Source organism: Camelus bactrianus, chromosome 25 (assembly GCF_048773025.1).
Source record: "Camelus bactrianus isolate YW-2024 breed Bactrian camel chromosome 25, ASM4877302v1, whole genome shotgun sequence".
NCBI lineage: Eukaryota > Metazoa > Chordata > Mammalia > Artiodactyla > Camelidae > Camelus > Camelus bactrianus.
The window spans coordinates 3,504,356-3,576,444 of record NC_133563.1 but is presented as its reverse complement, the minus strand read 5'-3'; the positions used below and the strand labels follow the sequence as shown (position 1 = coordinate 3,576,444).

Here is a 72,089-nt window from a genome sequence, read left to right as displayed (position 1 = left end):
TGCCTTGATGTCGGTGGCTGCTGACTGATCAGATTGGTGTTTGTTGAACGCTAGGTGGCTGTGGCAATTTTTTAAAATAAGACAACAATGAAGTTTGCTGCATTGATTGACACTTCTTTTCATGAATGATTTCTCTGCCTGCAATGCCATTTGATAGCATTTTGCCTACAAAACTTCTTTCAAATTTGGAGTCAATTTTCTCAAACCCTGTCAGTGGTTATCAACTAAGTTTATGAAATATTCTAAATTATTTGTTGTTATTTCAATAATATTCACAGCATCTTCACCAGGAGTAGATTCATCTCAAGAAACCACTTTCTTTGCTCATCCATAAGAAACAACCCCTCATCTGTGAAGTTTTCTCATGAGATTACAGAAATTCAGTCACATCTTCAGGCTCCACTTCTAATTCTCGTACTATTTCTACCACATCTGCTTCCTCCACTGAAGTTGTGAACCCCTTAACGTCATCCATAAGGTTTGGAATTAACTCCTGTTGATATTTTGATCTGTTCTCTTGAATCACAAATGTTCCAAGTGGCATCTAGAATGGTGAATTCTTTCCAGAAGGTTTTCAGTTAAACTTTTCCAGATCCACCAGAGGAATCTCTATCTGCGGCAGAGATAGCCTCATGAAATGCATTTCTTAAGTAATAAGACTTGAAAGTCACAATGAATTCTTGATGAAAACAACATGTGTCTCTCTGTCCATCTCCATCAGAGTGCTTAGGTGACCGGGTGCATGGTCAATGAGCAGTCATATTTTGAAAGGAACCTTTCTTTTTGAGCAGTAGTCTTAACAGTGAGGCTTAAAATATTCAGTAAAAACATGTTGTAAACAGATGTGCTGTCTTCCAGGCTTTATTGTTCCACTTATGGAGCACAGGTAGAGAAGGTTTAGTGTAATTCCTAAGGGCCCTAGGATTTTCAGATAGTAAATGAGCATTGGCTTCAACTTCAAGTTGCCAGCTGCATCGGCCCCTAACAAGAGAGTCAGCCTCTCCTTTGGAGCTTTGAAGCCAGACATTGACTTCTCCTCTTCAGCTGTGAAAGTCCTAATAGGCATCTTCTTCCAATAGAAGGCTGTTTAAGCTACACTGAAAATCTGTTGTTTAGTGCAGCCACGTTCATGAATGATCTGAGCCAGATCTTCTGGATAACTTACTGCAGCTTCTCCATCAGCACTTGCTGCTTCACCCTGCACGTGTATATTTTGGAGACGATTTCTTTCCTTAAACTTCATGAACCAACCTCTACCAGCTTCAAACTTTTTTTTTGGTGCTTCCTCACCTCTCTCAGCCTTTGTAGAATTGAAGCACGTTAGGGCCTTGGTTTGGATTAAGCTTTGGTTTAAGGGAATGTGGTGGTTGGTTTGATCTTCTATACATCCTTTATCAGCCTTCAAGAAGTTTTCCTTTGCATTCACGACTTAGCTAAACATCTGGTGCAAGAGGCCTGGCTTTCAGCCTGCCTTGGCTTTCAAAACGCCTTCCCCGCTAAGCTTACTTAGTTCTAGCTTTTGATTTAAAGTGAGAGACTCTTCCTTTCACTTGAACACACAGAGGCCACTGTAGGGTTATGAACTAGCCTCACTTCAATATTGTTGTGTCCCAGGAAATAGGAGGGCCTGAGGACAAAGAGATAGACAAGGGAATAACCTGTTGGTGGATCTGTCAGAACTTACACAACATTTCTGACTAAGTTCACCATCTTATATGGGGGCAGTTTGTGGTGCCCCAAAACAATTACAATAGTAACATCAAAGATCACTGATCACAGGTCACCATAACATATATAATAATAATGAAAACGTTTGAAATGTTGCAAGAATTACCCAAATGTGTCACAGACACATGGAGTGAGCAAATGCTGTTGGAAAAAATGGCACCAAGAGACCTGCTTAACCCAGGGCTGCCACAAACCTTCAATCTGTAAATTGCAAAGAACAGTAGAGTGAAGCACAATAAAATGAGGTGTGTCTGTATTTTATTTGTGTTTATGATTCAATATCTTGTCTCTATTATAGATATGCCCAACCTCAACACATGCCCCACACCTAGAATAGTGCCCTAAACCCAGATTATGATAATACTCATTCATCATTTCAAATGATTCTCTGAATAGGACAAAGCTTCTGACTTCTGTCCAATCTGTATGGACTGATTAGGAAGGTGGATTTGGGGATGTGAAACATAAAGAAATAGGAAGAAAAAAACCCACAATGGATTGGTAATGTAATCTGGTATCTTTGAATACAGAGTTTAGGATATTAATGAATGACAATATTGCCTGTGAATTGCTGAAATAATTCCTTATATGTTGCAAATGCCAGAATGGCAGCAGATTGTGATATGGCACTGCTAATGGTGTGGGGGTGTGAGAAATGACTGGTCCTGGAGGAAGGAGCCTGCCCATTCTGCACAGACTAGAGGGCCTGTTGACTCGGGACACTATCATTTTAGCATGATAGATATTTGATGGAAGTTACAATAATTTTATCTTCCATAGCATTCCTGTAAGGAAATTGATAAGAATACATACATACATACATACATACATACATACATAGATGTGTGTATATAATTTATCACTAAAAAGCCTTTAGTTACCCATAGAGGTGTTGTGATTTCAGATATTAGAATGACCATAGAAAATAAGGGATGATAAAATATGAAAGTAGATCACAGTAAGTATTGAAAGCTTGTATTGTCTATGATAATAAATAAGAAGCCATTCCTCCTTAAAACATGGTGAATCCTATAAAAGGTTAACACGGTCAGTAGTGTTTAAAACAGATTAGTGGTGTATTGAGTTATGAGAAGCACAAAGGTCTGACTTTGCCATTTGTACAGTAGGCCCAGTGATGGATATCAGCATATCTTGTATCTCATCATTCTTTAACACCACTATCATTTTTATCATAAAAGAATTATGTTACTCCGTATATGAAAAATGCATTCTTGAACCACTGTGAATTAGTTTTTAATGTACTGTGACCTTGGATTGCCCTGGGATATTAATGCTAAATGATTACTTCTGAATGCTTTTTGAATAGCTGCATAGTGCAATTAAATGGGAAATACATCATGGATGACAAAGCTAAACGCCTCTTCTGGTCAAGGAACCCAAAGAGTTCTTGGGAATGACAGTAATTCTGCACTGCTGAGACGGGAGGGAAAAAAATCTCTTGTTAGCAGTGAAATAAGTACAGACAGAAGTAGATGGTAACCTTTCCTGGGGTTAGTCAACGGGAAATAAATTTTTGATTAAGAGCCATAAAAGAAGATGATTTTTGGTCACTGCCAAAGTAGTGTCCCATCATATCTGCCAAATGTCCAAAGTGAATAATTGTCATTAGACTTTCTGAGTGACAAGTTGCCAAACAGGAGGTGTGGGTACGTGTACGCACGTGTGTGTGTGTGTGTGTGTGTGTGTGTGTGGAGGTGTAAATAAAGGAATAAAGGATTTGGTTCATATTCTCGCCCTTTTTTGAGAATCACAATTTGTCTCAAGGTAGAATCTCATAAATCTTGTGCTTAATCAAGTCTCTTTTCATCCAATTATTGGGCCTGGGGAAACGATGACAGATGAAAGGGTGATGTGAAAGGGCCAAGAAGTAGCTGAGGGCCTGTTGGTTAGCGGTTTAAATTCAAGCCCATTGGCCGGTGGTTGAAACTGATTACTGTCCTGCTGGTTATGAGCTGGTGGCCAGAGCCTAGTAGTCGGCTGACTCAATAGTCCGTGGAAAAGCCCTGAATCCAGAGGGTCCCCCAGTGGGAACTGGGCTTAGCTGTCTGGCTGACGCTGTTTATCTGTAGGTGACAGAGAGCCTCTGTGAAAAGGCTGCTTTGAAATGGCCCACCACTAACGCTGCTGGATGAGTGGCTTGGGGATTTCAGTCTTTGAGCTAGCAACATAGGAATGTATAATAAATGCCGAACTCAATTTCTCTTTAGCTGGTGATATTTTAAAAAGGAAGCATTTATAAGGATCTTGGTTTTGTTTCATGAAAGTGAGCTGTGATTGTGTGAGTCAGTCCAGCATCAGGACATAGCCCTAAATGCATCAACCCTACTGGGTCCAGCCTTGCCATGGCCTCGTGCAAGAGTGACGGAAGGTGCTGAATCAACACTGAAGTGCTCAGTAAGTCCCTCCCAGAGGTCCCCTGGGCTTTCCAACCTCAGTAGTCCCAGAGATGGAAAACACGCTTTCCAACCTCCCACCCCTGCCACTGTAATTGTGGGCCTTGCTTGCTGTTTGGAAAATACGACCTTGTATTTTATTTTGTTTATTTATTTTTCCTTTTATTTTTTATTTTATTTTACTTTATTTTCTGTTTTTTTTTTATTGAGTTATAGTCAGTTTACAATGTTGTGTCGATTTCTGGTGTACAGCATAATTTTTCAGTCATACGTGAATGTACATATATTCATTTTCATATTCTTTTTCACTGTGAGCTAATACAAGATCTTGAATATATTTCCCTGTGCTATACAGTATAATCTTGTTTATCTGTTCTATATATACCTGTCAGTATCTACAAATCTCGAACTCCCAGTCTGTCCCTTCCCATCCCCCTCCCCACTGGCAACCACAAGTTTGCATTCTATGTCTGTGAGTCTGTTTCTGTTTTATATTTAAGTTCATTTCCCTTCTTTTTTTTTTTAAGATTCCACATATGAATGATATCATATGGTATTTTTCTTTCTCTTTCTGACATACTTCACTTAGAATGACATTCTCCAGATCCATCCATGTTGCTGCAAATGGCATTACTTTATTCTTTTTATGGCTGAATAGTATTCCATTGTATAAATATACCACCTCTTCTTTATCCAGTCATCTGTTGATGGACATTTAGGTTGTTTCCATGTCTTGGCTATTGTAAATAGTGCTGCTATGAACATTGGGGTGCAGGTGTCTTTTAGAATTAGGCAACCTTGTATTTTAAATGCTAGTGTATGGGGGTAGTAGAATCAGCTTAGATGTACTGTCTTCAGTGAGGCAGAGTGGAATCAGAAAAGCCTTGGTACTTCCTTGCTGGCTTTGCAGTTCACTAGCTTTGAGCTAATTCCTTTCTTAAATGTCTTTGAGAAGCTCTATTTCCTTCATTTTTCAGAGCAGGAAACAGGCTCTACCTCAGTTCAGACTCTCACAACTTCTCACCTGGATTATGGCAAGAGCTTTGTAACAAACTTCCCTGATCCAAAAGCCACCAATCTCCTCCCACACGCCTCCTTCCTGAACTGCCAAGGAAATCCTTCCAAAATACAAATCTGATCATGCCACACCTCGGCTAAAAAGTTTTCAATTGCATCTGATCGCTGTTAGGATAAAACCCAAACTTTCAGTGTGGCTTACAAGGCCTTTTTCAACCTTACCTTGCTCTGTTGCTCCGCCCTCACGTCTCACGCCTTCTGTGCAAACATGGCAGCTCTCCCAGGCCAAGCGGCCCCACTGCTCTGTGCTTTTGCAAGTGATGGTTCCTTTCTCTCTCTGGTTAATGCCTTTCCTTCCCTCAGCACTGAGGTTGAAGGTTTCACTTCTTCCAGGGAGTGTTTCCTGATGACCACTCCTCCACCCTCCCATGGCCAACTCCCCACAGACATCTCTCGTGTGTTCCGTGTATTCTGCGGTGCCCATGGTACCCAGAGAACTCGGTTCTGAGTGACACTGGACTGAGCCTTTATGGGATGCAGATGTGGTGATCTTTGTCTTCTGTCTCCGATTCTCTGGTGCTCACGGAACCTACACGTGGTAGATCCTCAATGGTGTGTGTGTTGAGTGAACCAGTGGCTCATTCAGTGTCCGGTGGTACTTCAGTTGGACATTGATGACAGACTTTGAAGTATGCAGGAACCGAGGATCAAATACAAAGGAGAGAATGAAGGAAGGACAGTTGGTCTCCAGAAGTCAGCCGATTAGTTAGTTGTCAGATCTTGTTTTACTCAGCACCAAATCTAAAGCAAAGCCAAGCAAAAAGAAGCCAAAAGTCACTGGAAAGAAAGGTGAACCTTTTTTGGCTGGGCCGCTGCTGATGTGGTCTAGGCGTAAATGGTCTCTTCCCCCTTTGAAATCCTGTATTTCTCTTGCAGACTTGACCTAATGTTGTGGTTACATGTGCTCTCATCTTAGTTTTTTTGTATCAGTCAACTTATATTAAGTTGTACTGTGTAACAACCTCAGCCTCTTACTGGCTTATGACCAAAGAGGTTGATGAGACATGTTGCCTTTCCATCATGCCCATCACTGGTCGTGGCTCTGCTTCTTGTCAGCACCAGGCTAATGGAGAGCAACCCTCATTTCTCTCTGGGATATTGCTGGGCTCACAGCGGAGGAAAAGGGAAATCGTGGCAAAGCACACATCTGGCTGTTTAAAAACCTGAGATACAATTGACAAATAACATTATACTAGTTTCAGGTGTTCAACATAGTGATATGTACATGTGATATGTGAAATGATCACTATAATAAGTCTAATTAATGACCATCAGCACACATAGAAAAAAAACCCAAATATTTTTCTTTTGATGAGAACTTTTAAGATTTTCTCTCTTAGCAACTTTCAAACGTACAATGCAGTCTTCTTATATATAGTCACCATGCTGTGCACTACATCTTTGGGGCTAAATTATTTTATAACTGGAATTTTATACTCTTTACCACTCCCTACCTCTGCCTCTGGCAGCCAATGTGTTCACTGTATCTATCAGTTTGTTTGTTTGTTTTAGGTTCCGCCTATAAGTGAGATCACATCTGGCTTGAATTCTTTTCCCTGGAAACATTGCTTCTGCCTGTATTTCCTTCGCCAAAACAAACAAGTCCCAGGTGGATATGTATTAAACTCCCATGGGAGAGAAGGGCAGCAAATCTTGTGAACAATAATACAGTTTATCACCCTCCCCAACTAGACTGCAGCCTCTTGGAGGGCAGGAGTTTTTGTGTTCTCGGACTTACAAGCCTGGAGCCTTGCCAAAGCACATTACTTGCTTTTTGAAATAAAGAGCAGAGGTGTGGAATGTTTCAGAAATAACAAAGATTGGTTGGGAATACCACCCTCTTTTGTCATCAGTTATATTTCTGTTTGTGTGATATTGATTATTTAAAAGCCCTGATTATCTTCTCCATTAAATATATAATGATTGATGTGAATTCGAATGTGTTAATCGGTTGCTTGCAACAGAATTCTACATCATTGACGGAGGTCCGCCCCATTTCCCCAGCTAGTCTTGACCAGTTGCTTGACACTAGATCTCTGTCACTCTCTCCAGATCAAATCCTGTAGCTTAAGGCCCTCTGTGATCTCGCACCAAGTGACATTTCCAGCTTTGCTCCTGGCTTCTTGTGCTGACCCCACATCCGTTTTCAGCGAGCCAGCCCCTTTCCCTGTGTGTGCTCCGTGCTTTCCCACCCTGGTGCCCTTGCTCTGTTTGTTCACACTGCCTGGAATGATGCTTTGTCCCATCAGCATATGTTCACTTATCTTCTCAGTTCTCGCAACACAGGTCAAGTACGACTTCTCTCGCAAAGTCTTCCCCCGGGCACCTAGGGGATGTAATCAACAGCCACACTCCACTCTATTTCAGCAGTTAATTTGCTTTATCTTGTCAAGGAGGCCAGGACCACAGGCTTTGTATAATTAGAACAGAATTTGAGGGTCTGCCCTTGAACTACTTCTCCAAACTTGGGTGAATTTCTCATCCCCTGAGTCTTGACTACTCCATTTGTGAATAAGGGGTAGTAATAACCACATAACATATTGGATAAGTTACAGTAAGTGATTTATCATCACCCCTGCCATATACGACGTACTCAATAAATGAAAGTCATTGCCTAGTATAGTTATGTACTTACCAGGAACGATTTCTCTGCTTCGCCTTTCTGCCTCCAACAGTGACATGGCACACAGTAAGTACAATGTAGATATTTGCTAGTGAGTGAGTGAATGAATGAATGAATGAATGAAATGATGCTAGAAAAATGGCCATGAGGCTCATCTTTCAGTGAAATCAATGATGCTACACTGAATCTTGTTTCCCTTCCCTGTGGCTGAGTTTGCCTAGATTTTTAATAACTTAGGTCTGATGGCTGTCCTGTATCCAGCAGTAGGGTGGGGAGAGAGAAGAACACGGTTACAAAACCACTTAGAAGGTAGTGGAGGATCAAATAAAGTGGGTTGAAATATTATCCTAACATGTTTGCAATAGGAAATTGCTGTCCACTGAACCCAAATAAAACCATTTTGTGCATTATCCTAATAGTTTATTATAAATGGCTTATTTTTGTTTCCTCTCATTATGGCCAACTGAATAGATAATTATTTCAGAAACTGGGTCAAAAATTTGCATTTTAAATCCTTGACATACTGCAAACATTTTTTGACTGGTAAGTGGCAACTCCAGAACAATCATTTACCAGATCAAGAGGATGCTGTTTGGAAAAATCACAAGCTATGTATTTTGGAAATCTTGTGATACATTAATGTTTTAAAATAAATGCAATTTCTATTTCATATGCTGTAAATAACATCATAGCTCATTTTAAAGCACTGCATTCATTTAACACCCCAAAAAGTGACTTTTAAATCAAGTTAAATGTCACTCCTTTCTCTAAATTGGCAATGTTGTCACATTTTTGGATTACTATCCCCCACCAAGGTCAGCTGTAAGAAATGCTGTAGCACCGGGAGAGGAGGAATCGGGTCCTGATTAAACTGGGAGCCTTAACTCAAAGACAAGTGGGGCTCGGCCCCTTCATTGGCTCTCAACATGGAGGTAACTTGATCTTGGAACACATTTTTTGATAAATCAGGATCTTTTCGTGCATTTTAATTTTCTGTTGCCAGTGTCACAGATTACCACAAATTAAGTGGCTTAAGACAACACAAAGTTGTTCTCCTATTGCTCCGGAGATCAGAAGGCTAAAATCAAGGTGTCGGCAGGGCTTGGTCCTTCTCAGGGGTCCAGGGAGAATCCGTTCCTTGCTTCTTCCACTGCCAGAGGCTGCTAACATTCCTTGGCTCATGATCACATCTCTGTAATCGCTGCTTCTGAAATCACGTCGCCTACTTTTCTACTGTAGTCAGCACTCCCTCTACCTTCCTCTTGTAAAGACATTTGTGGTTATGTTTAGGGTCCACCCAGGTAATCCAGGGTGTCCCCCTATCTCAAAGCCCTTAAATTTAAACCCATCTGCCAAGTCCCTCCTTTTGCTGTATAAGGTAATGTTCACAGGTTCTGGGAATTAGGACATGGACATCTTTGAGGTACCATTATTCAGCTTACCATAAGTCCCTTTCAAATGGTCTTCTGTATCCAGATCATCATATTGACTTCCTAAAATCAAAGAATAAAGTACTGGTTTCCCAGAAGGTAAAAGTTAGGCATTTCAAAAGGCTACAGAGTAGGGGGGTGGAGGGGAGAGTAGGTTGGGAATGTTCTGATTTTGCCTCTAAGCGTGACTCATGCAGTTTGGTTACCGCAGCAGTGTCCTTGTCATTGTCGAGTCTGGGTTTGTTTCTATCTTCAAATCTAAGGGGCATCAATCCACTGATACGATATTGAGGTATGAGAACCATCCCAGGGCAAACCACCATCTTGCACAAAACAGACTGGTAGGCACGCAAGGGTCTAATTGGGTATTTACACAGCCCTCCACCACACTACCTGTCATCACTATGTGATCCCAGGGGACTAGGATCACACTGAAAACCTAGTAAGTTACTGTTCCAAGTGGAATTGATTCTTAATCTGTTTGAAATTAGAAATGGAAAAATTCACCACCACCTTCTTCAATTTTATTGTCTCGTTCCTATAACTCTGGCTAGAGAATGGTTTAAACCTTAATTCTGATGGTTCTTAATTTTATGAGTTTCATTAAAGCCCCTGCGAATCATTTAATTTGATGGAGTTCGGTGCTAATATTCAAATGCATTTCTTCTGAAATAGGTTTTTACCTGGCATTGTAGAGCGTGAGCTCCAGTTTTTAACACATATGCCCTTAGTGCTTATGCTAATGTCACTGCTTATCGTTAAAATTGGCATATCACTGTTATTATTATTATTATTGTCATTATTATTATTGTGTATTGACCAAGTTGAATGCCTCATTCTCAAGGGATTGCTGTCAGAGTTATATAATGCGAGAACAATGGGTGAATGTTGTTCATTTTAAATGCGAAATTATAAATCAATTACAGTGGTGGCTAAAACCCCTTCATGACATGCCACAATTCACTTCCAATGACATTTAAACCTATCTCCCATGCTGAACAATCTGTAATAAATTATGATTTTTTTTTTTTGCTTCTGAAATGAAGCTATAATTATGACAGTTGAATTCTTGTTCTGGGAAATAAGGTGGCATTTAATTCCTTGAGAACAAATGACACTCACAAAAGAACAGTTAATTATTCTCAGCTGCAAAGGAAGGGAGGAGGGGAGAGAAAAATTATGAAAAAGAACATGGTAGCACTTTATGTGAAGTATCTATTAACTAATCCTTAACTAAGGCTGAACTACTATTGAACTTCCGGGGCTGCCCCTGAGCCCAGGTAACACTTTGTGTTATTTCAGTTCTCAGTAAAACCCAAGCAGGAGAAATTAGCAACCTGAAACTTTCTCTCTTCCTTGCACATGATAATACAAATGTTCTCACAATCAGCCTTGATTCCAGGAATGCAGATCAGGAATCAGGACCAGGAATCAGACCCAGTGGGTAGCACGGTGTTAGTTCTCAATTACAGCCGACCCGATTCAGGTCTTCAAGTGCTGTCCTCAATCCGTATTGCAAATAAAGGGAAAGGAAAGCGTTGCACCCCCAGAACTGGTCGTGTTGTTGTTCTTGTCTGTTTCCAGTTTAAACAGCAACTGTGCTCCCATCAGCTTTTCTCTGCTGGCCTTTTCCTACTCATTCTGGCAAAGAGCCCCAGTGCAATTGAATATGCCAGCGAACACGAGGCTACTCTTCCCAGCTCGTCCTGACACCATCAGCTGCGATGTTAGCAGCCTGCTATTAGAGACGCCTCTTTCTTTGACTTGCTTTCTTCCTTGGGAGGAATAGATACTCTAGAGAAGGGCCCTGCTGAGTGGAATTCCCCATTTTGACTGCAATTAGGAATTGTGACTTGATTGATTTGGGGGCTCTCTGAAATGTAGCAGGATCAACACAGTTGCACACAAAACAAGGCATAATCCACTGGGTTAAATTAACGTTAAATCAGAGATGATTGGATTAATTGCTATTACATTTTATCTTCTGTGCACATGTGCTGTTGGCAGGCTTTCAGAGCGTTTTAAAAATTAGCTTAGAACTGGATGGAAATGGTACAGGTGCAAATGATTTGTGCCCTGGGTCTTTCCAGTACACAGTGGGCTCATAAGAAGGGGCATTTTTCTTCCAAATCATATTTTGGATATGATTTACGAAAAACTGCACAGAGAATAAACTTGGCATCACACTACAGATGCTCTAGATGTGTTAAATAGCAAAAGGACCCTGTTGGCCAGAATATAACTTGGGAAATGGACCTCCTTCGTATGGTGGCCTTGGCACTGTCCCTCTGCTCCGTTTGCTTTCCTTATATGCTTTTCTGCCCTCGTGGGAGCCGGTAGGGTCCTGGAGATGGATGCAACAGAGCACTGAGCATGATATCCGATACCCCAGAATGTATTCATCAAAAGTCACAGCCCTTCAACGAATTTTAAAGGTGAAAAGTTGACATGGTGCTTGCTAACAGGGTGAATCTGTTTAACAGAAATAGTGTGGGGTATGAGATTGTAACCTGGGTGGAATGATCAGATCAGGGGCCCAGAGCAAAGATAATCTAAGGCCGGTGGCTTTTATATACTCATTTGCCCACCAGCCAGTGGCTCAGGCTCACTGCCGGGCTCATGGTGTGAAAGCCGGCTAAGCTGCTGGAAGGAAACTTTACGTTTTTATGCTCTAGAAAACAGGGTGAATCAACAGCTCCTTTTTAAGCCCACTGAGTGCACAGCACTGTAGGGAGGTACTGCGGAGGAGACAGAGACTTCATTCTGGGCCTGATCATATTTTGGATCAATACAAATAAATAGGTGAGAGCATGTTTTCTTCTTTTCCTTGGCCCGTTCAGCTCTGCCAGCAATGCCAGACTCACGAGAGCAAGCAGGGCATGTCACTGGCATTTTCCTGCCCTGGGATGTCTCCCTTCTGCAGGTCCTTCACATCTCAGGCATTTGCTTTATTTGTTTGTTTTTCAAATTCTCTACTGAAGTGTAGTTGATCAACAATGTTAGTTTCAGGTGCACAGCAAAGTGATTCAGCTATATATATATATATTTTTTTCAGATTCTTTTCCATTATAGGTAATTGTAAGAAATGGAATATAGTTCCCTGTGCTGTACAGTAGGTTCTTGTTGTTTATCTATTTTATATACAATAACGTATGTCTGTTAATCCCCAGCCCCGAATTTAGCCCTCGCGTTTGCTTTAGTCTGGTTTCCCTGACATGAGCGTCTCGACTTCTTCTCTGGCCTTGCCTGGCTCATCCCTGCTGCTGGTCCTGTTCAGACCGGTGACCTTCTGCACTTGACCTGTCTTCTTACACCTGTCTCTGCTTGGCCCCTGTCTTTCATTTCAGCTTCTCTTGATATTTCTCCTGGACATGTTCCCAACCTCTACTCCAGTTCCCCAAAGAAAGAGCATGTTGATCTATGCAAACATCCAAATGCAACCACACTTGGGAACTGGGCTTTCAATGTTATTTCAGCTTATTAAAAATATATCTTATCTTTTTATCTATTATTTTGAAAGGTAACATATTTGTGATTAAGTTCACACGATGCCAGCAAGAACACAGAAGTTTTCTTCCCATCATGACCTCTGGTTTTCCAATCCCCCACTTCAGAGACAACTACTGTTGCTTTTTTTTTTTTTCACTTGTTCTTCCAGAAACATCATATGCACATGTAAAACACACATCTGCATCCCCCACCTCATTTTCATCCACAGAGGAAATGAGAGCATACTCTGCATGTTGTTCTGTATCTCCTGCCTCTTGTCAGCTTAAATCTGTGTTGGAGATTGTCCCATATCAGTACACACAGAAATGCCCCATTCTTTGTGAAGTGTCCACAGTGTTCCTGGATGTGTTATAATTCACTGAACCTGTCATCAACTGGTGGGCATTTAAGTTGTTTTCTGTTTTCATAAGGTTTGAACCTAATTTTTAATATATTTATGCATTATATCTAAAAACAAAATTCCTAGAAATAAGATTTCTAAGGGCATGATTACAAAATTTCAACTTCATTTTATGGGAAGTTATCACACTTAAGAAAGGGGCACAAAAATATAAGCACAGCTCAGTGATTCATTGTCAGTGGGATGCCTGTACAACTACTGTTGGGGCCAAGAAAGTCTGTTGTCACTACCTCAGAAAGCCCCTTCCTGGTCCTTTCCACTTCTCACTTGATTCCTCCTCCACCTTAATACTACAATTTAGTTTTTCTTGGTTTTGAACTCTATATAATTGATTTAACTAGTGCCACAGAAAATGTTTATGTTCCCCCCTAATTCATATGTTGAAATCTAATTTCCAACATGATTGTGGTCCTATGGGAGGGGATTATGTCATAAGGATGAAGCCCCTGTGAATGGGATTAGTGCCCTTATAAAAGAGACCAGACGGATCTCTCTCACCTCTTCTGCCATTTGAGGATGCAGTGGGAAGACAGCCATCTGTGGACCAGGAAGAGAACCTGCAGACTCTGAATGAGCCAGCAACTTAATCTTGGACTTCCTGGCTCCAGAACTATGAGCAGTAAAAATTTTTTGTTAAAGCCGCTCAGTCTATGGTAATCTGTTACAGCAGCCTGAACAGGATAGACACAAAGTGTGCAATTTTTGTCTGGCTTCTTTGCTCATTGTCTTTGTGAGGGTTGTCCATGTTATTTCATGTAACTGTCGATAGGTCATTTTTTATTGGTGTGTAGTATTCCATTGGATGAACACCCCACAAATTTTTTATGCATGCTGCTCTTGAGGAACTTGGGTTAATGTGAGTTCAGACTTGGTCAATTTGAATAGTGCTACTAGGCACACACTATGACAGGGTATATGCTCTAAGAATGGGATTGTTGGTGATGGGTTCCATGTAAGTTCCACTTGAGCAAATAATGTGGAACTATTTTCCAAATTTATATTCATAACAGCATTATAAGGATTCTCATTGCTCTTCTTTCTTGTAAATACTTGATAATGTCACTATTTCTTTTTTTAGGCATTCTGGTAATTGCATAGTGGACTGTCATGGGGGTTTTAATTCATATTTTTCCAGGTACTAAAGAAGCTGACTGTGTTTCCTGAGTAGATATTCTCTTTGTGAAGTGCCTGTCATAGTCTTTTGCCCATTTTTCTTTTGGACTCTAAGAGCTGTGAGAGCATCTTGTATATTCTCGATACCAGACTTTTGTTGGCTTTATGGATATAAAACAAACATTTTCTTCCAATCTATGGTTTGCCTTTGCACTTTCTTTATGTTTTCTTTCGATGAAAAAGGTTCCTAGCTTTAGTGTAGTCCAGTTCAAAGACTTTCCCTTTACGGTGATTTTTCTTTTTTTTGTGGCAGGGGTGTTGCTTAAAAAATACTCCCTAAGCTCAGTGGAATGAAGATGCTCTCCTATAGCCTAAAGTGTTATTGTTTGCCTTTGTTTTCTGGGAATTGATATTTTGCATGGCAGGAGGTAAGAGTCAAGTTTCCTTTTTCCCACGAGGATATCCAACTGACTCAGCACCACTTACTGAAAAGACTATCATTTTACCTCTGATTGCGTTGTTACGTTGTCATACATCAAGGGTCCCTATATTTGTGGATCTATTTCTGGATTTGTTTTTTGCCTCCATTGGTCTATTTGTCAAACCATTACCAGTGTCACATTTCTTTAACTATAATGGCTTTATAATAAGTCTTGTCATCTAGTAGAAAAATTTCTCTCATCTTGTTTTTCTTCAAGCGAGCTTGCTTGTTCTTAGCCACTTGCATTTTCTTATAATCTTAGAAATGGCTTGTCAGTTTCCTCAGAAACAAATGTTGGGGTTTTAAGTATGATTTCTCTGACTCTATAGAAAAGCTGAGGGAGAACCAGTATTTTTGTAGTGCTGAGTCTTGCGGTCTCTATATATAATTGGAATCCTATGTTCATGAGGGAGATTAGTCCATGATTCTCCATTCTTATAATGGTTTTGTCAGGTTTAGGCATCAAGATTATGCTGGTCTCAACAACATGAGCTATTTTTATAGTCTCTAAGGGGTTTGCATAGATTTGTAGTCATTCCTTCACCAGTGAGACTGGGATCTGGCGTTTTCTTGGTAGGATGATTTTTATTTACTGATCAAACAAATTTAATAATTACAAGACTATTCTGATTTTTCTATTTCTTAGATTTTTTGTATATCACTATATATATTTAAATAATTTGTTTTTTAGAGCACTTTTAGTTTCATAACAAAATTCAGAGGAAGGTACAGAGATTCTGATATACCTCCTGCCTCCACACATGCTTAGCTCCCCCCATTATCAATATCACCCACCAGAATGTACATTTATTAACAAGGATGCTCCTACATGAACATGTCATAATCATCCAGGTCCATAATTTGCCTTAGGGTTCACTTTTGGTATATGCTGTATGGTCTGGGACAAATGAATAATGATATACATCTATTGCTATAATATCACAGAGAATATTTTCACTGCCCTAAAAATCCTCTGTGTTTTGCCTGTTCATTCCTTCCCCCACTGCCAATGCCTGGTAACCACTGATCTTTTTATAGCCTCTATAGTTTCACCTTTTCCAGAAGGTCATATAGTTGGAATCATACACTATGTAGTGTTCTCAGATTTACTTCTTTCATTTAGTAATATGTGTTTAAAGTTTCTCCACTTTTCATGGCTTGATAGCTCATTTCTTTTCAGCACAAAATAATATTCCATTGTCTAGACATACCACAGTGTATCCATTCACCTACTGAAGGACATCTTGATTGCTATCACGTTTTGATAGTTGTGAATAAAGCTGCTATAAACATCCATGTGTAGGTTTTTGTGTGGTCATAAGTTTTCCTCTCCTTTGGATAAATACCAAGGAACATGATTGCTGGGCTGCATGGTAAGAGTATGTTCACTTTTGCAAGAAACTGCCCAACTGTCTTCCAAAGTGGCTATACCACCTGCATTCCCACAAGAAACAAATGAGCTTTCCTCTTGCTCCAAATCCTCGCCAGCATTTGGTATTGTCTGTGTTCTAGATTAGGGCCATTCTAAAAGATTTGTAGTAGTATCACATTTTTGTTTTAATTTGCATTTCCCTGATGACATATGATGTGGATCATCTTTTCATATATTTATTTGCCATCTGTGCATCTTTTTGGTGAGGTGTCTGTTAAGGTCTTTGGCCCAGTTTTTAATCTAGTCTGATATTTTGGGTTTAAATCTCCTGTCTTTTACATACATATATATTTTAAAAAATTAATCTAACCTTCTTTACGCTATTTTCCTTCTTTACTGCCTTGTTTTTTTTTGTATATTTCACATAGGTTAACTTAACTCAAGCTCGCAGCTTGTATGTAGCAAAGCTAGGAGTCATGGACACGTGGTCTCTTAATTGTAATCCGGTATTTCTCTGACTTGTCATTTAGTGACAGAAAATTAACCAGTCACCTGGAGAGATCCAGCTCTGACCTCTGTGGGTGAGCTTTTCCGCTTCTTCTTCTCTGAGCACACGCAGCATCAGCAAATGATCCCAAGAGATGCAGGTGGTTGACCACGTGGATCATCTACTTGTTCTATGTTTTATTGGTACATGGTACACACCTTATTTGGGGCCATTTTTTTCATAAGTGCCTACTGCCAGTCCACAAGAATGGAAAAAGACACCATGGATGAGTGTGTACGACTTGAACGTCATTAATGGAAAAAACAATCATGTTCCACAGAGGATGTTGGTATATGAATTATTTTAACTTACTGTAAGATCTTTCACCTACATCTGAGTGACCAATTATGTCCCTTTTTTACTTTATATAGTATAAAGGAAAGTAAAAATTAAATGAATAGACTATGCAAGAAAAACTTGCTCTTGAAATGGTCAAATGGCGCATTTGTAATGTCACAAATGAGTGGCATATACATTCTTTAGTTTACCATTTTTACATTTATGCCTGATTAGCCCTCTTCAGAAGGAGGGATGTTGGCTAACCCAGCTCCTGTGGAACAATGAGGAGGTTGGACAATTCATTTTGTTTTGCACACAATTTAGCTAGAAAGCTGAAGATTTATTGATACCAAGTAAAATATTAGCGGGCAGGTAAAAATAAGCCTATTAATGAATGCGATTAGAGCAGCAGCTGGAATGAATTGCAGTGTTTGCAACATCAATGGAATTAATAGACCTTAAAATATTCAGGGAATCAATTAAAAGTCTTCTTTGGGATTCAAAAAATGTACGTTCATGTGCTTAACTTTAAAATGAGCACCGGGAGAAGAAATGGCCAAACCTTCTGTCAGAAAAGCTTTTAAAGATTCCAAGGGCGTCTGACTGTTTCTGGGCCCAGCCAGCTTCTGAAGGAAGGGAGCCCTGGTGGGCTGAGCAGCGGGCATCTTGGAACACAGGCTCCAGACTGTGCTTCCAAGAATTAAACAATAGAAACACGTGAGAGCAATTGAAATGGGTGTCCTGGCCAGGCTCCCTGGAGGTTTTGCAACCTCGTTAACCTTTGAGAAGAGCACAGCTTCCTACCAGGATGAAAGAATAAAAGAAGGGGATGGTTTCTTAAACATGTTCTTCCTTAATGGTCACCCCGAAGACCTTGAAAAGTTTCAAGCCAGAAGTTTGAGCTGAACAGTCTTGTATAAAACTCCTTAGGGGGAATTAATTGGACAGCATAATGTCCAAGCAGTGGAACACAGATATTATCTAGCATTCCTCAGACTCGATTAATTAACCTCCATTTCCTCCACTAACAAACAAATTAAATAGACTTTTTAAAGCTACGCCTTTATATTTTACCTCCAGGGATGAGACAAGAGAAGCACCCATTGTCCCCATAATTGTTCTATAATGCAAAGTTGAAGTTTCCCTTTAAATTAATATAAAATAGAAGCACAAGATAATAAAGCTGGGAGAGTATTTAGTTCAGACTATGATTTTCTAAAACCTTACTTTAATGTTGGAAATGTATTCATGCTTTATTCCGTGTCTAAGTCCAAGAGATATTTACTTGTTCACGGGTTAACTGTATCCTACACAATTTCTATGACTTTTTTCCCCCATTGTATCAGTAGGAATTTGGGCAGGGTCAGAAATCCTGCAGGCATAGCTCCTGGTTTTGTGAAGATGACTTCAGGATTTCCGGACTTGTGAAACTTCCAACTGGTTTCTCATTGCCCATGGTTCCCAGCTTCAGTGTCACCCCGAGACTCAAGCAGCCAGGCCCCAAACTGCTCATGGACATCTTTCTGGGGACAGGAAGCAGCGGGGAGATGGCTGAGGGGTGTGCCCACTCAGTGCCGAGACTCCTCTTCTAGACCACACCCTGGGGAACTAGGACCTCAAAGTTCCTGCTTAAATTTGCGAACTGGCTTTTAAGACTACAGTTTGCCCTCATGAGAGTGGACTGAGGTGCTGTGAGTGTGTGTACCTGTACATCTAAGGAGTAGACAGTGGGTGGCTCTTTATGGGGGGAGAGGATGCATGGGAGGGGGTGAAGGGAGCTTAGACATGCAGATGCGCCCAGGTCCATGGTGGGGGAAATCGAGGCTGACCACACAGTTAGGGAGCCTCTGTCTGTGCTCTTGCCCCAGGCTCCACAGGCCCTGCCAGCTGCTGCAGACAACCATGGTCATGGCCACATCAGGGGATGAGCTGTCTGTGCCTTGGGTGACTGAGAAAAAAGACACTGAAGACACGATTTGCCTTCTCACCAGTTCTCTCTAGGTGTTTTCCTCAGCAACTGAAGCACCCGCTTGACATTATCAGAAGCAACAAGGGTAATCCCACTGTTGAGTCTACCTTCCTTCTAGTCTCAGAAACTTGTCTCCTATTTTAGTATCTCCTGTGGCTCCTCCTATTTGCATATTAATTTTCTGGCAGAGTCTCCCTCCATGATCCAGCCATCGGACTTGACCTCATCTCACCCCTCAACCAACTCTTCCAAGTTTTTTCTCACAGTATTACTCCCTATGGTTTTCCACTTTGGCCCCACAAATGGCTTCTATCCTCTTTGCCTTAGTCTAGTCCGCAGTTTGCCATGATGAAATTTTCAGGTGGAAGGGGAGTGCGGTGCTGTCTCCCTGTGGACACGTGTGCTTGCAGGTAGCAGAGGGAAGAGCACAGTGTATATTTTGCAGTGGACACCTTGAAGCTACAGAATCTTGAGGCTGCATATTCTTCTAGGATTTATAATATTTGTCAATTAACCACTTAAAGACTCATAAAAAGAAAAATGCATTCCCTGAGAAGAGCACCAAAGAGATAAAATTATTTATTTATTTTTGACCAAAAATGAAGAGTTAACATGTAAACCTCTTCACCAAGATCCCAGGTCCTAATCTGGGGACAAAAGGGATAGATAGAAGGTAGGCTTAAATCCCACTAGTTCAGGGGAAAAAAAAGACAATTTGAAACCAAGAAAGTACATGCATTTGAGTGGTGAAAACAATACACTGAACTGCCATGAGGTAGGAAGACTTCATTCTGGATTTTATCATCCATTACCCATGTGGACTTGAGCAGTTTACTAAAGTATTTTCAGCTTCAGTTTCCTCATTTGTTTCTGTTTCTTGTGTGTGTGTGTATATATATATATATATATATATATATATATATATATATATATATATATAATTGAAATATAGTCAATTTACAATGTTGTGTCAATTTCTGGTGAACAGCATAATGCTTCAGTCATACATGAACACACATACATTCATTTTCATATTCTTTTTCACCATAAGTTACTACAAGATATTGAATATAGTCCCCTGTGCTATACAGTATAAACTTGTTGTTTATCTATTTTATATATATTAGTTAGTATCTGCAAATCTTAAACTCCCAATTTATCTCTTCCCACCCCCTTCTTGCTCCTGGTAACCATAAGTTTGTTTTCCATGCCTGTGAGTCTGTTTCTGTTTTGTAAATAAGTTCTTTTGTGTCTTTTTTTTTTTTTTTAATATTCCACATATAAGTGATATCATATGGTATTTTTCTTTCTCTTTCTGGCTTACTTCACTTAGAATGACAATATCCAGATCCATCCATGTTGCTGCAAATGGCATTATTTTATTCTTTTTTATGGCTGAGTAGTATTCCATTGTATAAATATACAACAGCTTCATTTGTAAACTTAGAATATCTTCCCTGATCCCTTAGAGGGTGGTTGTGAAGATGCAGTGAGACAATGACTATGAAAACACTTTGTCTACTGGAACATACCACGCATACATGTTTGAGCCCCATGTTCTCTCCCAAGCTCAGATACGTCTAAGAGCCAGACCCAGTCAACACTAGTAAACATGGTGGTGCTTGTGCATGTTTTCCCACAAGTCGCTCTCCCCAGGACATTAAAACTTGCTGGCAAAGTGAAAATAATACAGGACAATATTCTGCTCTGTCACACAATCCTTTATCTCAGTTTTTGGTTTGTTTTGTTCTGTAAATAGAGATCTGCATATATTCTGGTAAGCCAACAAGATCACACCAAGGACCCCCCCAAACAGCTCCTTATGTAGGAAGGATAATCTCCAAGGAAGACTAATTCTATGAGACATCAGTGGTTTAAGGGTTAGAATAGCAGCTTGGCCATTATCCAGCTGTGATGGACTTTGGGCATCATGTTACCTAGCCTGTTGGAACCTAGTGTCCTTGGCTATAACATTAATATTTTGATTAATATAATTTCTAGATCTCTTTTAGGTCCAATTTCTAAGATTCTGAATCTACCATACATACACACTTAGCTTTTCTCTTTCTTTATAAAATGATGTAACAGGCAAAAGCGAAGTCAACCAGAACCTAAATCATCAAAATAATTAACTGATTGAGTAATTATTTTATTTGTTCAATGATAATTTCTTGAATATAATCTCTATGCCAGTACTAGGTGCTGGGGACACTGGGGAAAACAAGATACACAAGGTTTCTGTCTCATGGTGCTCACTGCTTAGTGGGAAGGAAAACAAAGGGACAAGTAGTGAGTAAGGGAAAAGTTGAACAGAGACATGTGCTCTAAAATGGAACATTTTAGATTCAAGTTAACCATACCTCCCCCTTCCCCAAATTCCAAGATTTCTGAGCATCACCTTTTAAGTAGACTAAGAGCACTTGGTTTGCTTGCATGGGAATGAGGGAGAGAAAATAAATTGAAACAAGTTTAGGGAATTCTGAATCTGGGAAATTATTAACTCTTTTACTTTTGATGGCAGGAAATCTAGACCCCAAATTGAGCAACTCTTGGCCTTAGACAAAGCGTCCAGTATTGGAGGTTTGTCTGAGGGGAAAATGCTGAACTGTACATACTCATCGACTTACAGTGGGTCACAGTACAGGTCTTCATTTGCATCTTGATCAAGTATATTGATAGGGAAAAGGTCCCAAATGTGATGGAACTAATTTGAAATATTACAAAGCCTTATTAGCCCAGTGAAACTAGTCACTATATATCTACAATTTTTAAAAAAGAGAGAGAGAGAAGAATATGTATATAATGCTAGGAAACAAACAAAACAGAAAACTTAAAAATAGGGAACAAATAGTTTTGAATGTATATGGACTATCAGCACTAGAAGCAAATCAGTCAAACCTGAGGAAATAAGAGAGGGAAGCCTTTGCAGGCATTTTGGCGGGTTCAGCGGTTGAGGGGGTGTCCCTTATTATGCCATTTTTGTGTGTGTGTCTAAATATATGGCTTTCCTTTTCCTTGATTTAGCGATGTCATGAATGCTACACTTACGCCTCGCAGCCGTGACTATAGTCATTTTGTTTGGTTCATAAATAGAACAAAATAAGGAGAAAAAAGTATAAAAATTTAGGGTTGAAGGATGGTTGGGAAGAAGGAAGGGATGGAGAGAGATGAGGGTGTGCAGTCACTTCAGAAAGAAGGCCTGACATGCACCCAGTCAGTAACTATGTCCTGGAGAGCCAACGTGCAGCACGGTGACTGCGGACCACAACACTGTGTCGTAAACACTGAACTTTCCAAAAGACTAGATGTTAGTTATTCCCACCACAAAACAGAAATGATAATTATTCAATGAGTGGAGGTGTTAGCTAAAGCTCTAAGGGCAATCACATTGTTGTATATAAATGTATCAAATCAACATGTTGTACACCTTAAACTCACACGATTATATTTCAGTGCTAAAGGAAGAAGAAAAGATGTGTTTAAAATTCATCCAGTTGTTGGGGGGTGAAAGGCAAGAAACAGGACAGTGGGGTGAAGGGTATTTGATCTTGTGGCCACAAAGGTAAAGGCTTCCAGGATAGTGGAACCAGCGCTGAGTATCCTCATGGTGCTGGTGACAGATTGCAACCTATGATTTATATTTGGGAATCTTTGTAAATCAGACATTGGTGTGTTAAGGTGTGCCTATATTTTGAACATTTGTCTTGGATGGACCAGTGTTTTTAACTACGCTGCATCTTCCTTTAAGACAAGCTTAATGCCCTTCTTTGTTATTCAGCAAATCCACCATCAGAATTGGATGATTTGCTGACATATTACCACCGACTACATTTTGTCCTCACTAAATGTTGAATTAGGGACTTTATGCCCAAAATATGGATTTAAAGAAATTTCCTTGCAGAGGTTAATGTGCTTAAAGGTCAACGAAGGAGGGTGTGCTTTGGAAGAACATAATATAAAGCATTTAAAAAATACAGATTTGAGAGGTCCTTTGCAAGCTTTATTGTCTAAAAGGCCATATTTGTTTCTGTGAGATTAATATGCCCACAAAAGAAATCATTACTTTGCCTGAGTTGTTTCTGAATCTACTGCAACACCAAATCTATACTGAACACGATATGCATGGGCGTCAGTGAACCTGTAACTTAGCCTCGTGTGATTATGATGTTTAAGTAGAAAACAAGATTCAGGGAAAGTGTTTTGCAACAAAGTCTTCTCCAAATAACAGAGTATTTACTGATTCACCAAGAAAACGCCAGTGTTCAAGAGGATTGTGGCTGTCACAAGCAATTAGTGTGTCTGTGAAGGATCTCCTGCAATTCCCAGGGAAGACAGGAAGATGTTACATAGAATGTGAAATGTAGGGGTCATTTCAAAAGTAATGGATACCGACACAGAGCTACAAACAATTTTAAGGTTTACACATCACTCAGAGAAATTGGATTAGAGCCAGAGAAAATGATGTTTTATATTACAGTTTCAAAAAAAAAAAATTTAAAAGGTGTTTGATACAAGACAGCATAATATCTACCTTTTTTTTTTTTTGAAATGCAATGTTCACGAAGGCAAAGAGTTCTATGTCATTTTTGAGGGGAAATGTTACCATTGTCAGCGTATTACTTTCCAAAAGACTTCACACCAACAATAACCTGTACATATTAAAATAGTTTACAAGTGGCATGTAAATAAACTACCTAAATCCTAGTGTTCAAAAGCCCTTTCATCTTTTACTGAAAGAATTGCTCATCAGATGTTTCATAGCCTTTGTCTAAATTCTCAGATAGAAGCAGACTGCCACTTGCTTTTCTTAGAAACACATTTAAACAGTTTAGTGCTTTGACTCAGACTTGGGACGATATTGTTGTGGAAACACGGCCTCTGTACCCTGCTTACTGAACTGAGTCTTCAGGACAGAGTTTTGGATGAAGTAGAAAAGGCAGCTTTATTTCTTTGCCAGGCAATGGATGTCACAGTGGGCTAATGCCTCTAAGACCGTGAGTCTGTTAGGGAGAGAAGGCAGGGGGTTTTACAGTAAAGTTCCAGAGTTCAAGGGGCAGAGCTAGTTTCCACAGAGATTGTAACAAATTGTTGCAAAGTTGTTCTTGCTTTTGCAGATACAGCAGTCCCTTCCCTCTGCTGGGCATGAAGTTCACATCTGACTTTGGGACTCTTAATATTCTTGTACCTGTAACAAAGGATGCATAGGAAGGGGGTCTGTGGAAAAGAGCTCTAGAGAAAAATTTGTGCATTTTAATGCCAGGTTGATAAATACTTTTAAGCAGGATGAGGCCTGGGACCTTCTGCTGCAGGCTTCAGCCTGAGCTCAAACAACAGGATACAAGGAAACCACAAGGGGCCAAAACCAACTGCAGACATGAGCAGTTAGGGTGAGTAATGAACAAGATGCCCAAAACACCCAACTGCCATTTCTGAGGTGTCGGGGTCTGAGGCGGGAAGGCACTGGGGGACAAAAGCAAGGCACTGGGGTCAGGAGCAGGGCACTGAGCATGATCCCCTCATGCAGCACCCCAAGGGGGTTTGGAGGACCACCCAAGTCTCCCTCCTCTCCAGCCTACCCCTGGTCAGCAAGAGAATAAGAAAAAAGAAAAAAAAAAAAAACCTTTAAACCATTATACAGTTAGGCAGTTACAAACGCCATTACAGCTATCAGATGGTCACTGATGACAACAGGGTCCTGCTCAGTTACAATATTTGTGGGCATTAGTTGGGTGAGTGGTTGATTCTTTGAGGCAGAGCTCTGATAGACATCATGAAAGATACCTCTAATTTCTGTGGACATTGTAGTGCTGCCAATGGTGGCCTCCAAAAAGACCTGCTCACTTCCTAATTCCTGAAATCTGGGGATGTTACCTTATTTGGAAAAAGCATCACTGGAGATGTAAGTCAGTCAAGGACCTTGAGATGAAGAGATCATCCTGGATTATGTGGGTGGGGCCCTAAGTCCAAAAGACAGATGTCCCTGTAAGAGAAAGGCAGAAGGAGACGTGAGACAGAAGACAAGACACTGAGGCTGAGGCAGCGTGAAGACATAGAAGAGACCGGAATGACACAGCCACGCAGCCCCGGGAGCTGAGAAATGCCGCACACCTCAATTTTGACCTCTGGCCTGTAAAACTGTGGGAAAATGATTTTTATTGTTCTAAGTACCAAGTTTGTGATCCTTTATTACTTAACAGCAGCCACAGGAAGCTAATACAGAAACCTTCAACTCGCACGGTTCTTACACACCAAAGAAAGGACAGGGTGCCACGTAGAACACAGTCTAGCTCACCCTCCCTCCATGTCTCATTCTGCACATACAAGGCCACAGGCACACCGGGCGGTGACAGAAAAGATGGAGCGAGGGGTTCTAAGTTCCAAATGCGTGAGGGAAGATAGGAACCATTTCTGTCCACTTACTTACCACCATATCTCTCTGCTTCCTCTCTGCTTGCCGCCTGTCCACCGTTTTGGCCTTGGCCAGAGGAGGGCAGGTGAGACATTGGAAGAGGAAGGGGTTGGAAGGAAGCAAGTACTAAGATGGGATGAGAGTAGTAAGGACGCTTCTCTGTCAAGAGTGTACAACTGTGGTAAATAGATGAAGAAACCACGAGAAACAAACACACAAAAACCAGCAAAAGAAGCCAGACACAAATCCAGGATAGATGTAAGTTAACAACGAGAGAGGAATGGGACTTTTTACAACCTTAAAATTTGATGCAGTAGATAGATTTTACCATCAAATTAGAATAAATATGTCTATGTCTTGCCAAAGTGGCTGGATACAGATACACAGCAGTGACTATTCATAACATTATTTAGGCTTAAACAGATGATTATTATTTTTTTTCTTTCTGGGACAATCTGGAGTGTATCATTTTGCCCCTTATTGAAATCAGAGACTGTTTTTAGTCCCTAATACCTGTTCTCTTTCTTGCTCTCTCTTTCTGTTTTTTTTCTTTCTTTTTAGCCCTACCTTTGATTTGGGATTCCTCAGGCTTCCCTCAAAAGGGGTGAATCTTCTTGATCTTCTCAGACTGAGGTCTCCTCAGTCAATTCAATTTAGGATGTTAGTTCAACCAATTAATTTATCAATCAATTTATCAATTAATTTATCAATTCAATTATGATGTTAGTTCAACCAATTAATTTATCTTTTAATGAGTGCATTTTTTGGCCTCTTGAGTTTAAGTAGGTTATATATGGATGTGTTTTTAGGAAACTCTGACTTCATACAGGCTTCATAAAATAGCAGCCCTGTCCTCTAAAGTCCAAAGAAATGGAGGGTCCTCTAAGTGAAAAGAAATACACATCTAGACAAAAGTATCGGAATTAGCTCAGGATTTACCCTGTGCAAGTTACTTTAATGGGAAAACCAAGCATTTTCGTCAAACTCTCAGAGGCTTAGAGTGTCTTACTTGGGTAATGGCAACATCTCCTAGCTGGTCTCTGTCCTGGTTGCTTCCTCCAAACCACAGTCTTCAAAAGGAAACAGAAAATGGAAAGGTGACGGTGCTTTGGTCCTGCCATCAGGACGGTGTCCAGATGCTGTGGCCTGGCCTGTGAGGCCTTGATGACCTTCCCCACCTGCCTCTCCAGTCGTGTCCCTGAAGGGCTATTCATGCTCTCCTTTCAGATTCATTGCTTGTGCTTCTCTTGGACCCCTGATTTTTGGGGAATTTTTTTTCCTGGAATTTTCTCACTCTTTTCATCTTTCAAAATAATTCCTTCTTATCCTTTCAGAATCAGTTTAAGCAAATTCTTTTTTAGGCTGAGTGTGCTCCGTGTGCAAACACTACCACAGCACCTTCTAGCATAGCATTTCCTACGTTTTACCACAGAAATTGATATCTTTTGTTTTCTTCTCTAGCGGGGGCCAGAATTGTGTCCTATTCACAGTCTAGAGCGTGGGAATCCCAGCTGTTTTGGGCAACGATGCAGGTGAGGTTCCCCAGGAAGAACACATAGACTGAAAAGAGCATCAGGTTGAGAAAGGAGACCAGGAAGGCCAGCTGTCATCAGGTCAGTGGAAGAAAAGTACCCTCCGATGGAGACTAAAAAGAAAGAAGAATCAGAAGAGAGCCGCGTTTGGAATCCAAGGGAGGAAAAAGTTTTATGTTGAAAAAATGTTCAGCTGCATGAAATATTGTAAAAAAAAAAAAAATCAAGCTAAGTATCCACTGAAGGGTGCTCATTGGGTCTGGTGCTTGGGAGCTCACTGGTGGCCTTCACAGCAGATCACAAGATCTTTTTCAAGGGTTTAGAATACACCCGGACACTCTCTCACACCAGGGGCAGAACATGTGACTTGGCTGGAGCCTTTGGAATGCCCAGGTTGGCAAGCCTACCCTACTTCTGTCATCAGGGACACAGTCCAGGCTCTAAGTACAAAGAGGAATTTGGCAAAAGCTGAAGAAGGAGCATCTATTTCTATGCTTTGGATATGATTTTTAACACCACCTCCTGGTGCATAACAATCTTACATCCCTCATCAGAGTCTCAAATCCTCACTTGCTTGCTAGTCCCTCGGCTGCTATGTGAGACTGACCGGCCTCTGCGGGCCCATGCGGTTTCACCACCTGAGGCTGGCCAGCTGCCCTCCCGGGGTCTCTGCCTACCACGGCCACTTCCAGGCTCGGATGCGGGAGGACATGGCAGTACTACGATGGGCTCCCTCAGCAGCCGTCCGGGGAGCTGGGTGCCCTGACTTGGAATCCGGGGGAAGGAACTCCCTGTGTGGTGAACCTGGGAGACTGTAGGTGCAAAGGAGCCGAAGGGATCAATTTCCTCTCCTTCCCCCTTGAAGGGATGGCTTTGAGCAGCTTCTCTGAACAGCCTGTCTGGAGACATCCCAGGTGGCTGAGTGGCTGCATCTGCTAAGCCACCAGCTGTGTGTGTTTGCAGCTCAGGATAAAGCAGTGGTCAGTGCAATGACAAGCTGTGGCTTCCCAAACCTGCCCTGTCACCCTTCCCTCTCACTACCTCTCACAGCCTCGGGACTCTACTTTTGAAATAAAGCACACTAGACCAGGCTCTGTTTCCAGTGGAACCCAGGCTGAGACATTCCTTTATCTCCCAGGTCCCTTAGGATGCTGGTGATTGTGGCAATACCAGCAGCAAAGCCCAGGCTTTTCCAGTCAAGAACTGACCTGTCCCTTCCTTACCAACCTCACAACAATCGATAGAGCAAGGATGTCACATGATTTGAATGTCTTGAGTAATTGGTCAGGATTCATTTTGACTGACATCCGGCCTATTCTCCAAAAGTTAAAAAATGGAATTGAATACAGAAATTGTTGTTTATTTTGGGGATGAAAATCCAAAATCCACATGCCAGCTCATCACTAAGGCACTTACTTTTCTTGGCTGCATATGGCAGGCGGATAGGCCTATTCATACATAGCGAAGAAGAAGATGATTGAATCAAAACTCCACCAGTCTACTGAGTCCACTGTCAACTGGGCCCCATCTGTCCGAATGTGAAATTGTATTCCTCTTGAAACAAGAGTCCTTTAGGTTAAAAGTAATAAATATTATGTTACTTAATTGAAAGATAGTTAGGATTGTTTCTTAGGGTTTTGGCAAACCCCCCAAGAGGAAAAGTGAACTCAGATGTCCTGGAGGAGAAGGAATGAGTTAAATGCTGGAATCTGGAGTGAACTTCTTAGCAGCTGGACAAGAGGTGAGAGAACGGGAAGATTCTGAATAGGAATTGAGGGGAGAAAATAAAGTCAGTAAGTGCCAAATGCTATTTCTAGAAGTTTGGTTAGGATACAAAAGACAGTTGCCGGAGGAAGAAGCTAGGTCAAGGCATTCATCTTTTTGTACTTTAATTTTTCAATACCATGTAGAATTTTGTCTATTTACATGCAAAGGGGAAGGAGCCAGCTGGTAAGTTAGAGTGTAGACACAGAGAGAAAACGTCTCCCTTGTTACCAGGTGACTCGGGATTTTATGGCCATTTTATCTCTCTGGGCCTCAGTTTCCTTTATTTGTAAAATGGGGACACTACACTAGGTGGGCTCCGTGGTTGCTGGGGCAGATGGAAGTTTCATGTGCATTTATTTCACTGTCTAAACTGTGTTATGGGCCATGTATTGACTTGTCTTCAGGTTCCCCACCCTTTCCTTCATCTCTGGATGTCAGAATGGAAATATGTTGCATATCACTGGCCACCCTTGTTCTAATGGCAAGGTGACCACTCTGAGCACTGTATGTGAGGGAATATCAGGGTGTGACAGTAACAAAAAAATCAAAACTAAAAATAATAATACTTTAATAGATTGGCTGCACAGATCCTGAGGTCCTGATGCACCCAAGGAAGATGGCTGATGTATAGATGAGTAGAGATTAGGGCAACTGGAGACAGAGAGACAGAGAGCTAATGAATTCAGCATTGAAATAAAGATCAGGAGTCCGGGTTCTGTTCCCAGTTGGGCAATGCTTCGTGAACTCTCAGACCTACTAGCCTTCTCAAAAATTCAAACTGTCACATCTCGCTTTTGTCTCTCTGCAACTTGGTGGGAAAGATGTCACAGTCAGAGCCTTGCAACTTTTTCATGGTTATTCTCAATCATTGTCCCAAATAGTTTCTGTGCCTGTTAGCTGGTTGATGCGACAATGGCTGGGGACACAATTGAGGTAGCCTTTTAAATAGGGGAAAAGCACCTAGAATTTGGGTGGGTGGGTGTGGCAGGCCTACTGGCTTGACTGTATTTTCTGAGAATCTATAATACATGAAGGACTGCACCCCAAGATGGTGCACAGGAGTGAGCAAGACTGACAGGGTCCCTGAGCTCACGGAGCTTCCATCCCAGGTCAGGCTATCTCTTAGGGACCTGATCCCATATTCTGTGTAATGGTAAAGAATTATTTCTCATTTTTTCATAGACAGTTTAGAAGAGTGATGCAGATTTTATTCATTTAATGGACAAAGGTTTTGTTGAACATCTACTGTGTATCAGTGAACTTTCCAGGTGTTGGAGATAAAATGTGGAACAAGACAGATGCTGTTCTGCCTCTTTGGAGTTCATGTTTGAGTGTGGAAAACAGAGATTGAACAAAGAATCATGTGTGGTGTTGTAAGGGTTAGGAAGAAATACCCAGGTTGGAGAGGCGCTCAAGGGGGTATAGCACTGAGTGGTCAGGGAGCAGTTGCTGAAGAGGTCACATTTGAGACGCTCATTCTCAATTGTTTGAGTTTGGAAAACACAAAGCAGAGTAACATTTTAACCTCTCATTTGGCTTCCTACTCTTACCTCGAATGAATGTGGGTCGTCTCCTGTAATCAGTTGCCGCTTGCTAGAGAGCTGCATCCTCATTTGCATGCTAATATAAGCAAAACATTATTAGGAAGGTAACTTTGATGCAAATAAATAAAGAGTTCTAAAGACAAATACTAATTATTTAAAAACTGTCTGCCATGTTCAATTATCTGTGTCACTTTTGATGAACATGGTGGTTGAGAACTGACTGTAAAATACTATTTCCAGCAGCTAATCGATCTCCTCCATAGATCAGTTTAAGTTTTATTGTTTGTGCTTAATTCTTAAAAGAGTGTTAATGTTTCTCGATTATTTTGCTGTGTATCAAATTAACCAGATCCTATGATGTTCCAGGAAAACATTTCTTAAATTCTAGCTTGAGACGCTAAGGACTCACTTGTGGGGACCGTGAGCTGGCTGACACTGCGGTGGCTAGGGACACAATCAGATAGCCCCTCAAATGGGGGAAAACGCCTATGATTTGGTTGGGCTACTAGCTTCATTAAGACTGGATGCTTTGGGCTAGCATTACCTTTCAGGCAGCAGCTAGACCAAGCATAACCTAGTCCAACTGTAGACACGAGGGAGAGGCCAAGGCCTTGGAAAGCCAGTAGCCAGGAACTGAGCATTAGGAAACCAGACCACTTGGGTTACATGTATCTTATGTCAAAACATAGGATCAAAAAACCTGCATGTCACAATTCACTGAAAAGAGTCAAAATGTAGCCAGAGCAGGGGTAACCTCAATGAGCCACCAAATTCTTAGAAGATGTCAGTTTCTATGGCCTAGAAAACCACACAGTAAATTTCAGAGCTAATTTCCATCTTCTCCAGATCTAAACCACATGTGTCCTGGAACCACGTCAGAAAGGCTTTCTGGGCTGTGGCTCAGTCTGTGCCCACCTCTCAGGTCCACTTTAATATAGAGTCAGCTGGGAACTGGCCACAATGCTGCATCTGGAGGAGACACAAACCAGACCTAAAGCCAAAGTCTAAGATTTTCCTGGGCTTCCAAAAGTTGTATAATTTGGGAATAATTTTAACCTTTTTTTGTGACCCATAAAAGCTGTGGAGTCTCTCTCCAGAAAAAGGCACATACACATGTACATTTGTACATAAAATGCTGCTTGTTCTTTTTCAGGGGCTTGGGGCCTCAGGTTAGGAGCTCTTAGCCAAGAGATAAAATGGAGCCCAACCACTCTTAGTCAGACTGGAATATTCTCCCATTGAGTTTTCTTTGGTGTTGACATAACGGGTCTTGGGTCTGTGGGGGGCTCCTGTTCCATTATATTCGCTTTGATATCTCTAATTTCCAGTCAATTTCAGGTGATAGAATTTCCTGTACTTCCATTCAGTCCCAAGCATAGTATCAAATAAATCCATCATAGATCAAGTCTGCTGTCAAAATCATAATACAAACCCTGACCTTTATTTAACAGTAACCTCTTTTCCCTCGGATTGTGGAACCGGAGTATGGGCCTCCTTCAGACTGGAGGCCCAAAGCTTATGTCTGGCAAGGGTTTTGCCTGGCTTCTGTTTCCTTCCCTCTGCATACTCATTTATTGTCCTGGATCCTGCCAGCTGTCATTCTGAGCCCTTGAGGGTTGGAACAAGGTGAGAAAGAAGAGGAAGGACAGCAGGAAAGACCCCACTGACAGACGCTGTTGTGATCTGGCTTCAGTTGATGATACTATTGATTTTCTGCTTTCTTACAAGATTCAGTAGACTCCGTAAGGGTAAACTGGGGTAATTTTTGGACAGCAGAAGCTGCCGGTAAATGTTTGGTGAATTATTACCCACTGTGGTTGAGTATCAATGAGCCCAGTGAAGAAAATGAATCCTTATTGATGCCTCTGGCTCACTTTGGTACCACTGAGCCTTAATAATTGTGAACACTTATTAATAATACATTGTTGAAAGAATGGGCATATTCAACTATTTACAATAAGCCAGGACATGGAAACAACCTAAATGCCCAATGACAGAGGACTGGATAAAGAAGTTGTGGTGTATATATACAAAATGGAATACTACTCAGCCATAAAAATGAATAAAACAATGCCATTTGCAGCAACATGGATGGACCTGGATATTATCATTGTAAGTGATGTAAGCCAGAAAGAGAAAGAAAAATACCATATGATATCACTTATATGTGGAATCTAAAAAATAAAAAGACAAAAATGAACTTATTTACAAAATAGAAATAGACTCCCAGACATAGAATACAAACATGTTTACTGGGGGGGGAAAGGGGTGGGAAGGGACAAATTGGGAATTCAAGATTTGCAGATACTGATAACTATATATAAAATAGATAAACAAGTTTCTACTGTATAGCATAGGGAACAGGATTCAGTATCTTGTAGTGACCTATAAAGAAAAAGAGTATGAAAATGAATATATGTATGCATATGTATGACTGAAACATTATGCCGTACACCAGAAATTGATACAACATTGTAAACTGACTATATTCAACAAAAAGAGTTTTTTTTAAAAAGAAAGAATGGGCATATTCAGATCTGACTTTCCTTATCATTAGCTTTGAAGATCCCAGTCCAACTTTAGCTAGAAATTCTCTGCACATATCTTAGCCTAATATTCTCTCTCCCTCTCTCTCCATATATATATCTCCTTTGACACAACCCCTGGCTACACTCTGCCTACTTAATGGAGTTCAGCAAGCACAGGTAGCCAACATTTGTCACTTTTAGCATTTCTCGACGGGTAGAGAAGAAAGTGTCATGAGGAGAAGGACTGTAGGCTTTGAAGACAAAAGAAGTCATGTCCCAAACTACCCTTTCTCTTCACCAGTTGTGGAAACTTGATGAGTCATGTGTTATTTTGGTGGTTAGTTTTTCCAGTTAGAAAAAATGAGCACAGTAATAACACCTTTGTGGCCCTACTGGAGAATTAGAGATAATGTTTATTAGGTGCCTGACACTTCGTAGGCACTCAATGAATGGTAGCTATTAAGATTATTTTGAAAACATAGCTCAAGTCCCTCCAGTGCAGATGTTTATAAGCACAGCATATCCACACCCCTTCTCAGTCTGTAGCAAATATTCAGCCTGGCCTCCAATGCATTTGCTGCTTTGAGAAGAAAAATAATACTCAAGCTGAGGGTTATTTTTCTCTCGCACATGTGGTTTCTCACAGTTCTACATGTGTGGCTGGGTTCTTGGAATCCACTCAGTCATTATGCAACATCCTGATGTTCCAAAGATGTTGTTTAGGAGAGAGAGGTACATTTAAAACAGACTCAACTAACAGAGTTGGACTCATTGGTGGTGGCGGGAGATGAACTTGACCAGATGCTCTCCACCTCCCACAGGCTGTGACTCACTGGTGGCCCCTGGTGCTGTGTGTGGTGGCTTGGGGGGTAACCCGTTCTCCCAGCTGAGCTCTCCATCATGGTTAGGTCAGAGCCCAGATTTATGAGCTCCCGGAGAGGTGGAGTAGAGATGGAGAATATGCCAACTTTAGCTTTTGGGAGAGGATCAGGAAGGACCTTTAGGACTTGCCACCGCCATGACTCATTGGAGGGTTTATACTTAGGCACCCTTTCTCCTGTGTGGCTCCCCTCCAACGCTGACTGCTTCCCCTCTTGCCTCTGCACAACTTCTGATTATGCCTATGGACCGAATCCTTATTTTTGACACCCTCTTCTCTTGATACGTGTTGGATGCTTCTTTTGTCTACACTCCTGGATGGATCTGGAATTCCACATGGCCATGCAGATTCCTGACTGATGGCAGACCTTGGAATATGGGATTGCGTGACTCAGAGAGCTTGCAGATGGAAGTTGTCTCTGCTTTCTCTCCCTTAGTGGTCTTTACCATTGTCTTATACCAAGTGAACTGCTCTTCTTGGGTGTGCATTTTGATGCTGATGAAATGGGCTGGTGTTGAACAATGTGTCTTGACATGTGTTTCTTTATCCTTTGGGAAAAAGAAAAGAAAAGAAAGGAAGAAAGGAAGGAAGGAAAGGAAGAAGGAAGAAGAGAGAAAGAGAGAGAAAGAAAGAAAGAAAGAAAGAGAGAAAAAGAGAAAGAAGTGAAGGAAGGGGGAAAGAAAGGAGGACAGGAGGAGAGAGAGAAAGAAAGAAAGAAAGGAAGAAAGAAAGAGAGAGAAAGAAAGAAAGAGAGAGAGAAAGGAAGGAAGAAAGGAAAGAAGAAAATGGGAAAATGTTTAATGTGAGTTGCTTGTTTTTAAATGGAAAACAAATTAAATAGTCTAAATAGTTCGTGGAATGAAAAAGGGCTCAGTTTGGGAAGTAGAACTCACTCTCAACAGAATTCAGACACATCCTCTAGAAATGGTCCCGTCCCAGTGCTAGCCTTTTTGGTGTATGACTCCCCAGCCTCTATTCCAGCCAACAGCTGCTGGCAATTTTGCAATGAATCTCCCCTTTAATTAATCAATTGGGGTCCACATGGAGGAGGTCTGTATTTACTGTGTCAAAATTTGACAAAAGCATGCATGAAAGGGAATCAGGCATGCACAAAAAATCCAATTTCTTTTTGACTGTATTCAAATAGTAATCAGAAAGCTGCACACAGGAAACATGCAACTGCCTTACCATAGACAATGAACATGGCTTTTTTTTTTTCTAAAAAGTGGGCATGCTTTAGTTATTAGAATAAACACGATAGTACTATAAGATCAAGAACAGAATATTATGTTTAGGAAAGAAAAACAAAGGTCATATACCCAAGAACTGGAATAACTGAGAGTTGTTAAGGAATAAGAATTTTGGAGAATAGGGGTGTTTACCATTCTATCCCAATGTAAGCAGAAACTTAGGCAGAAGATATGTCTTGAAGTGTTATGAACACGGGACGGTTTTGCTCACAGAGAGTGAAGCTGGGAAACACGGAAGGTACAGAAACCCACTTTCTGACATACTCTGAGGCAGGTGGAGTGTAGGAAAATGAACTTACTCATAAGAAAATGAGGCCGGGGATGGGGCAGCCTCATGTGAGAACCAGATTTCAATGAAGACAGGTAAGGAGAGGGGTGTTCCATGAGGACATTCAGGATATGAGGGCATTTGTTAACAAGGGAAGGGGCTTCCAGAAGGAGCAACTACACCATGGAATGCATTTTGCTTTGTTATTTGCCACATGCCACTGTATGTTGCAACATATGTGTGCCAATATATATGTTGCCAATATATGCATGTGTTTATAATTATATATATACATATCCTTACAACTTTATCAATTTTATTTAAAAAAAAAAGTTTCCACAATATCAAAGCATTTGCAAAGGCTAGAAAAATCTCTTTAACCAAGATGCTTTTTTAACCATAAAATAACTGAATTAAAACAAACTGAAAATAAAAACTGAATACAGTACAATACTCTCTCTGGATAAATATATACTTAAGATAAATTCTGGGCAAAATAAAAGAAGGCAGTCAGGAAGTAGGTAAGGAAAACTACCTACATTTCCAGGGCTTGGCAATGACATAGCTTCTACTTTTTCTAACCCTTGGCCTTCAGTGTCAGACAGTGCTAACATCAGGGCCCCTCTGGGGCGGCTTCCTGCCGCAGGGAGTCAGGACAGGAGACTCCTGCTAGGATGTTTAGGGTCTGGGTGGGTGGGTGGCTTTTGTCATTTTTTGTTTTCTGCTTTATATATTGTTTCTCCCTTGTTAGAAATGACACTGCTGACAGTGTTCTTTCTCAGCAGTTTCCCTGCCACAGAATGTGCTGAAGTCGTCTGGCAGCTTGCATGATGAGGATAATCACCCTCGCAGACGCTGGTCCTCGTGCACCTGCGCTTGGCTCCGCAGCAGCGGGTCCTCACCCTCCGCTGGGCCCCTCCCCTCTCTCTGCTCAGCTGCAGTGGGCTGAGGCTGCTGGCTCCCCACTTGGGAGTGCGCAGTGTGGGGTGAAGGGGCGGGGGCCCGAGTTTCTGCTTCCCAGAATGCTGTCACCTCCTAATGTACTGGGCTCCTGGGAGTGCATGAAGGTTTCTTATATGAAGAGTAATGGGCTATTTGACCCAGCAAGATGAGAAAACACAGACCACTTAGCTCTGTAGCTAGAAAGAACCAGAGACGGGGTTAAAACTACATGGTAGGAAGCAGCTGTCTTGTGCTGGACTAAATTCTATGTCTTATGGAACATTCTCGAAAGCATCACCAAACATTTATTCCAAATAGAGATGGAGGTTGTTGCTTGAAACAGAGAGGCCGTCCATAAAACACAACAAGCAGTTTCCGAGCGCTCTCTCATCCCAGACACTGCTAGGGGAATGTCTGGGCTGGCTCTGAGGGACTCTCCGTGGAAAATGTAGGAGAGACAGGCACTTCTACTGTTACAGAAAACATGAGCTCCAAGAATTAAGAGGGGGGTTTGTTAGCTGAGCGACACAGATGGGATTCCAGACCTGGAAGGAAAGGTGGGATTTACATGGGGCTAGAGAAAGAAGAATCTTGAGACAGACATAAATTTTAAGTTCTTCTAGCCCATATCGGGTGTTGTTGGGGTCAAGAACTGGTATTAAGCCATGAGTGTCTTTCACCAAAACAGGGTGGGAAGGGGCAAGAGCTAGGATCTGCCTGGGGAGGCCTCCATGCAAAGACGACTCAGATGGTAGGAACAGACAGGAAATGGGGGCAGGGAGGAGTGGGGAGGAGGAGAATGAGATGGAGTTGGCGGCAGGGACTAATTACCCCATCGAGGAGAGATTAAATCTTGAAATTTAAAGAGTTGAGACACTGTTGTTCTTAGAAGGCTTAAGAAAATGTTACGCCGGTGTTTAACAGGTGTAATTTCACCTGCTTAACAGCTGGGAAGAAGCCTGGGACAGGAGTACCTGTGTGAACCACAGCCTGAAAGAAAGGAGGTAAGGTAAATAAAAGAGAAGATGAGAAGTGGCCTCATTGCAAACGGCACTGTGTCCTGCCTCTTTGCTTCTAGGACTTTATTTTTAGACTACCTTTATGTTGCTTTGAATTATTTGGAATTTCTTAAAGCGATTTAGCTATTTATTGTCTTGTTCCAGTAAATAATACTTTTGCCTAATAAAAATGCCAGTGAATTGGCTGTATGGTGCAGAGTTACTATTGTCCTGTTAAGGAAATTAAATCCGTAGGTCTCTGTTAAAGTAACGAGCACCTGAAATCATTTGTGGCCGAAGGGATGGCATCCTCCTGGCCCCCAGCTGCCCTGTTTCACTCTCCTCCTCCTCCCACTGCCCTGCATCTAACGCGCTGTCCCATCTGAAAGACTCTCTTTCTGTTGTATGCCGTACGTTTCCAGTCTTTCCCATGCTCCTGGCAACTATCCACGCTGGGGTGCCCCTGCCTTCCACCTGGACACCAGCGTATCCTCATTCACTCCAAACAGCACCATTTGAGCACTAAGATAGGATTTGGGGTTGCAGTTATGCTTGAGACACAGTCCCTGCTTTTAAGTTGCCCTTAGTCTAGTTAAAAAGTAGGACAGGCATGCCGACGATGGAAATACTATTTTATTTATGTGTTTAGTTTTGATGGCGGTGCTGGGGACTGAACCCAGGGCCTCATACATGCTAAGCACGTGCTCTACCACTGAACTATCCCTGTGCCCCCCACTCCCCGGAAGTACTGTTTTAGAGCAAAGAAATGGAGACTTTTCAGCATGCATAGGAGGGCTACCCAACCCAGGCAGCAGTTCAGAGGTGACTTTATGGAGAAGAAGGGGATGCCAAGCGAGTCAGAGAATGTGGGTGAGAAGGACGTGACCCACACAGTGGTTCGGAGGCATGAGCGAGCGTGGCACGTGTAGGGAACTGTGAGGAGTTCCGACTCACATCCCCAGCAAAGTGGGTAACAGGAAGGCAGTTGCCAAGCAAGGAGACAGGAGCCGGCTGTGTTGGGTCTGCATTGCATTCATTTGTCATTGTCATTCGTCTGTTCCTGGTTTTGGGTGTTTACCATGCACAAAGCAAGAGACCAGGCACCATATCTTTCAGGGAACTGAGAATCATGTCAAAAATTTGTTGATAAAAAAGATCACAGGTGAGGTGTCATTGATGCTAGTTGCGGAGAGAAAGGGGTTGATGCCTGTCTGATGTACTGGCCAGTGTCGTCTTCCCACCCCTGCTGTCCCCAGACCCCAGGTGCACAACGCAGCTTCAGTGACACTGCAACTAAATGTCAGGTTAACTTTCCTCTTTCCTTACAAAAATATAAATGTGGAAAGGATGATGGGGCATTCAGCAGTGAGGAAATGAGTCAGGGATGAAGGAGAAGCAAGCTAGATGGCTGAGCAATTTTCTTAAATGATGTATGAAAGGAGAATCTTGGAAAGGAATAGGGTTTGACTTGACTCCATATTCAGAACTTATAAACATGCCGGGCGACATGCACTCGACAGAAAATCAGTGCATTAGGAGCTGTAATCTAGTTGAGTTTCTACTAAGTAACTCCAACCAAGAAGTGAAAAATGAGGGTGTTTGATATCTGCAGAATCAATTTTTGAAAAAAAAAAGTAGTGAATAATGGATGCAATAGGATGGAATAACTGAATAATACAATGGGAAGGATTTAGGAGCAAAAAAGGGAAAAGAGAGAGCTCCAAGATCATCTGATCTATGACTAAGCGTTATAAACTACCATTTTTAGCAATAAAGGTAGTTTGGGGCCAGAGAAAAGAATAAGAAAAATAAAAAGTAATTTACGGGAAAAAAAAAGAGACACGTGAAATATTAAACACATAGGCCAGGCAATATGGAAAAGACGGAACAAAATTAAACTAATATATAAACTTTGACAGTTCTCACTTTTTAAAAAAAGTGGTGCTGTCTTAACCTGGCTTCCAAACTACTACTGCCACCTTCCTGGTGGCCTTGCTCAAAGCCCCTGGGGAAGCGCTGAGGTCTGCTAGACTTCCCTTTCCCTCTCTCTTCAGGCAACTCAGCTACCCCTTCTCTCTGCTGCCACCACTCCAGCCACTCAGTTGGATGAGTTTCTGTTCAACTTCAGGTACTGCTCTTGTTCTTGGGGTCCTGGAATAAGAGAGAGTCCCAGCTTCTTCTGAGCCAGGTGGCCAAGGTTCTGGAGACAAAATGATGCAGCACATTAATGGAAAATGAACTCTAAAAAGAGATGTGATGGGGAGGTGGGTATAGCTCAGTAGTAGAGCACGTGCTCAGCAGACATGAGGTCCTGGGTTCAATCCCCAACCTCCACTAACAAATAAAGAAAGAAACCTAATTACCCCCCCCACCCAAAAAAAGCCAAAAAATAAAAAATAAAAAGAGATGTGATCTTCTTCTGGAAACTGTGTTCTGGTACCATTGAATCAAAGTCTCTTTCCCCTTTGGTCTTTTCTCTCCAAGGACTTCTCTGCCTCAGTGGTCCTCAAAGGGTAGCTCCCCGACCAGCAGTATCCAGGATACCTGGGAAGTCATTAGGAATGCAGATTTCCAAGAGCCTCCCCAGACCTACCGAACCAGAGACTGACTCTGGGTGAGGCCTAGAACCCTGTGCTTGGACGGGCCCTCCTGCTGGTCCTGGTGCACACGCAAGTGTGAAAAGCCCTGTCCTGTCTTCTGACCCAGCTTGTGCTGACCATTCCTTCCCCCTGAAACCCAGACCAGAGCCAGGTGCTTCCCACACGTGCTCCTTCTTAATCCTGGAAACGACCCTGTGAAATGTTTCTTTGTTACTTGCCATTAACACAGAGGACAAGGCAGCAATAGGAACAAGGAAAGAGCTGGGATCTGAATGTCTGTCTGGTCAATTCCAAAGTCCACGTTCCTTCCTCTACTCGTTGTCATCTTCTCTGAGCAATGCAACCTCTTCTAATTCAACCTCTCATTTTCCGATCAACAGTTTCTCCCGCTTTTAAGTCTGCTGTGTCCTACCTCAGAATGTCTGTTGTCTGCTCTTCACTGCCTCCTGCAGAGAGAGGGAAGGAATCCCTTTTCGAAGGGGAATGCTTCCAGTCTGTGCTTCCCATCAAGATTCCTCCTCCTCTCTTGCCTCTCTGCCGCTTTCTGTCTTTTCCTTTCTTTTGTTTTCATCAGTCCTTCTGATCCTGTTTATCTCTTTCCTTCCTTCATTTAATTTTTTTTTCTTAAAAACAAAATTTTAATCGAAAAATGGTTGATTTAGCATATGTATATATGCTGTTTCATTATAGGTTACTACAAAATATTGAATATAGTTCCCCGCACTCTACAGTAGGACCTTGTTGTAACTTCTTCCATTTTTAACCATTAGACTCCCTTTTCTGCCCTTCTTGTTTCATATTCTCTCACTGATTTTCTCACCCATTCCCAGGATTTCCCTCTGGATGAGGTCTGAATGTGAGTTTCCAGTCTTGGCCTCTTTCTGATGGTTCAAACCATACGGGCTTCTTGCTGCATTTCTGATTCAGCCTCAGCTCAGTGTGCCTGAAACAGAGTTGTTGCTCTTCTCCCCAGATCTGCTCCCTGTCTGGTTAGTAGGATCATTCTCCATCCATTTTGTCAGGAGAGAAAACCTTGTTTCATGCTCTTTATCCAGTCAGTCCCTGTGACTTAATAATTCTTCCTTAAAATAGTCTTCAGATCTGGTCCTCTTAGTTCTATTCCTCAACTAGATTACAGGCTCTTTGAAGGACGGAAAGGCTCTCATTCCCCTTACATCTCTGCATCTAGCTCATTGCGGTGAGTGTTACAGGTGCTCCAAAATTACTGGGTGAATATACAGAAAAATTAAGAGTTTAAAAAAGTAACGATTGTTATTCTCATAGGAAGAAGGGAGAAGTGGCAGACACTCTAAAGGTAAGTTAAAATAATTTATTGACAGCCTAGGTGACTGTTAGAATGCTTGCTGAATTATTAGTCCCAGAGGAGCAAGAGGATGGAGACCTGAAAGACATATCAAATGATGAATCAAAGGATGGTCCCTGCAGCCTTCTGTTAAGAGGCAGAGATATTTCAACATCTCAAGAATCAAGTACTACAATCTTTTATGAGACTAGAAAATCATTGTAGGTCTCATAAATTTCCCTCTTCTCATTGTTCCAAAGGCTTAATTTAGGATGAGTCACTCCATAAATCCAGGCAAAGATGACTCATGATTATAATAACAATATCATAAATTATATGGCGCTTTTCCTCCAAAGAAAAACTGTACCTAATTTATTCACACCGTATTCCCCGTTGGTTGCTGGGGCCAGGGATCACTATCTCTGGTTCTCAGCTACCTGGGCGTGGAGACGTCCTCAACGCCACGCCATGCCCTTCGGCTGCATCCCCGCGTCTAGCCAGACTGACTTCCGGGTGGATTCCCACCCCCTCCTCGCCTTCCTCAGTCTCCAAGCCTCCGCTGGGAATTCTTCCCTTCTACTTGTCACGTCACATTCCCAACCAGATAGAAGAACATTTTCTAACTTACTCATCGACTACCTCATTGCCCCAGAAGTTCAGAAAACCCACCTGACCAAAGGTGAGTGAAAAGAGGTAGAGAACCCTGCAAAGTGAATTGTGGCTCAGTTTCCTGTCAATAATTACAGTGCTCTCCTCTCCTAGGACAGAGATTCAAAGCTCCTGCAACTGCAGGCTTCCTTTTGGGGTATTCATTTCAAATAGTCCAGCTTCCTCTCGTCTACTGGCTGTTAACGCCAATGAAACAGGAAGTATGCACTTCAGTCCCTGTTTATCAGACTACACGAGACGGATATGAAGCACATAGTCATTTACTAAACGATCTGGTTAAAGTCATGGGTTCAGTAATAGTGTGGTCCAAGTATTTTAGTCATTAGAACATGAATATGCATCTTTTAATACTGGGTTTATTATTTGGTCCAGAAATCTATTATTTTGTAAACATTTAAACAGAACTTTAGAATATTTTTCCTAGTAGAACCTCACCCATGATTATTGTTCATAATCTATGAACCATTATCTTAAGACAATAATGGCAAAAAAATAATGCCTTGGATTTTAAAATTTATTTCTTGATGTATTCAAATTGCTTTGTGTGTATTATTTTAAATGACTTTAGATGGTAAGGAAAAGAGATATTCTTGCTTTTCCCTTCATAGATAGAGTTGATAATACTTCATTCATTCATTCATTTATTCCACAAGGATTTGTTGATGGCCAGCTGCATGCTCTGATCTCTGCTGGGTGTTGAGTAGATGGTAATGAACAAATCTAACCGTCCTTTTTCTTGAGGAGCTTAACGTTTAAAACAAGATACAGATAATAAGTAAAGAGACAGACAGAAGATGCATACCTTCCGATTACGATGAGCGTGATGACGTAAAAGAATTGAGAGGGACAACATTTACATCAAGGAATCCAAGAAGGTCTCTTTGAGGAAGAGACATTTGTTGTGGGGTTGAAGGGTGAGAGCTGGGCTGGGTGGCATGCAGATGATGCAGCACGTGTGATGACCAGAAATGCAGCGGAGAACCTGCAAAGCAGAGTGTGGCCTGCTGGTCCTGAGAGGGGAGGGTGTCACAAAGTGAGGCACAAGGAGGAGGCGGTGGGGGGCCCTGCCAGACAGTACATCATCTTGTTGTCCACAGTAAGGATTTGGGATGTTGTTTTAAGTGCAAAGGGAAAGTGCTGAAGGGTTTTAAGCAGAGGAATAACTAGAATCAAATTTTTATTTTAAAGGACACTCTGGCTGCTTTGCGGGAGCACAGGTTGCAGAGGTGTGAGAGAAGGACCCATGAGGAAGCTCTCAGATTAGTCCAGGTGACTAAATATCAGGGTGGTCACCACACAGGTGGACAGACTTAAAACATATTCTAGAGTCATGTCAGTGGAACTTAGTGATGGATTGAAAAGAGCCAAGGTGAGGGATGTCGGAGAATGAGATGCTTTAAGTCACTGAGTCGCTGATGTTAGAGCCAGAAGGAACCTTAGAGGCCACCTGAGTCACTGCTCCAGAATATAAAGTGAGGTTCTAAGATGTGAGGTGATTTGTCGACACAAATAGTGATTTTACTACAGGTAAGGAAACGAATGTTGTTCAAAGCCAAAAGGATGAGCCAATGGAATGAAATATCATCTCTTTATAGTTAATTATTAACTCTAAGAAAAATACTTAGAATAACTATTATGAGAAGCTCACCATTTATTTGACAAATATTTGCGATGAGTCTGAGCATGGAGGGGAAACCTTCCAGTTCCTCTTCCGGTAAGTTTGAGTGACTCGTGGGCCGGGAGGGCCATTTCCCCATCTGGTCAGTTTCACCGTCTGATGATGCTATAAAATAAGCCCTTGAAATTCAGCCCAAGTTTTCACTTGTCCAACGTCAGATGTTATATTTTATTTGGAAACATAAGAGAAACCAGTATTTCCTGGTCTGCCTCTAAAAAGAAGATAGGGAGCATTAGTCTTTACGTGAATCATGTTCACGCATGCAAATTTTAATTTTTTTGTTTCTCTCTTGCTGATGCAAAAAGAATTGACTGCTGAGAAATGAGTCACAGTCCTTCCTTAGTCCTGTTTTGGTTGATACAGTCTATTCTTTGAACGTTTGACTATTTGTTAAAATAAATGACACTTTTAATCATTCTCTTGGGAGAATGAGGCTTGTATCCCAGGATAATGATAACTATGTTTTAATAATGATAGCTGATACATACGGAGCAGTCTCCTATGTGCCAGGCACTGTACCAGAGCTGTCAACATGTAGTGTTTGCAAAGAGTCATGCAGCTAATGTTGACAGAGCTGACATTCAAGCCCAAGTCTTTCTGATTATGGAGCCCAAGTTCAAAGCCATTTCTTGTATATTCATCCATCCACTCCATAAATGTCAAGCAGTTGTGCGCTAGGACTGTTCCCAGAGCTGGGAATATTGCTGTGAAAAAAAAATGGACAGAAATTCAATTCCTACTTTCATGAATTTAGATTCCATTTGGGGGCAGAAAGGGGTAAAATAATGGAGCAAAATAAATAAGTAAAATATATAGCACGCTAGAGAGTGATACATTCTATGGAGAAAAATAAATCTGAGTAAGAAGAGGTGCTGGGATTTTAAATTGAAGGCCCAGGGAGGGCATCATTGAGAAGGTAACATTTGAGCGAAGACTCCAAAGGGACGAGGGGCTGAGCTCTGTGGCTATGCAGGGAACAGCATTCCAAACAGAGGGAATTGCAGTGCAAAGGCTCTCCTTCAGGAACTGCCTGGCACGTCTGGAGACCAGCAGGGAGGCCAGGGTCGCAGCAGTGGAGGAAGCAAAGGGCAGGTGGTAGGTACCGTTAGTGATGGAAGGCCACCCTGTCCTGTAGGGTCTTTCCAGCCAGAGTAAGGTTGGCTGGTTTGTTTTTAACTATATAAGTCAAGAGGTGGATGGGTTTTACCCAACTTGGCAACCAGTGTACAAATCCATTTTTTAAAAATAATGCTTTAGAGCCGTGTTTCCCAAACTCGACTGTGCACGTCCTCTACCTTGATGGCGTCACCATACTGATTCTGATCCAGTGCCTCTGAGGGGGTGCCTGTGAGCCCGCATTTCCCCCAGGCTCCCATTTGGGGTCCGGGCGCTGCTCTGTCTGGGGTCCGTGCCTGGAGGAGCACGGCTTTAGGAGCTGGTGGAAGACTTCCTCTGTGTCAACTCGTTTTAATTTGGTTCTTCGTCAGATCCCTGAATTAACTGCTTCCGACATTATCCTCTTCATTTACAAATGAAGAGATCGAAGCTTGGAGTGGGTGAGATGACCTGGCAGAGGTCACCTGGCCAAATGACAGAGCTGGGACTTGAAATTAGTTCCTTGGCTTCTAGGCAACAGCTACCTTGATGGCTTTTAAGCTCTGAAACATAAAAGCAGGCTAATGAATGTTTTTGGCTGGTGCTTGCACGCGCGTGCACACACACACAGCCACATACACACATGCACACACACACACATGCACACACGGCTGGAGGAGGGCGGGGGAGAGAGCGTGATGGAGCCTCACTGAAGCTGCAGCTGCCCAGAGGCCCGCCTTGGCAGCCGTCTCTGGAAATGATCCAGTCATCACGCCATGCCCGGGAAATGTCTTCCCGTGCCTCTCCCCCGCCCAGTGCCAGCCCCACCTCTGGTGGGAACATTCTCCTCGCATGTCCTTTGCACATGAGCTAAACTGCATGTACGTCTGAGGTAATCTGGTCCCACTCTCTTGCCCAAGTCAAAAAGTTACTTACTGTTAAGCTGGAAAACACTGCTCTTCCCGCCCAAGGAGAGCCCTGTTCTCGGAGATGAAGCATGTCCCTTCCTACTGAGCCCCAGATTTCTGGGACAAGCAGAGCTCTTTGAAGCGTTTCCAACCAAATCCTTGGAGAGGCAAACATATTTTTCAGCTGCAGGATTCCAGGTTAAAGAAGTGTGTCCCCCACTTGTTTACAAAGCAGCAGAGCAGCTGTTCGAAGGCCTCCACCTCCCTGGAGAGACAGGCGTTTGGAAGATGCACTGAGCCCCACCAGACAGTCTGCTCGGGGGTTCCCCTCTCCCCCGTCCTGAGCCCTCACCGCCGTCAGCCTCCAGCAGCCCCAGCAGCTCAGCGCCTGGTTCTCAGATTCCATTTTGTTGTGCTCTTTTCATTAACATTAAAAAAAAAATCACGCTGCCTCTTAAATTGATCTGCAGGTGATGATTAAAGAAAGACTCGTACCCGTGGCCTCTCTTGCTGCCTGTGAGAAACAGGGCTCCGGAGTCACAGGCATGAGTTTCTTGGGTGCTGCGGGGACAAGGGCTCTACCCCGTCCCTCTGTCTGTGTGCCCCAGACTCAGCTCCTGTCCTGTTCTCTGTCAGGTCCTCTGGGACACACCACTGCACGGGGACTGCTGGCTGTCCTAATTCCTAGGACACAAGGAGTTTTTACTTATTGGACGTTTATCGCATCCTGCCTTGGATGGGTATCATAATACCAACGTGTCTAATAAGAGTTAGCCCGCATAGCGTAACTCCAGTTCGTCCCATGCTGCGCTGAGCACTTTCTATGGATTGTTCCATTTATCCTCCAAATGAACCTCATGAGGTTGGTATCACCTTCCCCATTTTAAGATGACAAGAAAAGGCGTAGGGAAATTAGGGTTAGAGTTTGCCCAAGGTCATCCAGCCCAGAAGTCAGAGTCCGAACTCGAACCAGGTGTGTTTGGACACTGGTCATCTTTTACATACGTAAAGATAATGCCTCTTCTCCTATTATGTTGTAAACTCTCTCTCGTGAATCACAGGCTTTAATAAACATCCTTGTGTTTCAGCAAAAACAACTTCACCTTAATATGAATACCTAGCAGTACTGCTGTTGCTCGCAGTTGCAGACCTCCAGAGGGTTTGGTAGCTGTAGTGGGTGTGTGGTGCGTGTGTGTGTTTGCTTGTCTTTGGAGGAACCCCCCCCCCCGATTTCCATTCTCAGTCCATGTGACTGGGGTGAGTGTGAACTTCTCCTTGCCCCCTTACCCCAAACCTGGCTCTCAGCCCTTGCTTATAAAACCAAGCTTTAGTGGCTCATGATCTGTTCTGACTTAATCCCATCACGTGTGACCACTGTACGCAGCTGAAATAACTTGAGAGGGACAAGCACATGGAAGTTTTGATTCACTTTAATTTTTTAATTTTCGAGATGTTTATTGAGTCATGGGCCCCATTAAGTGTCATTAACAACAGTGTGATTTACATGTATTATCTTCTGTCCTCACCCCATTCCTTTGAGGTACATATTATATTTGTTGCCATTTGACGGAGGATAATCAGGATCCAAGAGTTAAAATGACATGCCCAAGAGGGGGCTGCAAGGAAATGACAGAGTTGATTTGCATGTAGGGAGTATTTGGCCCCAGAGCCCATTCTAGAAGCCACAATACCTACGGCATTATCACACTTTCAACTCTTTCTAGTCACCGCGATGTTTTGTCCATAGGTGAGATCACAGTAAATACTGGCCAATTACAAGCCTGAGGCTCTATGGCAGAGTGGGGTGGGGGGTGGGAGAGTTGAGCTTTAATTCAAATTAAAACAGAACCGACACAGTCCTGTTGTGAGCTGCTGCTTCTCTGTACCGCCGACATTCAGGTGAACTGGGTTGGAATCACCTGCTCGGCCTCCTGGTTAATACCTCTTCTGACCTCGAGCTTTATTCTCCTCCCTCTGGACAGGTCCTATTTCTGAGCCGACTTGATGCAAAATTTACCCCCTGCAGGTTTCCACAAGGCGTCCAACCTCACGATACCATGTTTTTCTATTACTTTTCCTGAAGGTTTGGAAGTCACATTGCGCAGTTACAATATTTTGCTAGTGTCCCGCTGTCAGCTGGCTCTCAGACTCACTTTCCTCTTCGACTGCTCCTTGGCCCCAGACGCCCAGAATCACACACACACACTTCGCAAATCTTCCAAAAATCCATGCTTGAGCTCCCACCGGGGTAACCTCTGCTTGCAGCCTCCACACGAAGCTGTGTCCATTCCCTCTCTCTATGTTTCTTTCTTTGGAAAGCTGGTGAATAACATCCTTTATAGTTCTGCACTGACAATTCTATGTACATTTTCATTTGATCCTTACAATTACCCTATGAATTAGAGGTCTTGTCTTCCTTGTATGATGGAAAAACAGAGTCAGAAAAGCTGTGATGTGTCTAAGTCTGGTTGTCACCCGGGGAGCTATGTCTAGACCCTTGGCCTCTACCTGGATTCTGATGCTTTTCCCATTGCATCCTGCCTCCCTAGTCTGATGGAGGCGTGCAGCAGAGAGCAGGAAGGGGTTCTTCCTTAGCTAGGCAGCGCCGTCAGTGTTTCTCGGTGGACTGCTACTGACACTTTGGGGTGGGCAGATTTGCTGCAGGGAACTGTCCTGGGCTGTGCAGGGCCCCGCCTGGGAAAGGGTGGTAGTGTCCTCCAGTCATCGTGATAACAACGAAATGTCCCCGTACACGTTGAAGGATCATCTTTTGGGGAGAAGTGGTCCCTCCACCCTGGAGAAAAGCAGATTATCCCTGCAGATCAATGGAGAGATAAATCCTCTTTTACAGACTAATCAATTAATTATATGCCCAGTATGAATACAGCAGCCCCTACTAATGTTAAAATGAAGTCATGGAACAAAGTGGTCAGAGAAGCTCAGAAGACAGTAGGAAAACAGAAAACAGCAGGAAAACGTAGGTCCTGTGGAAGGTCCAGACTTCAAGGGCATTGTCAACCCTGGAATTAGGCTGTGGGAGGGATCCAGGACAAGATCAGCAGTGCCTGGAAAACAGCAGGAAGGGAGGAGCCAGCACGTGGTGGTGAAGTCAGTGTGCAAGCGGAAGGGGGTCTGGATCTAGTCTTTGCTGGGTTGCAAGTAACTGTGTAGATCAATCTCAGGCAATAACTAGCCTCCTGGCCTGCAGAGGAAGAGAGCTGGATGGAGGGTGGCTTCGAGTTCTCTTGGCCCTGTGTCCCACACTGGGGACCTCGGGGAGGGCAGAAATGCTGGCCATTTTGTTAACTGAGAGCCCTTAATGCTTTGGTGGTTGTGCACAGCTTATCCTGCTAATGATTTCCATGCTTCTCGGCTGCTTCTGCCCGGATCATCCTTATCCCGAAGGAGGAAGGAGAGGCCCAGCCCGTGAGCTGATTCTGCCCAGAAACTGTAACCCTCGAGCCCAGCTCAGGGCTTGTGCTGCCCTGTGCCTCCCTGCTGGCGAGCCACGAGCTCTGGGTGGGGAGACACGCGATCTGAGATGTCAGCAGAGTCAGATGTGCCCAGCGGAGCAGTCTGGCTAACTCACAACAGATTCTCAGCCCTCTTGGCTGTTCTCCAGAAAGCATGTCTGGTAGGATTTCTGCAACAGATCCGATAGTTGCTGACTTGGAGAACTTGTAAGCTGTTTGTGGATTCACGGTGGATGCCCGAATTCCAGACACAAATTCCCATTGACAGTAAGAGACCAGAAATACACAGAAAATGCATTGAAAGCTTATTTGTGAAGCGTGTATGTGTTAGAGAGAGAGAGAGAGGAGAGAGTGCGTGATATGAAAACAATTTGGGTTGGTAGAGGCTGGATATCTCTAAATGGAACATTTTGCATAGATGGCCTTGTTGGGAGGGAGGTTAGGCTGGGGTGATGAGTTCTACTGCCTTTCCTAACACGGAACTTAACTTCCCCTCACAAGACACTCTACCAAAACATAACATGCTCTGCTAAAAGGCCAGTGAGTGGCTTTTGACAACTGAGAGAAACAGGACAGGAGAGCTGATGAAACGTACCAGAACTGAACGTCGGGTAAACTTTTGGGGGAGATTAGATTATTTTCTAACAACTTTCCCTTTCTGAAGCACCGATGACTTCCTGTGTTTTTTAATTTATTCAGTAAGTGTTTCTCAGATCCTGACTCTATTCCGGGTCCCAGGCACACACTACTGGCATGTGTATGACTTCGTGCGTGTGTGTCTGGTACAGACGGCCACACGAATGTTAAGTTAAAAGAGGCAAATCAGGGGGTTTGGAGCACAATTTGATACTTGGTCTTCTTTTTCTTTTTTCTTTTTTAAAGAATAGGATCTGGGCCCACTTCCTATGTTAGCAGGAGCTGGCACGGTTTTCCTTCCTGTGAAAGGGAAGACTTTTAAAAATAGTTGTTACCAATGATTCTTTATTTACCCCTCAGCTGGGGAATCCCCCACCTCACGTAAGAGGTGCGCCAGGGTTTCAGGTGTTTGCGAGGATCGGGGGGACTTCACTTCCTCCAGGTCCAGGGCCGGATTTCAGTCTGGGTGTGGAAGGAACGGTGCGGGGCCCAGGCCTGGACTGAGGAGACTGATCTGTAAGGAGAAAGGAAAAAGACAAGGTGCTCGGGGAGCAGGAGCAATGCAGCGTCTCCTGGGACAACTTCCAAATTGTCTGCATGTTCCCAGGGACACCCAGACCTTCGGATCCCTGATTCCAGGGCATAGACAGTGTGGAGATGGCCCTGGGAGGGCCCACGGTCGGCCTTGGTTTCCATCAGCCGTGGTTGGTGCAGTCATGTCCCCATCACATGGGGCTGTGCACTGCCCTCTGGCTTCTCCGCTTCAACCCCAGAGTTCTCCCACCCTGGCCAGCCTTCCAGGCTTCATCACACTCCAGCTTTGTGGCTTGGTCCTTCCCCTGGTCCCCTCTGCTTAAGACTGACCTTACCCCTGAGCGTTAGCCCCATCTTGTCCTGGTTTCTCACCACCTGCCCTGCATCAGTAGTGTCTAGATCTGTGTTGTCCACTGGTGCTGCCTGGGACCTCAAAGCGTGGCTTCCAGCAAGTGGCCCCTCATTCCGCTGCCTGCTTTCACGTGAACTCTGTCAGTGGTTTGTGCTGCCTCATGCTTGGCCTTGCCTGTGACCTCACACCTGTGGACTACACACCCACATCTGCCCCACATACCCAGCAGTCTTTGCCTCCCCCCCAGATCCTTCTGATTGGACCTCCCTCTGCTGTAGCAGCCCCCAGTCATTCGCCCTCGGACTAGTGAGAGCTTTTAATTTCCATACACACTTGGCCCAGGGGGTTCTTCTGGGGGCCTGTTACGGGTTGGATTGTGTGTCCCCACAGATTCATATGTTTAAATCCTCATCCCTGGTGCCTTAGAATGTGACAATATTTGGAGATAAGGTCTTTGGAGAGATTAAGTTAGAATGAGGTCACCAGGGTGGGCTTTAATCCAGAAAGACTGGTGTCCTTCACAAAAGAGGAAACTGGAGATAGACTCACATCCAGGGGGAGCACCATGTGCACGTGGAGATGGTCACCTGCAGGCCGAGGAGAGAGGCCAGGAACAGATCCTTCCCTCACTGCCCTCCGCAGGACCACGCCCTGACGCCCCGATTGCGGCCCTCTAGCCTCCAGAACTATGACAATAAGTTCCTGCTGCTAAAGCCCCCAGTTGGCTGTTCTTTGTGATGGCAGCCCCAGCAAGCTAGGAGAGGCCCTTCCGACACAGCTTCTCAGCCCCACTTCTTGGCTCCTCCTGAGCGTTCAAAGGTTCCAAGTCTGCGCGGTGACAGTCATCCTCTTGACTCCCGAGAGCGTGTTGCCATCTGCACAGGAAGTGAACTTCCAAGCATGCAACTTGCTGAAAAGTGTCTGGCCTGAGCCCCGGGGATCTCTTGGCTTCCTTGAGACTCAGGTTTCTGAAGGGTCTCTCACACGGATGTCTGTCCTCATCTCTGGCTGTGTCTAGCCTGGTCTGGCCTTGGAGTACCCAGCGTTCAGTCAGTGACTTCAGACCATCGTTTCCTCCCGTCCCTGGCTTCCTCCTGAATGGATGGAGTGAAAGAAAGTCGGCCCTCAGATACGCTCCAGGGAGGACAGTGGCCAGTGTCCGACTCGGCTGCTTCATCACAGAGGGTGACAGTGGGGCCGCTCATGCCACCAGGGCCACAAATCAAATGTAGCTGATTCCTTACAGTCAGATACAATATTGTTTCCTCTGCCCTCCCCACAAGCAAGTGGTCAGAGCCATAATTACTCCTGATGGCAGGTGGCAGGTCTACATCACATCTTGACATTAGCTTTTAGCTATTTTTTTTTTTTTTTTTTTTTGTATAGCTGCCAGTGTGCTCCGTCAAATACCTGTCTGTCATCACAATCAGACAGGTCTTAATGTCTCTGCATTACGGAGGAGGACCTCGGCTCCCTTCCAGCCCGTTTATTATGGTCCCAGTGTAGCGTTTTATCACACATTCCTCACACATAGCCTCCTCTCCACCACCACGGAAATCTTCCAAGTTGGCAGCTTTAGTGTCTACTGCCATTAATCTTCACTAGGCTGGGATCATGGGGCAAAGGATGATTTATTGCAATTACCTGTTACAGTGCAGAGCTCAGGTGAGCTGGGCTCACATGCATTTACTGGGCTGCCTTCCATTCTCCCACAGCCAAGGAGTAAAACGCGCCTGCTTTGTTTCCATGTGAATCTTCTTGCACTGAGCTCATCAAGTGTTAGTTAATTAACAGAGAAGTGAGGAGAAAATAGATTTCGATAGGAGTAGGGTTATGTATAGACATGGCTGTTCAAAGCCAGCACTGACACTGACGTTTGACAGTCCATTTAATTTCTTTGTTGTTTCCGCATTTGAAGAAACATCCAAAGGAAATTCGAATTTGCACTTACCTGCCGCTTTCTGCACCATCTGTTCCAGGTGATTAAAACCAATCTGCATATAGTGTGTTTCATTTCCAATTTCTCGCTCCCTGGGATGGCAGGGGGCAGTGCATGAAGTGGGGATAATGTGTGCTTGGGCTCCACCGGTGAGGGAGCAGCAGGGCAGGGGGTGGAATACAGGGGAGAAGAAAGTTCCGTGAAAAGCTCTTTGCAGCAGAAACAAATGTGTTTCTAAAAGTAGCCCACTGTTTCCCCATTACCAGCTCTGATGACAACTCCTTGTCTGCTCTAAGTGAAGAAGCCCCAATGCTCTCATGTCCCTGGCCTGATGAGAAAGTGACAATTTTCAGGATAGATTAAGAAGCTTTTGTTTTTTCCTATTGTATCTGGAATCTGATTCATTCACAAGTTAGATGTGATCTGTAGGAGTACTATTTGGTGGTCCATATGATGGGCAATAAATCATTTGTTTCCTACTGGAGGGGGATTTGAACTAACTGATCCCCCTGCCTCTCTCCCTCCTCCTGCCCTCCCCTCCCTCTCTCTCTGATGAAGCCAGCTGCCATGTTGTGGGCTGCCCTATGGAGAGACCCACGTGGCAAGGAACTGAGGGTGGCCTCTGGCCGGCAGCCGGGGAAGAGCTGAGGCCCTCGTACCAAACTCTGTGAGAAACTGAATCTTGCCAACCATGTGAACTTGGAGGCAGATCCGTCTCCTCTTGAACCTTGAGATGCCTGTAGCCCAGCTAGCACCTTGATCAAAGCACGTGAAAGGCCCTGAGCTAGAAGATCCAGCAAAGCCTTCCATAGAGTCCCCACTTGGGGAAACCATGAGGTAATGTGTTACTTTAAGCCATTATACTTGGGGGCATTTTGTTACACAGCCATAGATAACGAATACAACATGGACAACTTAACCACACAGGAATATTTCTCTAATACTCTTCACTATAGAGAGGGATTTAGGAAAAGCTACATTTGCCTTGGAGTCCTGTAGGTAGTACAAAGTGAGACCCATAAAGTAATGATAAAAGTATTTAACAAATCTGATTGGCACCGACACCAGGCAACCAGAAAGCAGCCTTGCCACTGAGCAGTGTGCTGGCGGCATTCCGTGGTGCCAGGGCCATGGTGCCCTCAAGCTGCTGACTTGTTCCAGGTGGTTCCAGGAGAAAGGGATGGGGACTTACAGGTCCTTGTGGGGCTCAGAGAAGGCGTGAATTACCCACTGATTGAGTGTGTCCGTATTTTACCCGTCAGCATGCCTACATTAGTGCCTCCCTCCTGGACACCAGCCCTGGGCTGGTTCAGGGAAGCTCGTTTCAGGGAGTGTCGCCTGAATCAGAAGGCACAGACCCTAGGGTGGAAGCCGGGAGGTGGGCACCCCCTTTGCTCTTCCCTCTGACTTAGCGAGGAGACTCTTCTGGCTCCAGGACTCCAAAAGACCACAGTCAGCTGGCTTTTCCACTTTGCTTCTTGGTAAGCAGTCTGCTGGAAACCCAAGGTTTCAGAGAACATACCCTCCCGCAGCTGGAAGCCCAGGTTTTGCTCCGACATTCTTCCTCCCATTTTTATGCATTAGTGAACGTAATTCCTCAGCGTGCAGGGGCCTGGGCAAGGCAGGCCTTTTAAACATTCAGCTGCATGCTTGAACTGGGGAAATCACAGCTGCTCCTCGCTTTTGATAATGCCAGGGAAACTGGTAAATAAATAAATAACCAGGGCCCAGGGTTCATTTACTAAATACCCCAATATGTGCAAGCAAGCCACGTCAGGCACATCAAAGGAAAATAAAAGCATAATTTAGTAATAACATGGTCTCCTGCAGCCTCCTGCTTAACGCGAGTGTTAAGTTAAAAGAGGCAAATCAGGGGGTTTGGAGCACAATTTGATACTTGGTCTTCTTTTTCTTTTTTCTTTTTTAAAGAATAGGATCTGGGCCCACTTCCTATGTTAGCAGGAGCTGGCACGGTTTCCTTCCCGTGAAAGGGGAGATTTTTCAAAATAGTTGTTACCAATGATTCTTTATTTACCCCTCAGCTGGGGAATCCCCCACCTCACGTAAGAGGTGCGCCAGGGTTTCAGGTGTTTGCGAGGATCGGGGGGACTTCACTTCCTCCAGGTCCAGGGCCGGATTTCAGTCTGGGTGTGGAAGGAACGGTGCGGGGCCCAGGCCTGGACTGAGGAGACTGATCTGTAAGGAAAAAGGAAAAAGACAGTGTGCTGGGGGAGCAGGAGCAATGCAGCGTCTCCTGGGACAACTTCCAAATTGTCTGCATGTTCCCAGGGACACCCAGACCTTCGGATCCCTGATTCCAGGGCATAGACAGTGTGGAGATGGCCCTGGGAGGGCCCACGGTCGGCCTTGGTTTCCATCAGCCGTGGTTGGTGCAGTCATGTCCCCATCACATGGGGCTGTGCACTGCCCTCTGGCTTCTCCGCTTCAACCCCAGAGTTCTCCCACCCTGGCCAGCCTTCCAGGCTTCATCACGCTCCAGCTTTGTGGCTTGGTCCTTCCCCTGGTCCCCTCTGCTTAAGGCTGACCTCACCCCTGAGCGTTGGCCCCATCTTGTCCTGGTTCCTCACGACCTGCCCTGCATCTGGGCACCGAGTCTCTTCACTTCCAGCATCCTGCATGGTTTGGTGTTTAAAACCACTCTTTCTGCAGCTGCTCCAAGCGAAGTGACACTTTCTGTCCATCAAGTCCTACATTCGATGCACCCACCGAATACATGGGCGCTGGAGTCCAGCTGCCTGGGGTCAAAGGCTGACCTCCCTAGGTATTAGCCGTATGACCTCAGGAAGGTCCCCTGACTTTGCTAAGCTGTGGCTTCCCACGGTTAAAATGGAAATTTCTCCAAACCTCGCCTTTTTTCTTTCAGATGAGAATCAGTAATCCCTAACTCGTAAGGCTGTTGTGACAATGACATAAGACGTGTAAAATGTTACACTTGCTGACTGGCCACACGGGGAGCCCTCGATAACTGACCTGTACACACGTGACTGAATTCTCCTCTACTGTCACTGGTGTTTCTTTGAATATTGGATTATCTTATCCTCTTAACTGCTCTCCTAGGTAAGTACCATTATTATCTCCTTTGCCCAAGAAGTGTCACATAACTTGCCCAGACTCCTACATCGATCGAGAGAAGTTTGTCTGTTATAGGCCAGAATTCCGGACCAGCTTCCACATTCCCTTAAAATGTTGAAGGATTTACTCTCCTTGTTACTCTTCATTTTGGCCGAGAGCTGATGAAGTGTTTACACTTCGAATGGTTTTTACCCACACAAAGGGATAAAGTAAGAGAGCTGGGGATTCAGCACAGGTGTCGTTAGGCAGATCATCTGCTGTGGATGGCGACTCTCCCGAATGTCAACAGAGCAAGTTCCTACGTGGAGTGGATGCTGGTAGCAAACTGGAAAGCAAGCCACGCCTTGGGAAGATCAAGCGCTGTGGCTGATGGAAGGGAGCGAGAGCGCGATTAATTCAGCACACGGATAGACAGTAATTTACACTTCGGTTTACTTCGTACCCGTATTGGTTCAGGGGGAAATTTGAGCACTTTAACCAGTTGGAGAAATCATGCCATGAAGACGACCTTTTCAGGGACTGGAAGCCGCACCCTCCCGCGCTCTCCTTCCCATCCGCACGCCAGGCGATGCTGCCCTTTCCCACCTCAGGGAAGCCCCGCTAAGTTTCCTGTCCTCTGCCGGCCTTCTTGGTAACTTGCTTAGAAATGCCAGATGTTTGACCAGATCTCAGCCACCTTCTGCCTGACACCCTCCCTTTTAGAGCAGGAGGTGAAACCCAGCACAGAACTTGAGTGCTTAGGGCCAGCTGACAATGACTGAGGCGCCAGGCTGGGGTGGGGGAGCCAGTTCTCTGACCTGCCCGGAGACCCCCCTCCTTTCCTCTGCAGCACTTTAACCCTCTCTTCCCCGTTACTTCCAGGGTGGAGAAAACCCCTGCAGCCTGGTGGGATGGGGAAGCTGGAGGGAGGGGTGGTCTGAGGACCCCCTCGTGCCCCTGTGCGACTCTTGGATTATTTATGTGTTGTGGTTAGGCTGAGGCCACAGGGTGGGCCATCCTCCCCTCTCACCGCCTCTTTCCTCCATAGCCTTTCCGAACAAACGGGTCAACATTCAGAGTTAACAAAAGGTTGCTGCCAGAGCAGAAGTTCCCCGGCAGTGTTGTCATGTGCGGGAAGTGCAAACCAGAAGCATATAGGTATTAGTCTGATTTTGTTTGGTTTGGAGAGAGTTTTAAAAATAATTTGAACTTCATTGCTGATATTTACAAATCAAGACATTTCACATGAAAATCTAGATTTTTGCTTTTGCTTGGAAAATAGGAAATTTTGGTGACAGCAGATCTGCATTTCCATTAGTTGGGGCTGAGTGACCGCCAGCTCTGTAGACAGAGGCTGGACTCCCCAGTTCCGTCCACTCCTGAGCAGGACACTTCGTATTGTCTCTTGGGTCTCAGAATTAGTATATTTGCCACTCATCTTGACACTCATTTCTTGTCTTCCTTACATTCTACTTTTTTTTCTTATTCTATGTTATTTTATATTGTTCCTGTACTTGGCCCATTTACATGACTGCGGATTGTTAATTTCTTTTTTTTTTTTAACTTTTTTTAATTGAAGTCTATTCAGTTTATAATGTGTTAATTTCTGGTGTACAGCATAATGTTTCAGTCATACATACATATATATATTCGTTTTCATATTCTTTTTCATTATAGGTTACTACAAGATATTGAATATAGTTCCTTGTTCTATACAGAAGAAACTTTTTGTACATAGTTGTTAATGTTTGCAACAGATTGTTAATTTCTGATCTCTGCTTTAGATAAATCCCAAATACATATCATTCGGAAGTGCAGAGCTGGCGTAGCCAACCGGGCAGAGGATCAGTTCTAACAGGACGTTACTTACTTAGCCAGTGACTCTAAATGCCATTTGGGTCAAGACCCAGTTCAGCTCTCTCTCCCTGAAGACCTAAAAGTGTTCTTTTAAGTTGGGGCTTTACAAGGATGACTGTATATGAGCAGAGAATATGAAACACAGTCCATCGAGCACCTGAGCATTTACCTGTCTGCAACACCTCCTGGTGCTTTGTGCCTGGCGTTGCACTAAGCACATGACATCCATCCTCTCGTTAATTCTTCATACTAGCCCTGTGATGATATTGTGATAACTAATGATATTAATAAAAGGATGCAACATTAGCCGATATTTTATAAATGAGGAAACTGAGGAATGGGTAACGTTAGCGGTTGCCCATGTCGGCAGCTGCCAAGTAGCAGAACCAGGGATTCCAAGCCAGCAGCCGGGCTCAAGAACCCGCTTTCGTACTCACCTCCCTCCCTGCCACCGCCTTCCTGTCTGCCGGGGAGAAGTCAACAGCAGCTCCAAGGCCCTGCAGGCAGTCTCCTCAGATGTGGAGTTTGTGAAGAGTGAAATGAGTATCAAATGAGTGCCTGTTAGAGGATCCTGAGTTAAAATGAAAAATTACAGCACACAGCCTCCCCGGGCAAATCAGATTACGCACGAGCCCTGCGGACTCTGGGCTGGCTGAGCTTCCAGCTGCTTTCCAAGTACTATGGACAGTCGGACCCTGGGGAAGTCTGAAGGGGTAGGTGCAGGGTACGTGCGGGACTCTGATGCCATATTACCTGGCGCTGTTGGTGTTTTGTGGGGTGACAGGGGGCCCACCTCTGCCGTGAGGAATGCATGTAATCCTGGTGCTGGCAGCCGCCCTGGCACCAAGGATTACAGACCAGTCGTGCGGCAGTGGAGGGCGCGCTGTCCCTCCTTGCACGATGCGCTCTGTGCCTTCGTGCTCCTCATGCTAACAAACATCTTGTTAGACAGAAACTTAACCACCGTCGCCCTGTGTCCCACTGTGAGTGTGGAAAGCCTCAAACTCTGTGTTGCTGGGCCAGGAGCTAGTGTGTTATTGTGATTAAAAAAAACCATCTCGGGGCTTGAATGGACCTGCCTTTGAATCTCAGCTTTGTTGTTTAATAGCTGTGCAGTTTGGGGCTTGTTAATTAACCTGAGTGTCAGTTTCACTCTTCATAAAATAAGGACTAATGTAAGTACCTACTCTGTAGTAGTATTTGGATGATAATTGAATAAGATGGCTCAAAAAAAAATCGCTCAATATAATGTCTGGGTGTATAGTAAATACTTTATTGATGGTAATTTTATTTTAAATATTAGGAGCAGATGGAAAACATTTGTGGATCTCTTTAACTTAGCCCCATCAGTGGAGCTGTTAAACCACATTTCTTTGATTCCAAGTCACCCTTGATTGTAACATCATCAAATTCATAACTTTGGGGGAGGAGAAGAGACACTAACACACTGAACCACTTGTAAAGCACATCTTGGTGTCAGGTGTGAAGCTATGAAAAAAATTTCTATCTTAGAGTGGGATTTATTAAGTCTGAGATGTACCTGATCAAAAGGAGTTTATTTTTCTTCCAGAGTAATATCTGAAGGACTGCGGCCTTCATCCTCGTCGCTTCTCTCACAAAGTGTTTGACGTGCCCTTGTCTGTTCTGTTTCCCACACTGGTGCTGCAGCAGAAAGAACTCGAGCTCCTCCTGCTTATGGACACTGCCTTTTGATGAGCCTTAGGTTTTCCATCCATAAAATGGGATACTACCCACCCCATAGGTTTGTCGTGAGAATGGACTGAGACAACATAGACAAGTCACCCAGCCTAGTTCCTTACCCAGAAAAGGAGCCCATATATTCTCGTGTGCCCCGTCTCTCTTTGACACGGCCGACTGTGTGCGACATGGACTAGCAGTAAGTGAACTGTGTATGGAGGAGGTGGCATGGGATGACAGGGAACATTTCTGAATTAAAAAAAAAAACACCTTAGATCACTGAGAATTCTCGGCCTGTGTATTTAGCCTGCACTCAAACACCAACGTGTTAAGCTGACTGCAAAACCCTTGAATTAATTTTGCTGCCTGCTGGGAGGTAGCCTAGAGAATGTATTTCTATCTGGGATCCACAGAAGAGGGAATCTTCTGAGGAACAGGCGAGCATTTAGAGGCTCTGAGAGACCGAAGTGAGCGTGGGAAGGGGCACTTCTGCTCTTCGCAAAGAGCTGGACTTTTCATTCATTTGTTCAACTGTTATTTTTTCTTTTCTTTTCTTTTTAATTTTTAAAATCTTTTTGAGATCACTATGATTATTTTTTTAATTTTGTTTATTTAAAAATAATTTATTTTAATATTTGAAAATAAGTATTATTTAAAAAATAAAATAATATTAAAAAATTGTTGGGGGAGGTAATTAGGTTTGTTTGTTTGTTTGTTTATTTATTAATGGAGATACTGGGGATTGAACCCAGGACCTTGTGTGTACTAGGCGCACATTCTACCACTGAGCTATACCCTCCTCCCCACCCCCAAATGTTATTTTTAAAGTGCCACCTTTGCACAGGGCACTGTGCTCTGTTGGGGATACATTGATGGATAACAGAGCACGTGGCCCTTGCCCTGTGGAGCTTAGGGCCTTAAGGGGGAGACAGGCAATGAACAAGAAGGCAGATCAACATGGAATTATAAATCGGGCTAGTGCCACGAAGGAAAAGAGCAGAGAATAATAGGAGAACGAGGGGTGATCGGGGAAAGCCTCTTGGTGGGGCTGACAGCTACGCTGGAAAAGATGCAACGCAAGGCACAGAGAAGAGTGTTCCAGGCTGAGGGAACAGCATATGAGGAGCCTCTGAGATGAGAAAGCGCTTGGCGTGCTCTAGACCTGAAGAAAGGCCATTGGGTAGGAACACAGCGACCAAAGGGAACTCTGTTCTCAACGACTGATCTGCTTATTGCTTCAGTAATGTGTTGAGTTGAATTTAAAAGGATAATTATAAACTGAACAAAATACTAGATCTTCCAGGGAGGACCTGCAGGAAGCGGGATGTGAAAGGGCGCCGCGAGGGGGACTGGCCGTATTTCCCTTCTCACGGCGCAGCTGTCAGTTACCCGGCCTACGAGTGTCACCTGTGCGGGGACTCAGGCACGCTCTGCCCTCCAGGAGCGGGGGTCCAGAGAGTGAAGCAAACACCCCCGGGAGTTCTGCTTCTCCGCCTGGTCCTTACCTCATCCCAGCTGCTTAGCATCATCCAGAAGCAGCGGGTTCAGAGCTCTGTGGAGAATACGTTTTTCTCCCACTAGCAGGGTATCTGAAAATAGTTTCTTTTCCTTTTCCTCCTGGGGCAGTGCATTTCTTAGTGGGTGCTGTTTTCTGAATGTCTGTGTCCTTCCGAATTCATCTGTGAAATCTTAACGCCTCAGGAGTAGGTGTTAGGAGGTGGGGCTTTTGGGAGCTGCTTAGGTCCTGGGCATGGAGCCCTCATGAACGGGATTAGAGCCATTATAAAAGGCCCGGGAGAGTTTGCCCCTTCCACCATGTGAGGACACCGGGAGGAAGTGCCAGCTCTGAGCCGGGAAGAGAGCCCTCACCACGATGCCGCCGGGTTGGCACGTTGACTTTGGAATTCTCAGCCCCCAGCACTAGGAGAAATACAATTCTGTAGTTTTTAAGCTACTCATTCTGCGTACATCAGCCCAAACAGACTAATACAAAAGTATTGAATGAAAAAAACTTCTATTAAAAAATAAGTTTAGGAAGTCTTGGAGCATGGATGATAAACAATGTTAAAAATTACTTTATTTCAAGACTTCCCAGAGCTTTTCATAATCTTGGATTTCCCCAAATATGGTAATGAGTGTTTATATTTCTGTTGGGGTAAATATCAAGTAAGAGGGAAAGTCTGAGAAAATGATGTTTAATATTTCTTTTGAATAACAAATTGAGAAAAGACCCAATTTATCCTAATATATGCCAGGATCAAGATCAATAGCATTAGAAAACCAGGAATGCAAGCAGATAGATGCAACAATATAAGAAATGCACGGAATGGAATTTAAGCTGGGATATTAAAGACAACAGTATTTGTAGAAGTTCTGAATGAATTCTCTTTAGAAATACACTACATGAGCCCTAATCAGCAAGATACGTCCCAGTGCGTGTGTGGAAGCCAAGGGACCTTGCAACACACTGGAGGCATGGATGCATTTGTGAGAAGGGGTCATCTGGGGGAGAATCTAGAACTAAATGCCCTCCGTGAAAATAGTCTGAACTGGACAGTAAGGGAGATGGAATTATTAAGAGAGAGGGTGGAGCTGAGCCTAGCCATATGGTCAGTGCCACAGCCAGGCAAGCCTGTCAGGGGCAGGCACGCTCAGAATGCAGGCGACAGGGCATTGTCCTGAGAGAACCACACGCACTCCGCCACGAGGAAATGAGGACAGAGGGCTGTGGGCAAGAATCTTGCTCAGTGACTGACACTTGAGCTGATCGGAGCCAACACTGGATGTTGCATCATGTCTACACAGAGTTGATTAGGATGGATGGGAGCCTTCTAATGCCCCAAAAACATTCAATCCAGGGCAAACCCTGCTTATCCAAAGTGCCATGTACAAGATTGGCTTCTGCTTTGCAGTGCATGTGACTAAATTTGCTCAACTGATCAGAGGCACAGGACTAGGCCTACCAAGGAAGTCCTCCTCCCCTAGCCGCCCGGCACCCCAGAGGTCCCCCAACAGCTGCCATTTCGCCATTAAAAATATATGTGGGTTGTATTCAAAATTCAGGCTTTCTGGATTAGATGTAAAACAGTGTTAACTTTAGCTACGTGACTTTGCGTCTACAGACCCGCTGCCTTGGTGCTGTGCATGCATTAGAATTTGCTAACAGTGTTGGTGAAAACATACTGTTGGCCACGCGATTCCCATCGCATCAGCAGGGGTTGAACGTGGGGTGGCTACGAGACATTCGGTCGTTGACTATCCATTCAAGGTTTGCTTTGCCCCCTACTCCCCACCCCCTCACCCATTGTGCTAGACATGCCCTTTCACGACAAGTCACCAGCCCCCAAGCATCTCAAGCCAACCTGATGGACTTAGCCTCGTTGCTGAATTAGCCCCTCTCACTCACACACACTCACACGCAATCACATACATACATTATAGTCTTTTAATGTTCTGCTGGAAAGATTGCTTGAAATATTTGCACAAAAGAATTATTATCATAGTTATGGTTATATTAGAATATACACAGATGACCTTAATGTCATGTCAAAATGTGTATCCCCAGGAAAACTCTTGTTTCAAGTCCTCATTGCAAAACTGATGTTGTGAAACAAAGTATTTCATGGCACACTAATGGCTTCATTTACTCACAACGTCTTACAAACAGTTGCTAAAATCAAATCATCCTTTCATTAGTGACAGTGGTTTAAAATATCTTACCTAAATGCATTTCATTTATATTAGAATATGTGATGTCTGGTGTAGTCTCCTAGAGTCTTGAATTGTTGTCTTTCAAACAAAGGTAGCAATGACAATTCTTTTTGCAATAAAATCTAGCTCTTCTCCTTGAACTTAGAATTTTGACGTCTGTGGTCTTCAGGGGTGGGGCATGTATTATATTCCAGTTTTCTCCTGTGATGCCTGAGATGTCTTCCCAGAAGGAGATCCAAGGATCTCCTTTGGTATAAAGCAAAGTACTCCAAGGGCCATGCCAAGGTTAGAAACTCTCTGGTTTTAGTATGTAATTTGGACGATAAATCGTGTGCTGCGGTTTGGATTGGGCTCCAGTGCTGTCTCGAATGGTGAAAACGTCTCTCCTCTGTCTTGCTTGTCTATACATTTTCCTCCTGGCCAAGAAAATTTCCCCCACTTTTTTTTTCTAAAGTCCTTCTGGATCTTTGTTGCTTTGGTTTTAGCAGCCTTTACCAAACTTGCCTAACAACATTAACGCTCCTGTTCACATCTATAGCTGTGTCTGAGTGAAAATACGAAAAGCCTGGCAGCACTAAGCAGGTCCCAGCAAGTGTATCGCTTAATCAGTACGTAGCCACAGGTTAAGAGCCTGGGATTCCCATTTGAGCCTATATGGTTCCCTGACGCTATAAGGAAAAGAAAAACCCACAACTTATTCTGAGACTGGGACCTGATCCACCTGCCACTGAACCCAGTACTTTGCCTGCATTACGTAGGCTGACGGGTTAGACTCCAGTTACGCCGCTGGTAGACTTGTTGAGAAGATGCTCCAGGAGTGTTTAGAAAAGCACATCTCCTTTCTAAGTTAGGAAAACTGTGCTTCTCTCGTGCTGCAGGTCTAAGGTAGATGTCTAAGACTCTGGGTCCCCAGGGCCTCATGGAGCGTCATCTTTCTCTGGCTCTTCAATGTGGCTTCATGAAAGTGCCTGTTAGGAACAGTAACAAGGATTAAGGGTGAGGTTTTCCATTTATTTTATTCCCTACCTGAAATCTAGATGTTTATTGTTGTTTTACTTTGAATTATTCAATTCAGCTTGGGTTTATAAAGCACCAGCTGTATGTCCAGTCCCTGGTGAGGGGAGGAGTTTCCAGAGGTGTTCAGAACTTGGTCTCCGTTTGGGAAGTTACAGTCAGGTTAGGAGGCAAGACGCGCTTACATTGAACAACCAAGAGGTCATCCCTGTAACGCGATGCCAGCACATACGATGCAGTGAGCTCTGTCCTCCGCGTGTGAAAGGTGCGACAGGTCCCTTGGGAGCTCGCTGTGAGTACAGGCTGCATTTTAACAGGATCTGCGCCTTGAAGTGTAAGGAATCCTCACATGAACAGAGAGCCCCAAGGGACGCAGCCCTGGGTGAGGCCGGTGTGGACTAGAGCTGAGGGGAAAGGCTTTGCAGAGAACTACAGAGGTTCCTGGAAGGGAGTTAGGATTTAGGTAATGTGGACCAGTATTAAATTGGCACCTGCACAGAAGCCACTCCCAGGGTTCTCGTTTAAAATTCAGATTCCTGAAACCCTCTCCCTAGCCTTTCCTGAATGAGAGTCTGTAGGGTGGGCCCCAGGAAAACATTTTTAACAAGCTCCACAGGATACTTTCTAAGTTTTTATTTTTATTTTTATTTTTAAAATGAAGTATAATCAGTTACAATTTCTGGTATACAGCAAAATGTCATATAACATGTATATAAAAACACACATACATTCTCTCATATTCTTTTTCATTATATTATGTATTTCATTATAGGTTACTACAAGATATTGAATATAGTTCCCAATGCTATACTGAAGAAATTAATTTTTTAAATCTATTCTATATACAGTAGTTAATATTTGCAAATCTTGAACTCCCAATTTATCCCTTCCCACCCTCTTTCCCCCTGATAACCATAAGATCGTTTACTACATCTGTGAGTCTGTTTCTGTTTTGCAGGCACTGTCTAAGCCAATTTTGAGAAAGGCAGAAGCAGGTGGAAGGGGGTGCGTGCAAGGCAGGCCAGCTCGCACGCCGAGGCCACACCGCGCCTGCTGTCTGTGTGGCTTCCTTCCCCACGGCCTTTGCCCGCCCCGCTTCTCACCAGTCTCCCTTCCAGTCTGTCCTCTTACTGCTGCTGGAGGGGACAATATGAAATGAATCGGAGCATGCGTCTTGCCCCCTGCAAAACTCCGCTCTCACCTAAAGCTTGCCTCCTGCTTAGTGCGGCAGGGAAGCCCCACCCGGCCCGCCGCCCCACCTCCCAGCTCTGCCGGGCCGGGCCGGCTGCGCTTCCCCCGCCGCCCGCCCAGAGCACGGGGCCCTTCCTGCCTGAGCCGCTTCCTGGCGCTGCCCTTCTATTCCTCCTCTGTCCGGCAAACTCTCAGCCCTCACCCTGATCACACTTCTGGCAGAAAGAACAATAAACTGTCTTTTTGTGGAGCTGTTTGCTGTCTATATTCTAAAGCTGGCAACTGAATTCAGTGGAAGGAGACAGTCATTCTTTTTTGGGGGGGGGGCAATTTAAGACTTTTGATGATGCAAAGGCCCGGTATATTCTGGAGGGACAGTTGGGGACAGTGAGGAGCTAAGCTGCTTTTTTTATATTAAAGTGTGTGTCTTCTTGAGACAAGAGATTGTTGTCTGTTACCTTTTTTTTAAAAAAAATCTCTGTGGTTTTATTTTTTTTCTCCATTTTCAGTTTTATTAGGTAGAATTATTACAGTTTGACTGCACAGACACATTATATTGCATGTAAATACATATATACAGCATACTGCACATTTTTTCATGTTACATTTTTGGTCTGTGCTTTTGCTTGTTTTATCTATACGGCAGGGAAAGCCAACCAAATGGGCATGGGTGAGGCGAAGGGAGAGGGAGAAATAGTCTGACCTCCCTGTAAAACGGTGGTGAGCCAGATGTGGAAACAGAGGCAGGCGGAGATGCCCGGGAGGGGCATGGATGGGGTGTCCTGTGATAATCTGACAGCTGCTTTTCACTTGGTCTTTTTCCAAATTGTTATCCTCAAGTCCTCAGTTAAATTCGTCTGCTATAATTGACCCCTCTTGGTCTACGTCAGGACCACCTTGGACAAAAAAAGAACCAGCTGTATCTGTATTTTGGAGCTGCATCAATGTGGAAAGAGAGAAAGGATTTGACAGACTTAATGGAGGAAAACTCTGAGCCTTGCTCTGGAGACAGAAAACTCATGGAATAACAGAGCAGGTATATTGTCTAGTCTTCAGGATCATCATTCATTCATTTATTCATTCATTCAGTAGAATTTACTGAGCCCCCACTGTGTGTCTGGAACTGGTCACCTCCTGGCTTCACTTCACCGGCGTCCACGGAGGAAATGCCACAATTCTTCCAGGAGTCGTCAGACTGGGACTTAGGCTCAGCGAACCTTTCACTCCCAAACACATCGCCTCCTTCCTCACGGACTCGGAAACCCTCATCCTCCTGCATCCGGTTTCCATCCCTACCACTCCCCTGCAAACTTCTCCGTCCAAGGTTGCCAGTGACCCTCTCACTTCCAAACCCAACATCCTTTCAAAACCCTCACGCGATTTACTCCTTAAATCTTGATCTCAACATTTCAAACTGTCGGTCAGTAGATCACTCCCTCCTTGACATTTTTCTGCTCTTGTGTTCTTTCTACTTGTTATTTTCCTGTCTCTTTCAGAGTCTCCCTCTGTCCACCTTCTCCTGTTTTTGTGCTTCAAAATGTATCCTTGGTCTTCTGTTTTTCTCTCTCTTTAGCTCTCTGTTAAATACTTTCTCTGAACAAGCTTCTCCCTACTCTAAAGCTTGGGCTATCATCCATATGCAATTAGTTCTCAAAACTCCAACTTTCCAACTCTTGTTACTAGGTCTTATTTCCAGCTGCAATGGAAATGATTGTAAATACAGAAATAACTGCAACTTAAGGCTGTTGATGGGATAGACTGAGATAGTGCCTGAAGGACGCTTCGCACAGTGACTGGCATATTGTGAGCCCTCCAGATGATGAGCTGGTTTATCCTGCACAAAAGCAAGAGGATGACAATGTTACTGAACAAAAGCTCGTGTGCCCGATGCACTATGAGGACAAAGAAACTGAAATGGCAGAACTTGGGGCAGAGAAAGTTTTATTGCAGGGCTGAGCAAGGAAGATGGGGTGACTCAGGTTGAAGAAAACCCCAAACTCCCCAAAGGGTTTCAGCAAAGCATATTTAAAGGCCAGGTAAGAAAGGGGGGGGGTCGCAGGGTACGTGATCAGCTCGTGTGCAATTCTCTAACTGGTTGATGTGGAGGTAACAGGGCAGTCAACACTGTCTGCTTCTGGGCACCAGGAGGTCGGAGGCCACGTGCTCTAGTTCCTCCCTTTGGTGGTGGTTTTTACGCATCTGAAAAGCTCAGGAAGTATACATGAGGTACTATTAGCTGGGTGCTTCAGAGAGGGGCCGTGGCAGAGGGCGTGGGGGAGGGGTCTGACGCTGGAAGGCCCCCTAGCGTCCTGCTCTGCATTACAACAAAGTCATCCTTACCCATCGCGGCCACCAAAGAAAGGCACACTGCATGAGGCAGTATGAGGTTGATTAAAACTCCAAGTCAGCTGTGGGCTTTGCAGTACCCTGTCAGGGTCCCCTGAAAGGGTCTTGTTAGTGATATGAAGATCACTTCTCTTTACTGACTGTATCCAGATCTCTGGCTCTGGGCACATGATAAAATGGTGTGTATATATATACACACACACCCATATATATATATGTACATATATATATACACACACACACACACTATATATATAATATGTATTTGTTATATATATTTATATATATTTGTTATATATTTATATGTATATATTTTTATAAATATATATTTTATATATATATAAGTGGTGAGTGTGTATATATATATATATATTTTGGCCTCCTGGTGTCGGTGGGGCTCTGTGACCAGCTGTGGCCAGCGAGCTGTGGCAGAGGGGATGTGCATCATTTCTGGGGCAAGCTTTTAGATGCTGACGCAAACCTCTCCAGAGAGTTCTTTTCCTGCTGCCAGAATGTTCCAGATGATGGTTGCTCTATCAGCCAGGTTTCTTGGCTCTCACGGACAAATAACATGCAGGGTCGCTGCCTTTCATTCACGAGGGGAATTGTGACCGATGACCGGACTTGGTAACGTGAGTGCCTCCCCAGGGCTGGGGACGGCGAGTCACAGCCACGCCGCCGGCAGGAGGGAACGTGAAGCTAGTCAGGCTGCTCCGAGCTCAGGAAGCCTCCCTCGTCATCGGTGTGACTGGGCTGGCGGTGGCTTTCAGTTTTTATTCTAGTTAATGATCAGTTATTATTAACTTGGTTTTTTCGGATCAGTTTAACTGGTTGTGGCTTATTTAACTATACGGCATGTAAGATGCGTATTTATTTCAGCAGTATTTTTGACCTCTCTTTTTCTAATAACTCGACTTTAAGGCACAGGGGTGATAAAATTTAATGTAAATATCTGTATATTTTCCTCAAAGAAAATGTATGCACTCTCCCTCAGAAATCTGCTTGCATAGTGACACCTTATTGGTGATATTTTCCTGTTATTTCATGACAATTCTGAAAGACAAGTAGTTTATTTTTCAGAGCTGTCTATGGAGATATGATGAAAATTTTATGTGGAAGATTATATTTTTCTCTATGGGAGAAACAGTGAGCAATTAAATTATGCTGTTAGCAAAAAGGTTATTAACTTTTAAATTTTGATCCTCTGAAATTGTGTTTTATTGCCAAGCTCTGGAACTGTGGGAAGGGTTGATGACACGTGTCACAGGATAGGTGGCCTTGAGATGGGGGCTGGAATAAAAACATTTGAAAGTCACTGACAGAGTGTGGCAAAGGGCTCAGTCTTCAGTGTAATTTTATTTAAAACATCTTCAGGTTTTAAGGGTGTGAAAGGGGGTAAAAAGGAGAAGGATTTGATCTATTTTATGTGGCCCCAGAGAAAGGTTACAAACTTCAGCGACACCTGCAGCCAACAGGCAGGTGATGCACACGATTGCATCGTGTTCTGGGGATTGGACTGAGGGTAAGACCCACTTAAAAGCATTTAAAACCAAACAAAAAAATGAACCAAAACACAGCAAAACAGGCCTGCAGGTGAATTCAGTTCACGGACACACAGTTATCACTCTGTTCCAGAAGGCAGACCGAGGTCGGTAAAGAGAGACAGCGTGGTAGAAATGTTGGCTCCGGTTCAACATTAGACTCAGTTTCTAGTAGTAACTGCATGCAGCTGAAAAGGGGACGTGTATCATCTTACGGGAAAGAGCTACCGACATCTACTCCTCCTTAAGCCTGTCTCTAGAAGTGACATATTTTTCCTTGAAAGGATAAATTTTGATATATTAATTTCACTTTTTTGTCTTAATTTCTGTTATCAGAGGGAAGGGTACAGCTCAGTGATAGAGTGCACGCCTAGGATGCACAAGGTCCGGGGTTCAATTCCCTGAACCTCCATTAAAAATAAATGCATAAATAAATCTAATTGTCCCCCACCGCCAAAAAAAAAGAAAAGAATTTCTGTTGCCCCCGGTGCTTCTCCCGTACAGCATGTGGTGCTCCTGGTGAGGCAGGGCATACCTTGGTATATGTATTTGGAATTTTGGGAAAATAATTGCTTGATTGTTTTGTTTCCTTTTTTTTTGGATTTCTGATTTCTCTTGGATTATTAGTAGCAATCCTGCAATTCCATCAGCAAGTTATCCCCGAAATGCATCTGGGATAGGAGACTCGAGTTTATAGATTAGCTATAAATTATCTATAGATTATCTTTATTTACTATAAACATCCCAGCATTATAGTCTGAAGATTATTTTTCTTGGAGGGAAAAACTTAGCAAAGTTGATGATGAATAATTTCTGCCTTTTCTTTGTCATCCTGTCAGCATAGTATCACTCACTCCACGCAATGGGTCAGTCCATTCCTTTATGTTTTTCGCTCCCATAAAAGTTTAGCAACATATTTGTTGTCTATGGCATCTTCCCCAAGCCTCATTTGGTTCTGGACTTAGCCAAGCGAACCCTGGAATGATTAATTCCAGTTTGTGCTGCCTCTTCATAATTTGATGGCTCACACATTTTGATCAAGATCTTGTAGAATCCAACTTTGTCAGAGAAATCCCTTTGTGGCCACACCTACTTCTCTGATTGCCTTGCCTCTCTTGTTTCACTCTTTGATGGTATTAAACTTGACTATCAGTCATGTGTTTGATTATAGCTTCCCATCTGAAGAGTCAAAGTCCATGGTAATGTATCCATCATTCACCCTTCCCAAACATTTTGAAATCTGCTCACCTAAAATCAGGGATACATTTATGATCATACATTTAGTTCTTTTTATTATAATTCAAACTTACTCTCAACACAGCCACTTTCTTTCAGTGTTAGCACTTCCATACTACCAACGCGTTCTCAAGAATGAGGTCCAAGCTCAGGGAGGCAGTGTAGTATGGTGGGAGTGGCGAGGTTCTGCCTCTCATGAGCTGTGTGACCTTGGGCGAGTTGGTTAAACTTTCTAAGCCTCAGTGCTGTTTCTGATCTGTAAAATGCAGACAGTGTCTACCTTATGGGGTTATTGTGGCAATTAGATGAGAAATGGTTCTAGCAGAGTGCCCGCTATGATACAGAAGTTCTGTAAAATGCAGTCAGTATCTTCTTTTAAGATGTAAAACTTTCATAGAGTGAACTAAGAAGCTATCAGATGCTTCACTTTTAGCAGAAGGAGGAGGAACTTCTACTACCTGACGATGAAGAGAATGATGACTTGGGTACCATTTATTACCTGGGTACCATGTACTATACGCCACTATTTACCTCTGCCAGCAGCCCTAAACAGCAAGTCCTGTTCTCATTCCCATTTTACAGTGGAGGAAATGAACGTCTAAAGAGGTTAAGCAATTTGCTTAAAGGGGCAGAGTCCGGATCCAAACCAACATGCACCTGATTTTGAAATCTGTGCTCTTTGATGTTTGATGACCGCTGCTGATAAATAGTCTAGGCCAGGTTGGCCACGGCTCTTGGCAAGCCTGTCCACGCGATGCGTCTGGAAGGTCTGCATTACATCCACAGTGACACTGCTTCCCTGCCTCTCTCTGTTAGCCTGACCGACTTTTCTCCACGATGTCCTCACCCTCTGCTCTTTGCACATGCACACGACTGGGTGCCTCTGAATTCTCAGTGTGTGGCATCTCCCTAAAATTTCGTAGTTTCTCAGATGGTTACCACTCTGCTGTGTTGAACTGTCCTTTCCTACTTGGTACTTACCTCAGTGACACAGTGACATCTTGGGCCAGTTCCACAAGTTTCTAGTCTCCTCCAGTGATGAACACGGCTTCAGTTTAGTGATCAAGTTGCAGTCATACTGATTTCTAATCTTCAGTCTTTGATTTGATTCAAAGCTCTCTTTTTTCAGCTTGAATCTAAGAGCAGAGTCGGGGTTGCTTTCTCTTTTGCTCTCCTCTTCCTCTTTCTGCACGGATGCCTCCGGGGTTGGGATAGGAACGAAGAAGAGGAGAGACGCCTGTCATTCTGTCCATCTTTGGGGTTCCTCTTTCCTATCTGTGGGGCATCAGCACAGCGAAGTGCATAGTAATAAGTTGCGATGGTTAATTGCATGTGTCGACGTGGCTAGACTGTGGTTAGCAGTTGTTTGATCAAATGCTGGTCTAGGTGTTGCTGTAAAGGTGTTTTGAAGATGTAACTAACATTTAGCATCAGTTGGCTTTAAGTAGAGCAGATTTCCTTCCACAATGCAGGTGGGTCTCATCCAGTCAGTTGAAGGCCTTAAGAAAAAAGGTTGAGGTGGGAGAGGGAGGGTGTAGCTCAAGTAGTAGAGCACATGGTTAGCGTGCATTGAGGTCCTGGGTTTAATCCCCAGTACATCCTCCAAGAATAAATAAACGAATAAACCTAATTACCTCCCCCTACCAAAAAAACTCAAAACAAAACAAAAATTAAAAGAGAAAGAAGCTTTTTTTTTTTTTTTTGAGGCTTCCCAAAGAAGAAATTCTGCCTTCAGCCTGCCTAGTAGGAATTCTGCCTGAGTTTCTAGCCTCAGGACTGCAGCATGAACTCTTACCTGAATCACCAGCCTGGTGGCTTGCCCTGCAGATTTGAACGTGCCAGCCCCGACAATATGATGAACCACTTCCTTACGCTCTCTCTCTGTCTTCATCTATGTTCTGTCCTTGGAGAAAGCGGTCCTATTGGTTCTATTTTTCTGCAGGATCCTGACGAATAGAGTAATGATCCCTCAGAGGGGCCACATAAAATGGGAAGTTTTTAGTATCAGCAGAGGTTCAAGGAGCTTCACTGGGACGTTGCAAGAAAATATTAGAACTTCTATCTGTAGGTGTTGTTTTTAATCCAAAGAAATAAAAATGTTTTCTTCATGAATGTTTAACGTGCATATTGAAAACAGGACCTTCCTTGGATCCTCATATCAGATGGTCATATTTT

General features: G+C 43.6%; 1 long non-coding RNA gene across 2 annotated transcripts; it reads left to right on the top strand.

Moving 5' to 3' along the window:
• The first annotated feature begins 32,585 nt into the window (after window positions 1–32,585).
• On the top strand, window positions 32,586–59,581 carry LOC141574971 (uncharacterized). 2 transcript variants are annotated; one of them, XR_012502148.1, is made up of 5 exons: window positions 32,586–42,902; window positions 52,807–53,085; window positions 55,133–55,326; window positions 57,105–57,890; window positions 58,748–59,581. It is a non-coding gene; the product is annotated as an uncharacterized LOC141574971 (long non-coding RNA). The 2 variants fall into 2 exon arrangements; XR_012502147.1 differs by lacking the exon at window positions 32,586–42,902 and having other exon boundaries at window positions 47,144–53,085; window positions 58,748–59,580.
• The last annotated feature ends 12,508 nt before the right edge of the window (window positions 59,582–72,089 follow it).